General features: G+C 44.7%; 2 protein-coding genes and 1 pseudogene across 3 annotated transcripts; 1 reads left to right on the forward strand and 2 right to left on the reverse strand.

Moving 5' to 3' along the window:
- Positions 1-4193: 4193 nt before the first annotated feature.
- Positions 4194-21805, forward strand: LOC105723732 (sialic acid-binding Ig-like lectin 5). Of its 2 annotated transcripts, XM_012461917.2 has the most exons (9): positions 4194-4281; positions 4363-4740; positions 4934-5212; positions 5503-5541; positions 7307-7564; positions 7653-7937; positions 8150-8249; positions 10015-10096; positions 20628-21805. In XM_012461917.2, exons 1-9 carry the CDS (start codon positions 4245-4247, stop codon positions 20817-20819), a joined length of 1650 nt encoding a protein of 549 aa, XP_012317340.2. In that variant the 5' UTR covers positions 4194-4244; the 3' UTR covers positions 20820-21805. The 2 variants fall into 2 exon arrangements, with proteins under 2 accessions (XP_012317340.2, XP_012317344.2); XM_012461921.2 differs by lacking the exon at positions 10015-10096.
- A 6049-nt stretch (positions 21806-27854) lies between these two features.
- Positions 27855-30667, reverse strand: LOC135276690 (cytoplasmic tRNA 2-thiolation protein 1-like; annotated as a pseudogene).
- A 5991-nt stretch (positions 30668-36658) lies between these two features.
- On the reverse strand, positions 36659-49915 carry ZNF175 (zinc finger protein 175). The gene is given in 5 exon segments (XM_012461911.3): positions 36659-39771; positions 42970-43065; positions 43332-43458; positions 47847-48270; positions 49727-49915. Coding segments are annotated over 4 exon segments (2124 nt in total). The 5' UTR covers positions 47919-48270; positions 49727-49915; the 3' UTR covers positions 36659-37942.
- Between the last annotated feature and the right edge of the window lie 2297 nt (positions 49916-52212).

Consider the following 52212-nt stretch of genomic DNA (forward strand, 5'->3'; position numbering starts at 1 on the left):
CATCTTTTACAAAATTCATTTTTGTGTTACTGTGATGTGGAAATACAACTGATTTTGTAATTTGATTAATTTACGGCAGTCTTGCAAATATTTTATTAAGGCTTCAAATGTATCTGCATATACATTTGGATTATTCTATATATGCAATCATGTCATTGATAAAGACCTCTCTTAAAATTTCATTGTAATTTCTGTACCATTTACTTATTTTTATTGCCCTATTATTTTAGGACCTGAAGCTATTTCATTAGGTATATGATGTTTGCTGAAGACACCCTTTATCTTGTTAGTGAAATTCTCTAAAGAGAATTTCTAGTTGGTTATGAATTCTATCATAAGGGATTTGAAATCACCCAGTGCTCATTTATTCATCTCTTGAGATTTAATCAGTTAAGGGCTGATGTAAAAACAGAAGCCATATATGTATTTTAGCGGAGGGAATTTAATATAAAGATAAAAAATGTTATGTTCCTACATAATTGAGTCTTTATCTTTAGATCCTGCTAGCTAGTATGATGTATTACTTTCACAGTTCAAATGAGAAATGAAATTCACGGTGGCTCACGCCTGTAATCCCAGCACTTTGGGAGGCTGAGGCGGGCGGATCACGAGGTCAAGACACCGAGACCAACATGGTGAAACCCCATCTCTACTAAAAATACAAAAATTTTTAGTATTTTTGGGCATGGTGGCACATGCCTGTAGTCCCAGCTACTCGGAAGGCTGAGGCAGGAGAATTGCTTGAACCCAGGAGGCGGAGGTTGTGGTGAGCTGAGATTGTGCCATTGCACTCCAGCCTGGCACCTGGTGAGGGAGTGAGACTCTGTCTCAAAAAAAAAAAAAAAGAAAAAAAAAGAAATGAAATTCAGAATTTGCAATTTAAAAAAAAGAAAAACTTATTCTGACCTCTGTTAACATGGACTATTCAGGATGACTGAGACAGGTATCAAGACTAGTACAGGCCAGGCACAGTGGCTCACACCTGTAATCCCAGCACTTTGGGAGGCAAGACAGGCGGGTCACCTGAGGTCAGGAGGTTGAGACCAGCCTAGCCAACATGGTGAAACCCCCAACTCTGCTAAAAATACAAAAATAAGCCTGGCATGGTGGCATGCACCTGTAGTCCCAGCTGCTTGGGAGGCTGAGACGGGAGAATCGCTTGTTGGGAAGGGAAGTTTGCAGTGAGTCAAAGTCACGCCACTGCACTCCAGTCTGGGAAACAGAGTGAGACCCTGTCTCAAACAAAAAACAAAAAAAGAATTTTGTTTTTATTTATTTATTTTTTTGAGACAGAGTTTTGCTCTTGTTGCCCAGGCTGGAGTGCAATGGCGTGATCTCCGCTCACCTCAACCTCTGCCTCCTGGGTTCAGGCAATTTTCCCGCCTCAGCCTCCCAAGTAGCTGAGATTACAGGCATGCACCACCAAGCCCAACTAATTTTTTTTTTGTAGTTTTAATAGAGACGGGGTTTCTCCATGTGATCAGGCTCGTCTCAAACTCCTGACCTCAGATGATCCGCCCGCTTCGGCCTCCCAAAGTGCTGGGATTACAGGTGTGAGCCACTGTGCCCTGCCCTAGAAATCAATTTAAAAAAAGACTAGTGCAATAGTGGAGCGAGGTCAGGTTCAACTCGGAATACAGCAAAGACAAGGGGGTTTATAGCCAAGAGACGGTGCAGCAGGGGAGGGAGGCTGGGTGCGCGTGTCAGTGGATGGAAAACTACTAGGAGGAGACACCCAAGATACTGGGATTCTTTCTAACTGACTTATCAGGATTCTTGCTGAAAGCAGGCACACATGATCAGATATCAAGGGTGAGGGCTAGGGAATTTGATTAGATAGTGAATGGGATCAGATATCAAGAATCTTCCAAAACCTACAACTGGACGAGGCAGTCCCAAGGACAAAGCCTAGTTGAAAAAAGGGCTCAGAGGAGCTTTCATAAGTTTGGTTAAGAGGAGAGTCGTTGTGACTCTTTAGAAAAAAATACAAAACTTTTGGCACACATAGGATGATTTTTGGACGGAGAAACACATTAAATCACAAAATCTAAAGTGCCAAAATATGACACAATTCAGAAAAATGGCATACTATTTTTACCAATAGTATAGTCTACCTGTCTGGTACACTTGCATACTTTTCCCCTATATTTTTGACTGATATTCTTTGATTGCCTTCATAATGGAGATAATTTTTTTTTTTGAGACAGAGTCTCGCTTGATTGCCCCAGCTGGAGTGCAGTGTCGTGATCTCAGCTCACTGCCACCTCCTCCTTCTGGGTTCAAGTGATTCTCCTGCCTCAGCCTCTAGAGTAGCTGGGACTACAGGTACCCACCACCATGCCTGGCTAATTTTTGTACTTTTAGTAGACTTGGGGGTTTCACCATGTTGGCCAGGCTGGTCTCAAATTCCTGCTCTCAGGTGATCTCCTTCCTCAGCCTCCCAAAGTGCTTGGGATTACAAGTGTGAGCCACTGCACCCGGCCGATATTGGAGAATAATTTTATGACATAATTTTTATAGATAGAATAGAAAGAGAAGTCAGTATTTCTTCTGGCATGATAGGTTGAAATTTGTTTTGGTCATTGATAGTTTAAGAAACTGTCTTTACTCTCACAACACGTTGGAAACAGATATTTGGTGCCGTAAAGAAAAGTTAGCACTGAGACAAAGGATCTTTCAGCAACGCAATTCTTACTTCCTGGCCTGCAGGAAGGGGACTCTCACTAGCCATCTTGCCACGAGAGTACAATCAACAAAGGAAAAGCAGAGAAATTTATCCCTTACGCACTTGGGGTTGTCCTCACTGCTGTGTCTGATCTCCATTGATTGGAGCCAGACCTCGCAATCTAAACTAAAACCTGATTGGATAATCACTTAAAACTTTTCTAAACAGATAAAAGCAAAGGAGAGCTGGGACATGCCTGTGAGCACGTCCAGCACAGATATCTTGGTTAAAGTACAAGGGCATAGAGTGTACCATGTGCCTGTAAGCATGGCGTGTCCGACAGCTACATAGGATAGGGCTTAGCAGCGAGTTATTAGCACACTTATGATTTATTCTTTAACAAGAAAGGAAACTTAAAAGAGGAACTTTTTTACTTCCCACACACATTAATCGGAATGTCTAACATTTTTTTAAGATCATCGTTCATTTTTGGGAACTATTATGAATTTTCTTTTATAAATGAGCAGTAACAATGAAGGTGATTTCCACACATTGCTTGGGCCCCTCCTGGGGATCTGAAAAGTGGACCCTGCAAGGGAGGGCACTGAAGACTGAGCTTCATCAGCCTCGTGGTGGCAAATTTGCTTCTGGAGCTCCTTAATAGGGCAAGGCTTTACAAGGGGCTTGTGTTTCACGGCCGCCCCACAAGACCCTAAGGGCCATCAAGACCCAAACTGGACGGTGCCGTGTCCCAAAACTCCGCTTCACGTGAGTGCTTCCGCTCTCTCATGTTCTGAATCTCCACTAAATTTGGGTCCAAAAAATTTTGTTTTTCCAGCACTTTTGAACTTTATTTTTTAAAGACAGGGTTTCACTCTGTTGCCCAGACTGGAATGATCATGGCTCACAGCAACCTCCAACTCCTGGGCTCAGGGAATCTTCCTATTTCAGTGCCCTGAGGAGCCGCGACTGTAGGTGCGCCACCACACTGGCTAATAGTTTTTATTTTTTGTAGTGATGGCGTCTTGCTGTGTTGCCCAGGCTGGTCTCAGACTCCTGGGCTCAAACAATCCTCCCACCTCAGCCTCCCAAAGTGCTGGGATTACAGGCACGAGCTACCATGCCTGGTCACTTTGAACATTTTAAAGCAAAGTAAAATTATATATATCCAGAATGTTTCATGGTTTTCAGCTGGAGGGTGGTTCTGACATCTCACCTCATCTCCAGGACAAGCCCTCGTCTCTGTTTTCTTTCTGCATTCACTCCCTTGGGGATCTCACTCCTGACTGAAACATCATTTGAGGGGTGATCACCTCCAGATCCGCACCTGGACAAGCCTCCCACCTCCTGGGGAGCTCAGTATCTCCACCTGCAGTGTCCAGTGGGGTGGGAGCAGGATGGCTTCCCAGCCCCCACCTCGCCCTAACAGCACCCCAAGTTCCCCTTCTGGGCACGGCCACAGCTCTCACTCACCCACTGGCTTCCTGTCCGGGCTTCCTCAGCCCCATGCCATATTTGGGGCATTTCCTTCCCTGAAAGAGGGGCCTGGGACCCAGCCGGGGCCCTGGCGGAGGCAGACATGCTGCCCCTGCTGCTGCTGGCCCTGCTGTCAGGGGGTGAGTGAGCTGAGGGAGGAGGAACAGGCACGGGGGTGGGAAGGGGGCTGGAGCCGAAGCTGAGCCTCTGTGTCCCCCCAGGGTCCCTGCAGGAGAAGGCAGGGTATGAGCTGCAGGTGCAGAAGTCGGTGACGGTGCAGGAGGGCCTGTGCGTGCTCGTGCCCTGCTCCTTCTCTTACCCGAGGAACTCCTGGAACTCGGCTCAACTCTATGTTTACTGGTTCCGGGACGGGGAGGACATATACCAAGGTGAGCCTGTGGCCACAAACCACCCATACAGAACCATGAAGCAAGAGACCCAGGGCCGATTCCACCTCTTTGGGGACGTCCGGAAGAATGTCTGCTCCCTGAGCATAGAAGATGCCAGAATGGAGGACACGGGAAGCTATTTCTTCCGCATGGAGAGAGGAAATATAAAATATAGCTACGAAGAGAATAAGCTGAACTTGGAGGTGACAGGTATGGAGGGGCCGTAGGAGAGGACCCTGGGACGTGGAGGCCCCGAATGAGAACAGGGACGGGACTTGGGGATGGGCGGTTGGAGGAGGTGCAGGACTTGGGGCAGCTCGGGGCCTGAGGCCTGGCCACTGTCAGGGTCACACCGTGCGTCCCCACCCCCTGGGACCCAGGCATCTCCCTGTCTCCTCCTCAGCCCTGACAGAGAAACCCGACGTCCACTTTCTGGAGCCTCTGGAGGCCGGCCGCCCCGCAAGGCTGAGCTGCCGCCTTCCAGGATCCTGTGAAGCGGGACGACGTCTCACATTCTCCTGGATGGGTGATGCCCTCGGCCCCCTGCACCCCAAGACCACCCGCTCCCCGGTGCTCACCTTCACTCCGAGGCCCGAGGACCATGGCACCAACCTCACCTGTCAGGTGAAACTCCAAGGAACTGAGGTGACCACGGGGAGAACTGTCCAGCTCAATGTCTCCTGTGAGTGGTTGTGGGGACACAGCTGGGTCCCCAAGGGCAGTGGGAGTGAGGGGTGTGTGTGTGGTGTGTGTGTGTTGTGTGTGTGTAAGGAAGAGAGAGAGAGATAAAACAATAACTTACGAAACCTTGTGTGTGGATCTGAGCCTTGGGATCTGGGGGGTGGGCAGGGAGTGAGCCAGGACAACCTTCCCCATTTGCTGGGTTTCTGTGGCCCCTCTTTGGGTGCCTCCGGGGCCCATGCCCATCTCACTCCTCAACGCTGAAGCCAAGTTTACATCTTTTTATCCCAGATGCTCCACAGAACATCATCATCCTCAGGAATGGCACAGGTAGGAAAGACTCTCTCCTCTCCTAAGCTGGGACCTGCCTCTGGGTCCGTCTCTGAGCAGAGGTAGAGAATCAGAGCTTGAATGGAGTCAGATTTGGGAAGAGGAAGAATGAGAATTACCACTCTCTGGCTTCCAAATTCTGTGAGCCCCATGTGCAGGCACACACGCACACATGCGCACACACCACACACACGCACACATGCGCATACACCACACATACACATACACCACACACACACATTCACACACATGCGCATACACCACACACACACATGCGCATACACCACACACACACATACATGCACATACACTACACACACGCACACATGCGCATACACCACACACACACATGCACATACACCACACACGCACATATGCTCATACACCACACACACACATGCACACACACCACACACACACATATGCACATACACCACACACACGCTCATACACTGCGCACACACACATGCACATACACCACACACACATGCGCATACACGACACACACACATACACTGCACACACACACACATACATGAACATACACACACATGCACATACACATGCACATACACCACACACATACACGTACATGCACACACATACACACATGCACATACACCACACACATGCACATACATCACACACGCACATACTCATACACCACACACACATGCACATACACCACACACATGCACATACACCACACACATACGCATACACCACACACACATACACATACATGCACATACACACACATGCACACACCACACACGCACATATGCTCATACACCACACACACATACTCATACACTGCACACACACGCACATACATGTACACACACATGCACATACACCACACACATACACGTACATGCACACACACATACACACACATGCACATACACATACAAACACACATACACATGCACATACACCACACATGCACATATGCTCATACACCACACACACACTCATACACCACACACACATATATACATACATGCACATACACATGCATACACCACACACACACGCACACACATGCACATACACCACACATGCACATATGCTCATACACCACACACACATACTCATACACTGCACACACACACACATACATACTCATACACTGCACACACACATACACATACATGCACACACACATGCACATACACCACACACATGCACATACACCACACACACACATATGCTCATACACCACACACACACACTCATACACCACACACACATACACATACATGCACATACACCACACACACACAGGTGCACACTCATGCACTCTGCTCAAAGCAGTGAACAGACTTTAGACCCCTCCCATCTCCCATCCCTCCTGTGGTCTGGTTATTCCCACGGTCACCGAGGATCAATCTATGCCCCTCTCATCCCAGTCAGCCCAGCTCTGTGGTTCTTTTCGTCTCACCCTTCAGGAAACTGCAGCATCCTTAGTCTTAATTCCTGCTACATTAGCAGAATGTATTTTCCAACACCACAGTGGGGTCTGTTCTTTCTCCACCTCAGTCCAGGCATGTACCAGTGAGATGTTGAGCCTCCTCTGGAGACATGAGACTCACACTTTTGATCTATTTCCTGAGTGTGCAAAAGCCCAGCCTTTGAATCAGGATGGAACCAGCATGGGCCAGGGGAGTAGAGGGAAGTCCTGGATCCTGGGAAGGAAGGAAGGATAGGGACTGTTGGCCTCCCTAGCCCCATCTCTCTTCTCCCTCTCTCTCTCTCCCCAAAGCCCTAGGGATCCTGCAAAACACCTCGTTCCTTCAGGTCCCGGAGGGTCAGGCTCTGCGGCTGCTCTGCGATGCTGACAGCAACCCCCCTGCACACCTGAGCTGGTTCCAGGGCTCCCCTGCCCCGAATGCAACCCCCATCTCCAATACCGGGATCTTGGATCTTCCTCGAGTAGGGTCTGCAGAGGAAGGAGGCTTCACCTGCCGCGCTCAGAACCTGCTGGGCTCCTTGCAAATTTTTCTGAATCTCTCGGTTTGCTGTGAGTGGGGGGGGCAGCTGAAGCAGGAACTGCATGGTGTTAGAGAAGTAAGAGGCTCCCTGCTGAGTCCTGTCCTCCCTCCCCACAGATTCCCCACAGCTGCTGGGCCCCTCCTGCTCCTGGGAGGCTGAGGGTCTACACTGCAGCTGCTCCTTCCGAGCCCAGCCGGCCCCTTCCCTGCACTGGTGGCTCGGGGAGGAGCTGCTGGAGGGGAACAGCAGCCAGGCCTCCTTCAAGGTCAGCTCCAGCTCGGCCAAGCCCTGGGCCAACAGCTCCCTGATCCTCCATGGAGGGTTCGACTCCAGCCTCAAAGTCAGCTGCAAGGCCTGGAACATCTGCGGGTCCCAGAGCGGCTTTGTCCTGCTGCTGCCAGGTCAGGGGGTGTATTGCAGAGGGCAGGGGCCTGAGGGGAGGGGCATGGGTCCCAGAGTGACGGAAGTGGGAGAGAAAGGCTGGACTGGTGCTGGGAGGACAGGGTTCTTCATCTCCTGGCTGAGTAGGGGCCTGGAGCAAGTTGCCCAGAAGGTGGGAGGACAGGAGTCTGGGTCCTGGGAGCGAGTTATTGCGTGACCCTGTTTTCTGCAGGGAGATTGAACCTCGGGGGACAGGTGGTTCCCGCTGCCCTTGGAGGTGCTGGTGTCATGGCCCTGTTCTCTCTCTGTCTGTGCCTCCTCTTCTTTTTAATGTAAGTCTGGATCCCAGGTAAGGTACGGGGTGGTGTTGGTAGGGAGTAGGAGAGACTGAATCTCAGAAATGCAGAGCTGAGGCCATAGGTGGTGATGTGAGCTTATAGTCCCAGATGCTCTGGAGGCTGAGGCAGGAGGATCGCTTGATCCTAGAGGCTGAGGCTGCAGTGAGCTGGAATTGTGCCGCTGCACTCCAGCCTGGGCCACAGAGCAAGAGACCCTGTCTTAAAAGAAAAACAAAACAAAACAGAAAGCAGAACTGAGTAGATCCAGAGAGGTCTTTTCTTTCTTTCTTTCTTTTGCTTTTTCTTTTTTTTCCAGTAGCTTTACTGAGATACACATTTTGGACAAGTCATACACTTAGTGTACGAGTCAGTGGCTTTAAGTATGTTGACAGAGTTGCGCATCCGTCACCAAAATCAATTTTAGAACTTTTTCATTAGCCTGAAGTGTAAACAAAGATATAAAGAAACCTTGCACCCCTTAGCTGTCGTTCCAGCCCTAACCTATTCTCGGTCTCTGTGGATTTGTCTGTCCTGAAGTTGCAGCTGTATTTCATGTGCATGGAATCGTACGATACGGGGTCCTTTGTGGCTGACTTCTTTCACTCAGCGTGGTGCTTTCAAGGCTCACCCGTGTTGTAGCATGTATTGCTACTTAATTCCTTTTCGTTTCCAAATAACATTCCATTGTATAAATGGAATACATTCGATTTGTCCATTCAGCCATTGATGGGCATTTGGGTTGCCTTTCTTCTTGGCTACAATGCATAACACTGCTGTGACCATTCCTGCATATGTTTTTGTGTGTAAGGGGGGCAACTATGATGGAAATCCAGCCCATGGCCACCCTGACCAAATCCCTGGTCATGGAGCCCTCACTGCCACGTGAGGAAGGTCTCTGAGTTCAGTTCCGGGACCTGGATGCCTCTGTTGTCCCTTTCTTCCTTCCTTCCTTCCTTCCTTCCTTCCTTCCTTCCTTCCTTCCTTTCTCTCTCTCTCTCTCTCTCTCACTCTCTCTCACTCTCTCTCTTTCTTTTTTTTTTTTTTTTGTTGCCCAGGCTGGAGTGCAATGGCGCGATCTCGGCTCACGGCAACCTCTGCCTCCTGGGTTCAGGCAATTCTCCTGCCTCAGCCTCCTGAGTAGCTGGGATTACAGGCACGCGCCACCGTGCCCAGCTAATTTTTTATATTTTTAGTAGAGACGGGGTTTCACCATGTTGACCAGGATGGTCTCGATCTCTTGACCTCATGATCCACCCGCCTCGGCCTCCCAAAGTGCTAGGATTACAGACTTGAGCCACCATGCCCAGCCTCTTTCTTTCTTTCTTTTTTATTTAAGTTCTGGGGTACCTGTGCAGATCGTGCAGGATTGTTACATAGGTATACACATACCATGGTGGTTTGCTGCCTCCATACCTTCATCATCTACATTAGGTATTTCTCTTAATGTTATAAATGGGATGTAATTAAACTTAAGAGCTTCTGCACAGCAAAAGAAACTGTCATTAGAGTGAACCGGCAACCAATGGAATGGGGAAAAACTTTTGCGATCTACCCATCTGACAAAGGGCTAATATCCAGAATTTACAAAGAACTTAAACAAATTTACAAGAAAAAAACAAACCACTCCATCAAAAAGTGGGCAAGGGATATGAACAGACACTTTTCCATTGTCATTTTCACCATCTTAATAGGGGATGGGGCAGCCTGCTAACCCGTGCCTCAGTGGTCCCAGCTGCACTGTGTTGGTTTCTTTCCTTAGAGAGAGAGCCCGCAGGAAGCAAGCAGCTGGGAGATCACAGAGAATAAGTGACGAAGACCCCGTTATGGGTACCGTTGCCTGGGTGAGTGGTTTGGGGATCGTCTCGTGTTCATGTCCGCTCAGAAAGTCTGGGCTGAGCTCCTCAGCATCCCACCAAACCCACTCCTCCCTCATCACCTGGGAGTTCTCTTCTCTCTTGTTCTCCCCTTTCATATCCCGGGCCAGGAAATCATTATGTCCCGTCCAACCTTCTTTCATTTTTCTCGAAATGGAGTTTCACTCTTGTTACTCAGGCTGGAGTACAATGCAATCTTGGCTCACTACAACCTCTACCTCCCAGATTCAAGAGATTCTCCTGCCTCAGCCTCCCAAGTAGTTAGAATTACAGGTGTGCACCACCACGCCTAATTTTGTGTTTTTAGTAGAGACAGGGTTTTGCCATGTTAGTCAGGCAGGTCTTGAACTCCTGACCTCAGGTGATCCACCTGCCTCAGCCTCCCAAAGTGCTGGGATTACAGGCATGAATTACCATGCCTGACCACCAACTTTATTACTAAAAGTAAAACTAACTTGTCCTCTGCTCATCTTCCCACCCCACCTCTACGGCCCTCAGAACCCGCCTCGCCTCCTCCCTGCCTCCATCTCTCATTTTAAACTTCAGGCTGCCAGAACCATCCCCCCAAAACGATTACTTCTCAGCCAGCCTGGAGCCTCAATGTTGTTTGTCCTCGTTGCTTAGAGAATCAGGGCCATGTTCCTTGTCCCACACCAGGTAGCCACTTCAGTCTGTTTCCTGATCTCTGATTCTGCCCTTCGGCCTGGCCACGCTGGCCTCCTGTCTCCATACAGACTTGCTGTCTTACAACTTTGAGCCCTTGCAAGCACAGTTTCTTCCACTCTTCCTTCCCCATTTCCACCAGACTACCTCATCCGATCCTTCCAGCTCTAATCTCAGTATCTGCCACTCTGGGAAAACCTAGTCATTTCCATTCCCGTCGACATCTGCCCCTCCTCTTCCGTGTTTACAGCCCTACACGCATCCCTGTCCCCGTCACACATCACCACTGCCTTTACCGGTCTCCACCCCCTCATCGTATCTGTGGAATTCTTGAAGGACAGGGGCTGGGGCTTCTTCAGTCCCTGCAGTTTTTTCTCACGCTGTTTCTGTCCAGCATGTCTCCTCTCCTCTTTTATAAAGTTGGTCTAGTGTTGTCCCAAATGGAATTATCCAAAATGCTTAGTTCATGACCAAGCTGTTATCATTAGGACAAGCATCATTTACTTGTACTTCTTCGTTTTTGTTCATAATATGATAAATAAATGCGAACCCACCATCCAACCTAAGACCTAACACGTTGATGACAACATACATCCACCTGTGCTCCTCCCGATCCGTTCCCGGTAACTAGTCTTGTGAATCTTGTCTTCACAGTGTTGTCGCATATATGTAGACTTAATATATACCACTGTTTAGTTTTAATTGCTTATGAATCTACAGAGGGTATCGCGTTCCATGCACACTTCTTGGACTTGCTTTGTAGACTCAGTGTTGTATTATGATTCAGCCAATTGAAGTTGCAGTTGTATTGACTTTTTCTGCTTATAATATATGTAAGTTTTGAGATGGAGTCTGACTCCATCACCCAGGCTGGAGTGCAGTGGTGCAATCTCAGCTCATTGCAGCCTCTGCCTCCTGGGTTCAAGCAATTCTGCCTCAATCTCCTGAGTAGCTGGGATTAAGGCATGTACCGCCGTGCAAGGCTCATTTTTGTATTTTTGGTAGAGATGGGGTTTCTCCACGTTGACCAGGCTGCTCTCAAACTCCTGATCTCAAGTGATCCACCTGCCTTGTCCTCCTAAAGTGCTGGGATTACAGGTGTGACCACTTATAATATTTTATTTGATGATTGTATCTATTACCTAAGCACACACTGATGATGCACATTTGAATTGTTTCCATTTGAGCCGTTCTGAACATTCTTATTCCTGTCTCATTGTATCAACACGCAAGAGCTCTTCTTTAGCTTTACCTAAAGATTGAGCTTCCGAATGTGAATGGGCATCTTTACAAGGTCGTAAAAAATGCCTTTCAAAGCCATTGTATCCATTTATTTATACTCTCATCTCTGCGTAGGAGATCTTGTTGATCTGCAATCTCTCCAGCACTTGCTCTTCTCAGTTTTCTCAATTTTGGGGGTTGTTTAAATATCTCCCTATGGTATTGATTTGCATTCCCTTGGTTAGCAATGAAGATGAAATATCTCCCTCTGTTTTCGTTGGCATAAGTGCACATCCTCTGTCAAATGCCTGGTCGCATCTGGATTCCATTTTCCTATTGCGTGTTTGACTTTTTCTTACTGAATTTGTTGGAGGACTTTATACATTTTTACACTATTTTTCTCATTATATGTGTTATAAATATCTTCTCCAAATGTGGAGCTTGTCTTCACTTCTTTTTTTTTTTTTTTTTTTTTAGACAAAGTCTCACTCCGTTGCCAGTCTGGAGTGCAGTGCAGTGGGGCAATCTCAGGTCACTGCAACCTCCACCTCCCAGGTTCAAGCGATTCTTCTGCCTTAGTCTCCCAAGTCGCTGGAATTACAGGCACCCACCACCATGCCCGGCTAATTTTTGTATTTTTAGTAGAGACGGGGTTTCACCGTATTTGCCAGGCTGGCCTCAAACTCCTGATCTCAGGTGATCCTCCTACCTCGGCCTCCCAAATTTCTGACATTGTACGTGTGAGCCACCATGCCCAGTCTTGTCTTCACTTCTTAAAGTGATCTTCAATGAACACAAGTTCTTAGTTGTAATATAATCATATTCACAATTCCTTTCTTTTCTATTGAGTACCTTTTGGGTCTCATTTAAAAAAAATTTCTCCCATCCTAAGATTAGAAAGATATTCAAATTTAGTTTCTACTAAAAGTTTTATGCTTTTCTTTTTAATTTTTTTTATTTTTAATGTCGTGGGTACATATTAGGTGTATATATTTATGGGGTACATGAGCTGTCTTAATACAGGCATGCAGTGTGAAATAAACAGATGATGAAGAATGGGGTACCCAGCCCCTCAAGCATTGATCCGTTGAGTTGCAAATAATCCAGAAGCAACCTCAGTATCCATCAATAGATGAATGGATAAAGAAAATGTGGTGTCTATACACCATGGAGTACTATTCAGCCATAAAAAGGAATGAGATCCAGTCATTTGCAACAATATGGGTAGAACTGGAGATCATTATGTTAAGTGAAATAAGCCAGGCACGGAAAGACAAACATTGCATGTTTTCACGCATCTGTGGGATCTGAAAGTTAAAAAAAATGGAACTGATGGACATAGAGAGTGTGCTTTTCTTTTGATGTTTAAGTACTCAGTGTACCTAGGCTTGGTTTCTGTGCGTGGTGTGTAGTGTTGATCCATATATGTTTCTCCTTCATTTCTGAACAGTCCTTCTCCCCTCTCCACTGAGCTCCATGCCAATTCTGCCACGTGTTAAAATTCTATACATATTTGTGGGTCTCCTTCTGTGGCCTCTATTCCGTTCCAATAGTCAATTTTACTGTCTCTGAGTCATCACTGTCTATAAATTCAAAAATAAGTTCTCATATTGAGTACAGCAAAACCCCTTCCTTAATCTCCTTCAATAGTATCTTGACTATTCTTGGCCCTTTTTTTTTTTCCACTTAAATGTTAGAATCAGGTTGTCAAATTCCAAAAAATACATTGACTCTTATCCACGACAGGAACAGTAGATCTCTCCCTTTAAATCTTAAGTGTTTCTTTTTTTTTGAGACGAAGTCTTGCTCTGTCGCCAGGCTGGAGTGCAGTGGTGCCATCTTGGCTCACTGCAACCTCCGCCTCCCAGGTTCATGCAATTCTCCTGCCTCAGCCTCCTGAGTATCTAGGATTACAGGTGCACACCACCATGCCCGGCTAATTTTTGTATTTTTAGTAGAGACTGGGTTTATCCATGTTGGCCAGGCTGGATCTGCACACCTCAGTCTCCCAAAGTGCTGAGATTATAGGCATGAGCCACCGCGCGTAGCCCTTTAAGAGAATGTAGAGTTTCTTCACGTAGGTCTTACACATCTTTTGTAATTTTTCTTCCTAAATACCAGTTTTTGTGGCTATTATAAATGCTCTCTTTTTTAAAGTGCATTTTCTGATTCCCTATCAGAATGCACTTCATTTAAAAATAGATGGGGTTGATTTTTTTGTAATTAAAAAAAATCACAAGTTGGTTTTGCATGTATCCTTTAGAATCTTCTTGCTTTGGTAGCTGGAGGATTCTTCGATCTTATTTATAAGCCTGCTGATCTCTTCTTTTTCAGAAATATAGATACCATCTGAAAAATTAGTGATATTCCTATTTTTAAGTGTGTGGCTTTTGCTGAATCAAAGCAGCTGGATTAGAAATGTAATGCTATTTTCTTCAAGAATCAACTCATCCTTTTGGGCTTCAGGTACTGAGCAAGAAATACCTGTCCTCCTGTATACTCTGCAGATGCATTTTTCTTCTAAGAGATTTCAGATTTCAACAGACGACCCACTGTCTTGAATAATCACTTTCGTGAGGAAGTGAGGACGTGCAAAGCTAACCTCATCGGGCAGCGGAAGTCCATGTAACACCTCAGGCTTGGGGCAGTCTACAGAGGGTTTGAATAGTAACCAGCTACTTTTCATTTCCCCACCATTAGGCAACACAAAACTTCTCCTTTTTCTTTCCTTCATTGATGGGGTTGAATTTAGCGGCTGGGTTCCTCTAGGGGCTTCACGCTTCACTATAACTGCACATCTCTTCATAGTGATACCCACCTCCCCTGGCGTATCAGCTGTCTGGATTTAGAGAATTGTCTTAATTCTCTTGGCAAATGCAGCAAATGAAGCTCAATTACATTTTTAATTGATTTCATATCCTTCCAACTTGCTAAGCTCCCATATTAGTTCAAATAATTCAAATAACTTGTATATAAAAAAAGAGACCACAATTAATATCTTGAAGCTATTTCAACTTGTTTAAAAAAAAAGAAAGAAAGAAATTGAAGTATTTTAAATAAATTTCTTTTTCAATTAAAAAAAATCACAAATTAGGCCAGGTTTGGTGGCACATGCCCATAATCCCAGAACTTTGGGAGGCTGAGGCAGGAGGATCTCTTGAGGCCAGCAGCTCGAGGCCAGGGGGTAACATTGTGAGACCCCCCCTCCCATCTCTACAAAAAGAAAAAAAATCACAAATTGGTCTTGGATATTATTTAGAATCTTTTGGGATTTCAACTTAGATAATTGTATCATCTGCAAAATAATAGCCTATTTCTTCCCTTTGTCCCTAAGCACTTCCTTCCTTTTTCTTGTTTCAATATGTTGGGTGAGATTATAGTGAAAGTTGAATAGACATGGTGACCCTGGGCATCTTTTGCTACTGCCGATTTTGAAGGAAATGCACCCAATATCCTGCCACTTAACTTGGTTTTTGTTAACTTTCATCAGGTTAAGCAAGTTCCTTTCTATCACTAAATAAGTTTTTATCATAAATTTCTATTGTATTTTTTGAATGCATCTACTGATAGGATTTTTTTTCTCCTTAATCTGTAACCATGGAGAATGACAATTAAAGATTTTCTAATATGAAACTACTCTTGCATTCCTGGGAGAAACCCGTATTGTTCAAGGCATGTTTTTTTAATACCCCAATAGGTTCAGTTTGATGATCTTTTGCTTAGCACTTTTGCATCTATATGCATGGGTCAAATATACCTGCCATTTTTCATTTTCCTCCTGTTTTGTTTGGGCATCAAGATAATATTAAGAAATTGGAGATTAGTCTCTTTTTGTATTATCTGGAAGAGTGTGTATAAAATTGAAATAACTTGTTTCCTGAATGATTGATAGATGTCACTTATGAAACTACCTGGGCCTGACGGTGCTGCTATGTGCAAGCTTCCTCATTTGATCATTTTATGTATTCTTCAGCGAGCTTTATTCTAGAGACGTGTTCATTTCACCTAAGTTTTACATATTTTTTTTGACAAAAGGATATGGGTGGTATTCTCTTGTCTTATATTATTTGTTTTTGCCAATATTACTTCCTGTTTTAAAAATATTCCTGACATCAGTTATTTGTGACGACTTTAGTTTTTTTTCTAGCTGAATCTTGTTAATTGCTTTCCCTATTTTATTATCAGTTTGAAGGAACCAACTTTTGGGATTGTAGAATTTGCTCACTGTATCTTTGTTTTCGATTTTATTGATTTTTACTCTCATTTTCTCAGCACTTTCCTTCTACTTGCTTTGGTTTATTCTGATGATTTGATAAATATTTAAGCTGGATACTTAGTTCATTAGTGTATATCTTTTCATTCTCTATAAAAAGTAGTTAGGGATCAATTTCTTCAAGAAAATAATTTTCATTCCATTCCACAAATTTTGATATTTACTATTTAAATAGCATTCAGTTATGGATATTGTTAAAAACAACATTGTGATTTCTTCTTTGAATCTTAAATTATTTGAAATTAAAAATTCCACAGGTATGAAGATTTTAAACATCCTTCATAATTAAATTCTAAGTAGATGCTTTCTGGTCAGAATACCTGGTTTTATGATATCTATTTGTAAAATTTGTTGAGACTTGATCTGTGGCCTGTACATAATGAATTTTCTTAAAAAAATACACACCTACACATTTTGCTGAGGTATTTTGACACATTTCTATCCCACACGTATCACAGATTTCCTGTTTTTCTTTCTCTTTGTCTCTTTTTATTTGAATTCTTCCTCCCAGTGGGTTTTCAATTTGGGTTCCTCAAGGCTTCTGAAGATTTAAATCCCTGAAAATTTATTTTATGCCTTTACATTTTAATTTTATTTGGCAGGATATAAATTCTAGAATTAAAGTGATTTTTCTTTGGTGTTTTAAACCCCAACCCGCTGTTCCTTTTTTTTTTTTTTTTTTTTTTTTTTTGTTGTTGTTGTTGAGACGGAGTTTCACTCTTGTTACCCAGGCTGGAGTGCAGTGACGCGATCTCGGCTCACCGCAACCTTCGCCTCCTGGGTTCAGGCAATTCTCCTGCCTCAGCCTCCTGAGTAGCTGGGATTACAGGCACGCGCCACCATGTCTAGCTAATTTTTGTATTTTTAGTAGAGACGGGGTTTCACCATGTTGACCAGGATGGTCTCGATCTCTTGACCTCGTTATCCACGCATCTCGGCCTCCCAAAGTGCTGGGATTATAGGCGTGAGTCACCGCGCCCGGCCCCTGCTGTTTCTTTCATCTAGTATTGCTGTTAAGACATCTTACATCATTCTTAATCTCACATATTTGTAGGTAATCCACTAGTTTTCCCTGGAAACTTTTATAATCTTCTCTTTGGTTCCGATATTCTTAAGATTCACTATCCCGTATCTAGGCATGGGACTCCCTGTGTCTTTTTTCTTGAACTCGTAGGACCCTTTTAGCTGAGGTGTTTCATCTTTCTTTAACTCTGCAAATTGTGTTTCCACTATTTTTTCAAATATTTATTTTCTATTTCTTTTTTATCTTACTTGAAAATTATTATCTAAATGTTAAAGTTGGTTTTTTTTTTGACAGTCTCACTCTATTGCTGAGGATAGAATGCAGTAGCACAATCTCAACTCACTGCAACCTCTGCCTCCTGAGTTCAAGTGATTCTCACGCCTCAGCCTCCCGAGTAGCTGGGATTATAGGCACATATCAACACGCCTGGCTAATTTTTGTATTTTTTTAGAGCCAGGGTTTTGCCATGTTGGCCAAGCTGGTTTTGAACTCCTGATCTCAAGTGATCTGCCCACCTCGGCCTCCCAAAGTGCTGGGATTACAGGTGTGAGCAACCATGCTCAGCCAAAGTTTTCTATTTCTATCTTCCAAAAACAAATAATATAAAGACAAGACCTTGGAGAAGCTAATGAACCTCCTTTTTTTTTGTTTTCTTCTCTCTTATGGAAATAGGGCAATTAATATGCTAGTATCTGTCTCAGATTGTTACAAGGAGTGTTTAGTAAAGTGACAAGCTCACAGGGAGCTCACTTATATTACTTTTCTTTCTGTCTAACAAGGAACTGCATGAAGGGGAGGCATTTGGGTGGTTTCAGTTCACTTTTTATCCTCATTTACAAGAACAGCATCTATCCCATAGCAAGCACTCGGCAAAGAGTTATTGAGTGACAGGATGAACATACTGCATTATCCTATTTATTAATCTGAGCTGTGCCTTGTCTTTCAATTGTCAATGTAACCCTTTTTATTTCAATACTGCAAACTTATTGATAGACATAGGTCTTTATTTCTTCCTTTGGCTGCATAATGCGGGTGTGCACAGCCACTTTTTCATTTTATTTCATCTTTCTTGCACCTAATATAGGCAACTCTCTCCAGAAAGTCTATTTTTTCTGACACAATGATGCCATTTTTTTCCCCTAACTCTGATGTCCTTTTAAAAAACTTTATGGTTGGGTATGGTGGCTCACACCTGTAATCCCAGCACATTGGAAGGCCAAGGTGGGCCAGTCAGTTAGCCCAGGAGTTTGACAAATCTGGGTAACATGTTGAAACCCCATCTCTACAAAAATCAAAAGAAAACAAAACAAAACAAAAATTAGCTGGGAGTGGTGGAGTGCCTGTGGTCTCAGCTACTCAGGAAGTTGAGGTGAGAGGATTACTTGAACCAGGGACGGGAGGTTGCGGTGAGACAAGATCAAGCCACTGCACTCCAGCCTGGATGACAGAGTGAGACTCTGTCTCAAAAAGAAAATTTCTGAGTTACTATTTGAAGACTCATTGCTTCCAAGATGCTTTTCCATAGCATGATGAGTAGGGATGTGAATGAAGGTGGGAGAGGGAAGAAATTACTTACTCGTGTCTGGGCACCATCTTTGTTGGGCAACTTAGGATCTGCTCCATTTTGTTTCTGTTTTGTGGGACCTGGGTCCAGGATCAGAATTGCTGTCTCTCTTCTGGTTTGCACGTAAGATACCTTGTAATGTATGCTGCTGGTAGACATTTGCTTCATCTGTAATCCACTCCTCCTAGCAGGCCATAGGCTGCCTAGGTCAGGGTCTGTGTCTGATTTCTCACACTGTACGTGCCCAGGACCTGAAACAGGGGAGACAGGGCTGGGTTGGAATCCTGGCCTCACCATGTGTTAGATGAATAACCCTGGGTAAGCTACTTCACCTCTCCCCACCTCAGTTTCTTTTTGTGTAAGGTGGGGATAATTAGAGTATCTTTCATACTGTTATGGTTTTTTGTGATGATTCAATGTGGTTAGTAAGTCCTCAATAAGATCTAATCAATCACAGTTTTATAAAATTTTCAAAGAATGAGTGAATAGTTGAGTTCACAGGAAATGCATATGGACAGGTGGAGCCAGGATTTGAACCCAGCCCTGTGTGCCCTGTGCCAGGTCCTGGGCATGTACAGTGTGAGAAATTAGACATAGACCCTGACCTAGGCAGCCCATGGCCTGCTAGGAGGAGTGGATTATAAAAGGATGAATTGATAAATATCATATCAGCCCAACTTCCCCATGGAAACCATTTGCTGTATTTTCCTCTAATTTGGTGTCGAGGTCTCTCTCTGGGAGTGGTCATAAACTCTAGCCCTGCCTTGAATGGGAACCCCAGGGATTTGGCCATGACGTTCACAGTGTGACTCTCACAGAACACTCCTTTATCCTGGCACACAGCCTGCTGTCCAGCCTGTGACCAGGTGTCCCTTGCACAGGAATCTTGTTTATCCTGGCAGATGCCTGTAGGTAACCCCCCATCTGGGCACCGAGGAAGGAGAGCTAAGCAGATCCCCAGTTCTCCTTCCTTGGTGCCCAGATGGGGGGCAACCCACAGATGCCCTTGCGGCTCTCATATGACCTGTGTCCAGTTTATTCCTACCAAGACGGTTATTCTCTAGGGGAGCCTTGACCAGAAGAGAAGTTAGGTTCAGGTATGTCAGTCGGGTGGGACACAGAAGAGACAACACGACAACACACATAAAATAACAGAAGCAGTTTATTACTCACAGGTCCCAGAGAGAAGATGGCATAGCAAGCCTTGAAGGGCAAATGGAAAGGAGGGAACTGACAAGGATACAAGTGCTCATCCAGTGGGTAGGGAAGCGGGGAGGGGAGAGAGAGAGAGAGAGAGAGAGAGAGAGAGAGAGCAGCCAAAGCCTTAATTAGAGTCCAGGGGATTACCCAAGCAGGCTTCCCACAGGTAGTTCTAACTGGGGTTTTAGAGCTGGCAGGCAGGAGTTCTGCAGAGCCACACTGTGACTGACAGGTGGTCACCACCAGATATCTGTGCAGCCCATGAGGGACACAGGAGTCAGGACACCGGTGAGTTGATGCATCTGTATGCCCCACAGGGAGATGGTCATAGGAGGTGGTTGTATAAGGCAGACATCTGGATTAACCACCTTGGGCAACTGGGAGGAGGTAGAGACTGGAAATGGTGTCCATGTGACTAAGCCCTGCTTCTGGCATGAGAAAGTCCAACTTATGGTCAAAATAAATCCCAAGGTAACATAAAAATATAAGAATACATTATACTATGCCTGTCTCTTTATTCCTACGGTGACACTTTTCCTTCCCCTTTACTCAGGGTTCCAGGAAGAAGTCTTGGCCAGACAGCCCTGGAGACCAAGCCTCTCCTGCTGAGGATGCCCCTCCTTTGGGGGAACAACAGGAGCTCCATTATGCCTCCCTCAGCTTTTCCGAGATGAAGTTGAGGGAGCCTATGGACCAGGAGGCTCCAAGCACCACAGAGTACTCAGAGATCAAGACAAGCAAGTGAGGACTCACCCAGAGCTCAGTCCTGGCTGGGGGAACCACAGCCTGTCTGGGAGAAAGGACAAGTCAGGGACCACTTGCTGAAGGACCAAGAGCCCTTGTGACCATGCTAACATTAACTGCTGTGTACGTGCTCCAAGCAGAGCAGAAAGAAGACAGATGATGGAATTAGAGAAGTGGGCTCAAACCTGGGCCCTGTCACTGTCATCAAGCAATTCACTGCATCCCTCTGTGCCTCAGTTTCCCACTCTGTAAATCAGAGATCATGCATCTTACCTCAAAGGTTTTGTGACCATTAAAGAAATCAACACTGGAAATCAGTCAACACGGGTCCTGGCACCGGGCGGGTCCTCAGTGCTTGCTGGTCTGTCTTCCTTAAACAGGAAGTTCTCTGAAGGCTGCGGATGGCCAGGCACAGAAAACAGGGCAGCAATATGTTAGTGTCAGTCCCCTTCCCAGAACTCTTTAAAGACTCCTTAGGAAAGGAAACACACAGGAAATAAAATATAACATGGGATATTTATGTTAAATATAATCAGATAAATGCTTCAGTTAAAAAGAGAGTCCACTTGGATGGATTCCAAGTATATAATCTTTACAATACATACACGTAAAGTACAAGGATAGAGAAGGTCAAAAGTGAGAGTATATTCCAACATTAATAAAAGGAAAGCTGGTGCAGTCCTGTTTGGCCATACAAAATACACATTACTATATTGTTCCATTTGTATGAATGCTTAAAGCAATTATTCTTGCTTAAGAATATATACACAGGTATCATGCTTATGGGCAAAGGCAGGGGAAAAAGTAATCCCAAAGATGAGTAAGATGGTAACTCATAAAGAAGCTGGGGAGGGTGGGAAACAGAGGAGTTCTAAGGTTTCCGGGGTGCCCACATGTTCTATTTCTCAGCATAAGAGATGATTACATAATGTGAATGGTAAATGTATTTTTGGTAACACAAATATAGAAAAATTGCAGACTAGGAAATGTCTGATGTTTCCATAGTCATCTTTTCTTAAAATTTTTGAAGAAAAAATAATTTTCTTTAGAAGATTATGACAAAAAGTTAATAAAATCATCCTTCTTACCAAAAGTCTTGATAGATTTGACAACATCAAAACTGAAACTATCACCATGCTCAGTGGCTCATGCCTGTAATCCCAACACTTTGAGAAGTGAGGCAGAAGGATCACCTGAGACCAGGCGTTTGAAACCAGCCTGGCGACACAGTGAGACCCTGTCTCTACCAAAAGAAAAAAAAAGTTAATGGGCATGGAGGCACATGCGTGTGGTCCTAGCTGCTTGGAAGGCTGAGATGGGAGGATCACTTGAGCCCAGGAGTTAAGAACAGCCTGGGCAACATAGTAAGATTCCACCTCTACAAAAAATAAAAGTTAGTTGGGCATGGTGGTAGGTGCCTGTGGTCCCAGCTCTTGGGAGATGGGAAGACCCCTTGTGCCCTGGAGGTTGAGACTGCAGTGAGTGAGATCACAACACTGCAGTGCAGCATGGGCGACAGAGTGAGACACTCTCTCTCTCTCTCTCTCTCTCTCTCTCTCTATATATATATATATATATGCATCAGTAATGTGAGACCTGTGAAGTCAATTATACATCCAGTCTCTGTTTTCCCCTCTGTCAAATGAGAATTATTAACCAAACCTCTCTTAGGTTGGTTATGAAGATTAAATGAGGCATATATAGAAAAGCACAGCCCTGAGTCTGGAACTTGGGGAGCTTCAGTGAATGTCCATCTCTTTCCTAAACCCTTATCCGAGAGGAGATCCAGGCACGGACTTGCTATTTAAAGCGTGGTCCAAGAACCAGCAACATCAGCATAATCCGGAACCTCAGAAAAATACCCTGTTCTTCTTTGTCCCTTAGCCAGGCCAGCACCGTGATTCAAAGGAATGATCCTTAGGTCAAGAAGAGGAGTGAGAGAAAAGCACAGCAGTAAGTCCTTTTCCCTGACCTCTTTTTCCCAAAAGGGACCCAGCCTTTTTGAAGCCTCTCTGACTTAGATGCCCCGCTGGCCTACAGCTCAGAACCTTGTGCCTGTGAATTTGTGTCCACGGCAGAGTTGGGAGTTTCCTGAACTCAGAGCACAGTTATAGTGCAGAACCATGGACAGAGCCAACCCGGGGCTAGTTGTTCTCCAAATCGGCCATGGTGGATGGAGCGCCCCCTGGGGATAGAACGCTGGTCTGTCTCAAATGCAGAGGTAAGAAGGTTGGAGAGTACGGTGGGCGACATTCTGTTCTGCAGGACAGAGGTGCTGGTCAGAGGGCATCCAAGCTCCTCTGCGGTCTTCCTATGAAGGTCCCCTCATTTTAGGGAAGACAAGACTTAGCTTTAGAGAGAGAGTGCATTTCTCACAGGCCACTGGGATCCTTGCCTCTCTGGACTGACTCTGCCCTCACTCCTTCCAGGAAACTTTCTCTGTGGCAGGCTCCACCTCGTCCTCCCTTCCTTTTCCAGTGGGTTGATAATTTACTCTTGCTTTGAATCCCTTATTTGTCCTGTCATGGTATTCTGAACAACAGAACATGATACGTGATCCTTTTCCATACCTGACTGCAAATCCTGAATCAGCTCAAATGAAGGAATGAAGTATCTCTCAGAAGGCTGGTTGTGAAGTTATATTTGGAGCTGAGGGGTCACAGAAACAAATTCTAAGCTTTCCTTCATTCTACATGAATGGTAAGTATTTATACTGGGAAAAGGATCCTGGCACCTCAGTGGACCACAGGATGGAGAAGGTTGTCATTAAGGACAGAACAGGCAAAGCAATGTCAGAGTTAAATGGATGTGTGTTAAGAAAGAAGAGATCTGATAAATACTGTGAAGATGGGAGGCCTATGGGGCTGAAGGAACTGTTGAGAAGTCAAAAGTCACTCTGAAGGTGTGAGGTAAGGGCTTATCAGAAACCTGAGTATAAGTGGGGAGAGATACAAAAATTCAGTGACTTTCTAAACTCAAATTGACAGCAGAAAAACCACAGACATCACATCCAGGTCTGAAGCTGGAGCCAGGGCCTCAGTTCTGAGCCACAGTCTCTGACCTTGCAGGTAAGTTTCAGTTCAGCCATCCCTTCTTATGACTTCTTGTGTGACCAGGACTGGGGGGCAGAGGGGCAGAAGAAGATTCAGTTTCAGGGCTCCTGAACTCTTCTGCTCTGAGAGAGGTCTCCAAGAGTTCTAAGTGAACAGAGAAGAGTGGGGGAATGCCCCACTCGTTTTCTGAGGAGGGGTAGGAATGGATGCCTTGAGGAAGTAACATCTGAGTGAGGAAAGAGATGGCAGGGGCCACCGAACAGGTTATCAGTAGGCCTGGGGTGAAAGGAGGTCAGCCTTCACTTCCCTGGCAGTTGTTTGACAGAAGAAGACTCCTAATAGAGAGAGGAACCTGGAACAACTCAATCCAGGAAAAGTCTCTAGAAAAGTCTCTAGCTGTCCTCTTTCTGTAGCCGCCTTGATCTCCAGATAGAAGAGACTCATCAGGTGCTGTCAGGAGTCGTCCCAGACTCACCCCCTCGAAAGCCAAGATGCTGCTGTTGCCCCTGCTGTGCATGTGCAGGGGTAAGAGGACTGCAGGAAATGTGACTTCACAGAAGGTCCTTGGTCTTCTTTTTGTGGCACAGCTTGGAGAAATATGAAGGATAGAATCTGATGGTCTGAGATCTGAAGATGTGGTACAGGACAAAGCACCTCTGTATCCTCATGCTTTGACTTTCATCTTGAAATTTTTGTGCTTACTCTACAATAGCCTGTCTTTTGGTTTGTGGAAGGGGTCAACATTTCCATGATCCTCCTATTTCCACAAACAGACCAGGTCAAAAGCTGCAGAAGAGGTGTCAAGAACTATAGGCTGACTCCACCTCCTTGGGGACCTCTAGACCAACCCTTCACTGAGCAACAGAGATGCCACGAAGGAGGGGAGCAAGACATTTTTCCCTCATCAGGAGAAGACTTCTTGTGAGAGTGTCACAGATAGAAAACATAACCTCTGCATGTGAAGGGTAGAGTAGGACCTTCATCCAAAGGGTTGGGTTGGGAAGGCATGAAGGACTCTAAGCTGAGAGCAGAGGAGCCAGCTCAGGGGCTGATGCAGAGGCCACTGCTGGTACCATACCCTCCTCTGTGCTCCAGGTCCTCCCTCTCCCTTCAGCCAGTGCTGACCCAGATACCTGACACTCACATCCTAGGTATCCTGGAGTCTGGGTGCAAGGAGGATCTGACTTCCCCATACCAGAGACTGCTGAGGATATAGGACACCCAACAACTGTTACTGGTAATGGGTCACCCTGAGACACACCTCCCGCCACCCATCCACCCACATGTATTGCGGTTGTGATGATCAGAAGAGCTTGCACCTTGCACCTTCCCAGATAGACTCAGATTCAGTTCATGGCTGTTGGTTCTGGAAAGGGGCCATCCTTACCTGGATGCTCCAGTATCAAACATAACAGAGTCTGAATTTTAAAGAAGAAGTCAATGGCAAATCTACCTTCTCAGAGACCTCCAAACTCACAACTGGCCCCTAAGCATGAGAGGTGCCCAGAGGTGGGACACAGGAACACCTAAGCTCTCTGTAAGTACAACAGGTATGGAGCTGGCTCTAGAAAAGGATATGGTGGACAGAGTTTGTGGGGCCCAGAGTAACAAGGGCATGGGGACTCCTGACTCACCTGTTGGGTAATATTCCCAGTGTTGCCGAGAACACAGAGAAAGCAATCCTGGGGTGTATCTCATGAGTTGGGGGCAGTTTTGCTGATCCAGGAAAAATAAGGCCCATGGGGAAGCTCCTCAGTGGATGTCATCCTAGAACTGTAGAGGCAGTGGCACTAGAGGAAGAAGGCTTGGCAAATTCTCAGGTGAGATTAGTTTAGGTGACATGATTCTGACGATGACTGGCCAGGTCATTTCAAATAAACCTTCCTCGTGGAAATTTTTTTTGAAGACCTAAAAAAGTTGATAAAATTTTCGAAATGTTTTGTGTCAATGGAGAGAAGATAAAAGGTTTGAAAGAAGTAGGAAGCCAAGACAGATAAGCCAATTATTTGGCGACACCATTTTTCTTGAAATAGGTTGCTGATTCTAAGCAGACACTGAGAAGCTAAGCAGAACGTTTGAGTCTCATGGGGATAGAATGATAAATGTTAGGGTTGAGGGCTTGCCAAGGAAAACGGGCCCTGGTAAACACTGCAGTGCTGTGGTCAGGACCTTGCAGAGTAAGGAAGAGCTGGAACTAGATGATACCTCATATGAGCATTAAAGCCAGACCAAATGTCCTCAATATCCGATTAAAATGAAGTCATCTGCTTACCACAAGCAAGAGTAAATATGCCCTGAAAAGATAACGTGATGCAGGGTTTAAAATCATCTCTGTAGGTTTTCACCACTGCAGCAGACAAGAGTGTGGCCAGGGAAACAGCCACCAAGAGTTTTATGAGAATAAGGGGCTCACTAGAGGACCTAGAACTTAACGCAAATGTGGTAGATCTGGAAAGGGACGCTTTGGAGAAGGCAGGATGATCATGAGAGCATCATTAAGCAGTTCATTTGAAGACAAGGTGTGGGTGGGCTTGCAGGCATATATGAAAAGCCAAGCATGTCCACTGTTACCATGGGACCCCAAAGGGGGATGTCACAGAAAGTTCTATGGAAAACTGTTGCCTATGTAGCTACTGCCTCTGTAAGCACACAGCCAAGCAGGTGGTGGTAGACTTGAAGCTGGTGTTGGTCATCCCCAGGGCTGGCAGTTGGGAAGATGACCTGCATGTGGAGCAAAGCAGGGAAAACTGCCTAATACATTACGCTATTTTATAGTTGTTTACAGGAAGAGGGTAAGTCTGATACTAGTTACTCCATTCTGCCTGGTACTTTATTATCATTCATCACATTCACAGTTTTAATGGTTCTTTTAAAAATGTAATCATCCGTCTTCACGCTACTAAGACATACCTGAAAGAGAAATATAAAAAAAAGTAATCAGATACAGTGGTGAAATTCTCCATTTTAACGTCTATTTTCATATGATGACAATTAAAGTCCGTACCTAAAATTCGTATCTAGAACACCTGCAATCACGTCTGTGCTCTTGACGCCCAGCCTCTTGGTATTCAACCATTTTGTCATATCTCCTGGCATGCTTGTAAACTTTTTAATTTTTAATTGAACTTCCAGGATTTTGTTTGAAAAACTGTAGATTTTCTGGAGCTCTGACTGAAACTTTCTTCCTCTGGATTCTAGTACAGTCTAGAATAGCACTGCACAATGGAATTTTCTGATGATGGAAACATTCTTTCTGCATTGTTCAATATGGTGGTGTGGAGCACTTGAAAGGTATTTAAGGTGACTGAGGACTTACTCCTTAATTTTAATTAATTTAAAGGTAAATCAGCTCATGTGGCTAGGGCTACCCTATTTTTGCTTTCTGGCAAGTAGAATAGAGACAGATCCCTTAATCCAGCCCCACATTGAGTGAGTTTGAAGATGGGTGTTGCTTTTATTTTTAATTTGTAACCTTTCTTGAGTCCTAACTAAAGGTTTGGGGTGTTTACTGGGCCTCTCCTTATCAGATCCTGAACGTCAAATTTGGTTTACCCGGTTCCATCAGACTGCTGAGAGAAGAGTCTAAGCATGTTGGGCTGACCTCAATGATCTTCCCTTCCTTCCAGCATTTTGGTCCCTCAAGTCCCGTCTACCTTGGTAGCCCCAGGTTTCATGATCTATTTGTATTTATTTAATTTTATTATCACTTTTTTAGAGACAGGGTCTCAGTATGTTGCTCAGGCTGGCCTCAAACTCGTGGGCTCAAGTGATCCTCCCATGTTGGCCTCCCAAAGCGCTGAGATTATCCCGGCCACCATGACTTCTGTCTCTAGCTCCAGCCGTGACACTGCGAAAGCTCAGCTCAGGTTCCCATCGTCCTAGTTTCTGCTTTCTGCTTGCTTCCTTAGCCTTTTGAACCCTCAGGGAGAATGAGCTTCCCTTTTCTCTGGGATCCTGGCCAACTTGGTAGCTCTCCAATGTCATCAGATGGTTTTTGTCTGGGCCGGATCCCCGGGCGTCCGTGGCGTCGCCTGCTCGTCCAGCCCCCGGCGGCCCTTGCCGATGGTCAGGCGGGGCCGGCCGCGGTTCAGGCCGTCCAGGAGCGCACAGGCCTGGCAGAGCGCGCGGCTGGCCAGAGCCCCGCAGCGGGAGCAGGCGCCGGGGCGCGGGGGCCGAGCGGACGGGGCCAGCGCCAGGCGCTCGGCGGAGTGCACGAGGTCCAGCACCGCCGACGGCCGCGCCGCCTCCAGGCGCTTGAGCAGGTCCCGGGCGTGGCCGCGGAAGGCCTCGGGCGCGTAGACGCACTCCTCGGAGAAGTAGTCCAGGCGGCGGAAGTGCGCGTACAGCACCACCTCCTTCTGCGAGGCGAACTGCAGCGGGCGGCAGCGCGGCAGGGCGCCCCCCTCGCCCGGAGAGCCCAGGCCCCCGCCCCGGGCCAGCCGCCCCGCGTCGCCCCGCAGGAAGTTCATGAGCACGGTCTCCGCCATGTCGTCTGCGTTGTGACCTGGTGGGGAGAGACGGGAGCAGGTGAGCTGGGGCGCGGAGGGCGCTGCTGGTCAGGGAGCCCCCCGGGGAACCAAGGGTCCACCAGGACCCAGAGGGAGACTGGGAGGGGAGACCCATGGAGACCTAGGGCACAGTGGGACCGCCAGGACCCAGAGAAAGACCGGGAGAGGAGCGCGGACCATGGAAACCCAGGGCACAGTGGGGCTCCAGGACCCAAGAGAGAGAGGGGCAGGGGGAGGGGAAGAGGTACGATGGAGGGAACCCTGCCATGGAGACTCCCAGGCACCATAGAGCAGCCAGATGGAGACTGGAGGTGGAAAGGTGACTTGAAGGGAACACAGATAAGCTCCTTGAGCGCCCCCTCATTTGCCCTCCACCTATTGTATACCAGGCCCTTCACTAGCTGTCCTTCCACATAGGGAGCAAAAGTGCTTTCGCTGCAAACACCATTTCAGCCTCAGTTCAAACTGTATTTCAGACTACACAAGAGAAAAAAGGGCCATTTAATGAGGATTCTCAAGAGAGCTATTGACACAAGTGCCACTGGGAATACAGATCACCGGATTTAAGAAAGACCAGGAAGAAAGTTAGTGAATACATAACACACCAGTCACCATAAAATTTAAATGGAAACTATCCTTATTCTGCATCTTATCTTATACTTGAGTCTGTAATTATGTAATTGTAACCTGACAAGTGCTACTAAGGAAAATTACACAGAATGTGTGAATTTCTATCAGGGGGTCCTAGTGACAAGGAAAAGGTGGGGATTAAGGAAACCTTTCCTGAGTGAACTGAGACCCAAAGGCTCAATGAATAACCAGGTGAAGAATGAATTGGAGTCTGTATTTCAGACTGTCTTGGTCTCTTGTGCATCATCATAACAGCAACATTTACATAATGTTTACTGTTTTTTAACCTCTAGTCTAAGTGCTGTATATGTAAAGCTCATCTAATTCCCAACTTGAGGACCCAGATGTCATTAACATCCCCATTTTACAAAGGATGAAACGGAGCTTAGGTAATTTGCTCTAGGCTACACTGCTTGTATCCGGTAGTCAATGGACGATAATTACTTATTGAAGTAATCACTGGGAGAAAATAAGAGTTAATCAGAGAGAAACCTATAAAGAGAAGGAGTTAAGAGAGACCATAGCGTTTCAGACTGTATGGCTTACGATGGGAGACGCCTCTTCACATCTCTCTTTTTGACGGGAGATACAAAGAAAGTCATTTCCCTCTACTAAAAATACAAAAATTAGCCGGGCATGGTGGCAGGCACCTGTAATCCCAGCTACTCAGGAGACTGAGGCAGGAGAATCGCTTGAACCTGGGGACGGAGGCTGCAGTGAGTCGATTGCGCCACTGCACTCCAGCCTGGGCGGCAGAGTAAGACTCCGTCTCAAAATAATAATAATAATAGCAGAGTACTCCAGCTTTAGTTCCTACAGGGTAGCCCCTCTATTTGCCAATGTGTGTACTAAGATGATGGCAGAGACCCAGAGGCCAAAAGTCTGCCCTGCTCCATCCTAGGGAGGAACACGTACTACCCACAGGAGCCTTCAGTGAGCTCCGGCCCCAAATAGGAAGATACCCATTTATTTACCCATTTATTTTCCCATTTATTTTTCCAGTTGCTTTCTGGGATCCTTCCGCTAAGCCACGCCCAGAGTCTACTATCCCGCTTCTGGAGCATGCGCCCCAGTCCCCTTTCAGGGCCCGCCCCTCGTCCGCGCATGCTCCCCACTCCCTCCACCGCACCTATCTGCGGCCGCGCTTGTTCTCACTGGTCGCGATGTCAGTGGCTCCCGCGCGGTGCGCCCCTTACTCCAGCGCCCCGCGACGCAGCTCCCCACAGAAGGTGCAGCAGTAGCGGCTGCGGCTGGAGCCTGCTGTGCTGCCGACCACGGCGTCCGTCAGGCCCCTGAAGAGATCTTCGTAGGCCAAGATGGTGAACGGCAGGTCCCAGCGCGCCGCCTGGCGACGCACGGCCGCCAGCGCCGCGTCCCGGTAGCCGCCGATGCCCTCGTTGACTGCCACGAGCTGCAGTGAGATGCCCAGGCGCAGCACCAGCGCGCAGCACGTGCACCAGCACCGTGGACTCCTTGCCGCCCGAGGCGCCCACGGCCACCACCGCGCCGGGCGGCAGCAGGCGGCCTGCGAGCACTGTGTGCAGCACCTCGGCCTTGAAGGCGGCGCAGAAGCAGGCACCGTACAGCGCTTGGCCCGAACGCGGACGGCGGACGGCGGCGCGTGCAGCGTGGCAGGAGGCACACTACGAGGTAGGCATTGCGGGAGGGGTCAGAGGAAGCGGGTTACATGTGGATTCCGGATTGCAGCGTCACTGCCTTTGAGGAGTTCCCTGGATAGCACCCCTGCATGGAATAGACTAGGGGCAGCTGTGCACAGCTGCTCCTAGCGCTGGGGACACTGCCTCCAGGAAGGAGTGCACTAGGCCCGTCCAACCTGCTTCCCGTCCAGCCTGCGCAGGTGCCAGCACGGCGCGGGAGTTCTTTGCCTGTGGTGGTTCGCTGCTCTCAGTATGAAGATGGGATGGACTTTTTTTATTTTTTATTTTTTTCAGATTTTCTGCTGTTGTGGGAGTATGGCAAGAGTTTAAGAGGGCGGAGAAAGGGATTAAGAGTGTGAAAAGGGAAGATCTGCGCTGAGCACATTCCTAGGATTGGGCCGCGTCTCAGGGATGCAGAGTGGGCTTTTGCGCGCGCCCTGCAGCCGTGGGAGAAGACGCATGCCCAGGCGGAGGGTCAACGCCGTGCGGGGTGGGGTCTCTGTGCATGCACGGAGCTGAAAGGTAGCGGTTTCAGATAAACACGCGTGCCCAATTATCGGGACGTGGACACGGTGAACAGTTATGCATAATCGTTGGTCTGACACAAACACCCCCCTGCCAGGTGGAGGCCAGGATGGAGGGCAGGTTAAGACCCGTGAGGCAAACTCCCAAAACCAAGGAACGGAGCAGTCTCCCCACTTGCTCCCCATATCCAAGCCCTCAACCTCCTTCCAACGCCCCCTTCCCAAAACTGCTTCTTCTTCTATAGTCTGAAATCTTGTCTCTACTCCTGTGAGGCCATTGATAAGGAAGATTGAGAGTGAAGGGTGATGGTAGACACACCTCGCGCGTCTTGTGACCACCTCAAGCGTTGACCTTTGGTAATTGGAACTTATTCATTTTTTAATCCTTTACCTATGTGCCAGGCCCTTTGACCGGCTGGCCAGATGCACCGGGACACAGGTGTATCCAGCCTGGTCCAGAGACAAGGATGATAAATCTTAATGTGAAGGTATCAGATGTTAAGGGCTGCAGGAGCCCAGAGGTTACAAGTGCTGCAAGCCAGGGCATGTGAAAACAACAGCGATTAAGCCATTAGCTTGTGCCAGACGCTGTGCCCTGCACTTTCCACCCATCGTCTCAGGTTCTTCGTCTGTAAAATGGAGATAATAATAGTATCTGCCTCAGAGTTTGAAGATTAGTGGAAAATGTTTAGAACAGTACTCTACTAAACAATAACACTTATTATTTTCATCTCATTTAACCCTCATAATCAAAGGTGGCTTCCTTTACTGAGCCAGGCCTAATTTTTACTTTGAAAGCAAGCAAGGGTAAGAGTTTCAAAACCTCAGACATCCTAAAGATAATGTTAGTCAGTGGTTCCCAGCTGGGGAGGGTAGGAGTGATGTGGTCTCCCAGGGAAGACAGATTACATCTGCAAAGATCCTATTTCCGAACATAAGGCCACATTTTAAAGTAGACAAGAATTTTAGGGGGACATTCAACCCAGTACCACTGAGTTGTAGGGTAGCAGGTCTCTGACCACTCGAGGCCTCTGCCCCTTCAGATGGCCTCTTGAAAGTGATCACCCCAGAGAACCTGACGATGGAGAAGGTGGTAGAGAAGAACCCACTGGTGAAGCTGGGAGGCCAATACCAGCCACCTGACTGCTGGGCACAGCACTACACAGCAGTAGTGGTGTCCTACTATGGGCAAGCCCTGTACCTGAAGTTCTTCCACCTGCACACCTTCCTGCAGAGCCAGCAGCTGTACTACACCATCTAGGTGGTGAACCAGGTGAGGCAGGACTGGGAGGGGCAGAGGTAAGAGGACAGAAGGGTCCCAGCATGGCAGGACTGAAGTTGGCACTCTTTTTTTTTTTTTTTTGAGACAAAGTCTTTCTCAGTCACCCAGGCTGGAGTGCAGTGGCAAGATCTCAGCTCACTGCAACCTCTGCCTCCTGGGTTCAAGTGATTCTTCTGCCTTGGCCTCCCAAGTAGCTGGGGCTACAGGTGCATGCCACCATGCCCAACTAATTTTTGTATTTTTAGTAGAGAGGGGGTATCACCATATTGGCCAAGCTGATCTCGAACTCCTGACCTCATGATCCACCTGCCTTGGCCTCCCAAAGTGCTGGGATTACAGGCGTGAGCCACTGCACCCGGTCTGAAGTTCAGACTCTCTAAGGTGATAGTGGTCTGGGTTAGATATTGTCTGGGGGGCTTAGTTTGTGAGTCAAGAACTTGAATTAGAGGATGTTGGAGACAAGGGTTGTAGGTTTGGTCTAGACTTGCCAACTCTGAGATTGGCTTAAAAGGCTGTCTGAGGCAAAGGCTCAGTCCTGCTAAGTGTGGGGCTCCTTGAGACCAGGGCTGCCCAGATTTTACAGTAAACCTAAGGGGCAAGTTAAAGCACTGGATTTGGGATCAGTTACGGGATTGTTTAAATCCTGGCCTTGCCTATTACTAGCTTTGTTGTCTGAGTGTGGAATCATTCATTCATTCATTCATTCAGCATGCTGTTATTCAGTATAACTGTATGAACTTGGAGAACTTATGTTCTGTGCCACAGTTTTCATTCACCATAGAGATGATAATAACACCTCCATTGTTACATTATGGGAAGGAGTCATACCAAATGGAATGCCTTCTATTAACCAATGTAAGACAGTTAGGCCAATGCCTAGCACATAGTAGGTGCTCAATGAGTGATTGCCGTTATGGTGATTATGAATGGTGATGGTGATGATTCTGAGAATGATGGTGGTAGTGCTGCTGCTGACGTGGTGATGATGGTAGTGATGTTGATGGTGATACTCAAGGTGGTAGTGGTGGTGGTGATGTTAGTAATGATATAGTGATGTTAATGAAGGTGTTGATGATAATGATTAAAGTAATGGTAATGATGGTGGTAACAATAGTGGAGGTGAGGTGATTATGTTGACAGTGTTGAAGATGATGAAGGCAGTGATGTGATAATGATGGCAATGTTGATTATAATGATGGATAGTGATGATGGTGATGATGATGAAACAAATAATGATGATAGACGAAGGGGAGGTGGAGATGCAAACCCCATGGGGATTCCTGGGCTTCTGAGCCAGTCTTTATCTAGTAGGAGCCGAAACAGAGACAGAGGTGGTCCCTTATCATCCCTAACCTCTGCCTCTCTTCGATGGCCCCTCAAAGGTGATGATCCTTGAGAACACTGCAGATGGCCAGAGAAGGGAAGCCGAGATGCTGAAGTTATTGACTTTGACTTGGATGGGGGTGGGAAATACAAGAGAAATTTCTCAGGGGAGTAACCTTTGCATTGCGTCATCCTTGACAAGTCTGGGTTTTCCAACTACACAGTGGGAAAGAGAAGGCATTCAAGGTGGGGAAATGGCACTTGAGAAGGTGAAAGAAGATTGGCCTAGTAGGTGGGGGAACACTGCTGCCTGATGGTGAAGACAGCTCTGAGCATCTGTGTCCACCCCAGGTAAACACCACCACCTTCCACCAGGACAGGTTATGCAATGTGGGGTTCTGGGAGGCTATGCAGGAGGAGGACTGGGACTGTGTCTTCTTCCATGATGTAAACCTACTCCTAGAAGAGGACCACAACCTCTACACCTGTGATATCTTCCCTGCCCATGTGTCTGTGGCCATTGACAAGTTCAACTACAAGTAGGTGGAGGGAGCGGACCTCCAGTGGGGGACTGTTGGCCAGTCCTTGCCTTTCCTTGCATCTCACCCTACCTATCTGTGCAGTGAGGTTAAAGTCAAGGGTCCATCCCTTGGTCCCTAGGGCTGAGGTAGGGAGGGAGTGGGTGATGGGACATGGAGAAACCCTTATAGATGGTGAAGAAACTTCTTTTGAGACATGGGTGTCAAGTGGGGATGGGGGTGGTTATTGACAGAAGAGTCAGAAGATGTACTTAATAAAGTGGTGAACTGAGAGGTTTTGGGGTTCAGAGGAGGGGAACATGGGCAAGGTCTGACTGGGGGTGAGGAAGGAGCTATTCTAGGGTTCTGGGGAGAAGGGGCCATCAACACAATCACAAGATGGCCCTGCCAGATGACTTAGAAGAGGGGATGTCCTAAGAGTCAGGTGAGGGCCATCCCAAGGGTCAATGGAAGGGTTTCCCTGCGGTCACAAAAGGGGACATCCCAGGGTAAAGATGGGACTCTCACAGGGGTCAGGGGAGAGGTCATCACAGGGTAAGTGGAAAAGGGCCATCTAGAAACAGACCTTGTAGAACCTGGCCAGGAAAGGGCCGGGACCCTCCCCTACAAGGAAAGCTGTGCTTCCGACTTTCTGCCTCTGTAGTCTTCCCCATCCAGGCCACCTTGGAGGGGTGTTTGCCCTGTGCCCCATTCACTACCTGAAGATGAATGGATTTTCCAGCAGGTACTGGGGCTGGGATGATGATGATGACAACATTGCTGCTAGGTGGGAGGCCCTGCTCCAAGGAGCCCAGCAGAAGGGGCTGCAGGTCCTGACATGAGGCAGGTATGGGCCACCCCGGACTGCAGGGAACATGGGCTACCCTGGCCTAGAGGGCTGGCCTGTGGCATGGGGACCCTGTCAGAGACAGATGTTTGGTCTCCATGCCCTCCCGTGTCCCTGGAAGGGTATAACTAAGCAGGATGCTCCTCTCCCGGCCCCACCTTCTCTTCTGACGCTACCATATGCCGGAGGAGCTCCCAGAATGGGGTCCTCAGGTGATGCTTAGGAATAGGGGAAGCCCAGATCTGAGAAGGGAGGCACCTCCCAAGGAGTCTCTGGAGCCTCTAACCAGTGTATCTACACTGTAGGCTCAAGTTTTTACAACACCTGTCCTGGGGCCCTGCCACCTTCCTCCCTGAGACTGAATAGGGTGCCACTCCCAGGACCCAGGTGTACACTGTTTCCTCCAACACCAAGTAATACCCCTCACCACCATGGAGAGGCCTCTGAGGCCTTTCCACCCCACACCAGTCACATCTATGGCCGGCCAGCCCTTGTGCCTGGACTCCCCAGGTGAGACTCTTCCACTTTTCTCAGGAGGTGAGACATGGTGACTGATACTACACCCCTGGACAGGGAGAGGCCAGTTAGACACAGAACAGATTTGCTCTCCAGAGCCCAGCACAGTCTCAGGCCTGTGCCTGTTCCTGACTAGCTCTGCGGGCCCCTGTCAACCTTGAAGGGATATGGAGACTAAAGCTATGGGTGCCCATCTCTAACACTCTCCCCCTTCTGGAAAGGACTTTGAGCTGACTGGAATCTCCCACCGCAGTCCCACACCTATCCCACGCCCAGCACAAGGAAACCCAGGCAGTCTCAGGGATACAAGGTCCCACTAAAATTCATCAGCACTTGGTCTGCCCTTGCAGTTCCAAGGGCTTAACACATACCCACTTCTCACATCAAATGCTTGGAGGTTGGGTACTCTCATAATCTCCCTTTTGTAGACAAGAAATCTTTTGTAGATGAGACCAAATAACTTGCTGAGCAGATGCAGAGGGTAGAGAGTGGAGCCAGGAATAAATGCAGAAGTCTGGCTCCTGAGCCTCTGCCCTTAAAAGATTATGCTGGTCTCCTTCTTAGAAATATTTGCAACAGTCCCCTCTCCCTTTTTTTTTTAGCAAAAAAAAAAGTATGTGCGTGTGGGGAAATAAGTAATCAAAACTGGGAATGGCTAAATAAATTGTGGCAGGTCAGCCTCATGGAATATGTGTGTGTGCAATCCATCATAGATTACAGAAATTAAAAAAACATGCACACACATGTAAGAGATCTGAGTTTTATAAATCAAGGAAAAAGTCCTTGCACAGGTATATAATTATGAGCAAAGTAATATATGTGTATGCGTGTGTGTTTGTATCAAGTGTTGGTAAACATTTTCTGTAAAGAGCCAGAGAGTAAATCTTGGGGGTCATCTGATCTCTACCAAAACTACTCAGTTCTGCCAGTGGAGCATGAAATCAGCCCAGAGAATACACGTCCAAATGAACATGGCTGTATTCCAGTAGAATTTTATTAAAAAAAAAATAAAAACAATTGGTAGGCCATATTTGGCTAATGGCCACAGTTTGTTGACTCCTGGTGTGTATGTTTAGGGGCCTGAGTAAAAATATGAACCAGACTAATGGCTGGCACCGATTATGCAGAGACTTGAAACAGACTAAAGGTTGGCACTGGTTATTTATGGAGAGGCTCACGATAGATGATGGAGATGGAAAGGCAGGGCCAAGCTGAGCTAATCCTAAAAGAAGAGAAAAGCTGTAATATAAAGATCAGTAAACATTATAGAATCTCATTTATGCATTTACCAAAAAATGTACTTTCATGTGTATGTATAATAAAGGAGTTAATCATTATTGATACAATCTCATGATCTAAATATTCAATAAGGAATAATTTTTTATAAAAACAATTAGATTAGATTCTTTTAAAAAGTAACTGTAATCTACCTACACCTGCTATGCAGTGAATTCTGCAGCAAACCCCACTGCACTGAGGGCATACATACATATGCATATATACACATATGCTGACCTGACCATATACATATATCTGCATATGCATATATACACACACAGATACATAAATATACGTACACACAGGTTGGGTATCCCTAATCTGAAAACCCAAAATCTGAAACCTTTTGAGCTCTCACATGATGCTCAAAGGAAATGCTAATTGGAGCATTTAATCTTGGATTTTCGGAACAGGGATGCTCAACCAATAAATATAATGCAAATATTCCAAAATCTGTAAGTATCTGAAATCCAAAATGCTTCTGATCCCAGGCATTTTGGAGAAGGGATACTAAACCTGTATATGATATATATGCTTATATACATAAGGCACACACACACATAATATTGTCCTGTTATTACTGTTGGCACTTTAGAAATATTAATATCCCACAATAAACAGGGTTATCATTAATATAATTTCCCACAAACTTTACTATAAGTAATCTGGTAACAACCTGCTTGTACCATTCTTTACAGAAAGGCTTTTCTCAATGCATTAGTCCAGGTTTCTTCTCAGGATGAAAATGTATAATCCTTAATGAGGCCAGTACTAAGAAGGACATTTCTGCTTATTCTTTTTTCAGTAATTTCTCTCACATAAAATAAAGTGTGACTTTGTCATGTGTTCACACATGCAGTGCATTCCTAGAGTTTTTCTGAAGCATGAATTCAATAACATACAATCGGACCCGATTCTGAGATTTTCTCTTCTTCAAGAAACTCAGGGAGTATATGTCATTTATGAATATGCTGATGAACTAGGAATTCATTTCTTGGTAAAGCCTTTCACAGAATAACTGCATTTGTAAGATTTGTCTCTGGTATGAGTTGTTTGGTGTTTATTGAAATTTGACCTGTTGTTGAAGGCCTTTCCACATTCAGAACACATGTAAGGTCTTTCTCCTATGTGAATTTGCTGATGCACCTTGAGTTGTGGTTTCTTACTGAACAATTTCCCACAGTCAAGGCATTCATAAGGTTTCTCTCCAATGTGAGTTCTTTGATGGGTAATCAGCTCTGTTTTCTGGAGAACAGCCTTCCCACATTTGTAGCAGACAAAAGTTCTCTCTCTAGTGTGAGTTATTTGATGTTTATGGAAATTTGACCTGCCATTGAAGGCCTTCCCACAATCAGTGCACACATAGGGTTTCTCTCCTGTGTGGATTCGCTGATGCTCTTTGAATTGCGACTTAGAAGTGAAGGCTTTCCCACATTCGCTGCATTTGTAAGGCTTCTCTCCAGTGTGAATTCTCTGATGCATGCTGAGTATTGACTTCTGGTTGAAGGCTTTCCCACATTCACCACATACATGGTGTCTTTCTCCAGTATGAATTTTCTGGTGTATATTCAGGTGTGACTTTTGGGTGAAGGTTTTTCCACAGTTACTGCATTCATAAGGTTTCTCCCCTGTATGAATTCGATGATGTATATCAAGCTGTGACTTGGAAATGAAGGATTTCCCACAGTTGTGGCACTGATAAGGTTTTTCTCCTGTGTGGCTTCTTTGATGGACAGTCAGGTGTGCCTTCTGGATGAAGGCCTGCCCACATTCAATACACACGTAGGACTTCTGCCCTGAGTGGATTCTCTGGTGCAAGCTGAGTGTTGACTTCTGGGTAAAGGCTTTCCCACAGTCACTGCATGCATACTGTCTCTCACCAGTATGAGTTTTCTGATGTATAATGAGGGTTGAGTTTTGGGAGAAGCCTTTGCCACATTCACTGCATTCATAGAGTTTTTCTCTACTGTGAGTTCTCTGATGTCTGAAGAGAGATAACATCTGGAAAAAGGCTTTTCCACAGTCAGGGCATTTATAGGGCTTCTTTCTAGTGTGAGTTTTCTGGTGTGTAACCAATTCTGATCTCTGAATAAAGACCTTCCCACATTCTTTGCATATATAGGGTATATCACCTGTATAATCTGTCAGATATACACTGAGTTTTACTTGTGGGGTGAAGGCTTTTCCACATTTGCCACATTCACGGAAGTTTCCTACACTATGAATTCTCTGCTGGGCAAAGAGGTGTGACTTCTGGTGGAAGTTCTTCCCACATTCAGAACATCCATCTCGTTTCTTCTGAGTATGAATTTGATGTTGCGTGAGTGACTGTTTATAGCCACAGACTTTTCTAAACTGATTACCTTTGCAAAATGTCTCTCCTGTATTGCAAGCATCAGAAGAGCTGTGGCTGAATAGCTGACCAGATCCAACGGCATCTTCAAGCTGTTTTGTGTCATTGTTTTCACTCTGACCATTCACTTCTAGGTTCAGCTTCAAACTTTTTGTAAATAAGTAACATTTCTGAGGTGGTTTTTGTGAAGAAACAAGGTGGGGCTTCGTGTGAACCATTTTCCCTCAGTCCTTATATTCACAATTGCTTTCTGTGTTTAATGTTTTCTTGTTGAAGAAAGCACTGTGACTCATGGGTTGAATTTGATTTTGCTCATCTCTCTTTCTGTGGTCAGCACCCAACCTCAGTTCCTCTAAAATGGAATACCACGAACCATTTGTTGTGGACTCACCTACCATATCCTTTTGAAATGACGCTTTCTTAGAAATCTCCTGTTGTGGGATTTCAAGCCCAAACTCCCCTTCTGAAAGGAGAAAGAGAAGATGAAATAGACACAATGAACAGGAAAGAGGAGACATTGTATAAGCTGATTGACAGTGAACACAAGGAAATTGCTGAGTCGTGTAATAATGGTACTGATGATGTTGACAATGAGCAGAAACATAGAACCCTTATTATATGCAAGCAGTTATCTACATAGCACTTAGCATGTGCCAGGCAATGGCTACATGGCATACACATACTCATTTAATCTGCATAGTGACCTCAGGAGGTAGCAATGATGTGTGTTCCTGTTTTACAAAGAAAAGGAAGCACATAATGGTTATGTAACTGACCAAGATCACTTTGCTAATCTGTGGGGATTAGATGTGAACAGCCTGGGGCCACTTACACGAGCAGTCTAGACACCCAGATCTAGTAGAATAAGTAGGGGATAAAACAGAAAAGAATGTTGCAGGGCACCATCTCTGGACAGCCAAGGCTTGAAGGACGGGGCTCAGTGTGTAAGTGTTCATTAACTTGCAGAGATAAATCCTCACCAATCTCCCTACTTTTATCTTACTTGTAAGAAACGATGCCAAGCCCATCAGCCCTGTATATCCTCCTGAAAACTATTAACGCTTCACCTATCTTTACATGGCCAACCAGTGGAAGAATGACTATGCCCCAACTCTCCATGAAGTTACAATTTTTTTTTTCCATGAACTTAAGAATACACCCATATCGCCAGAAAGATATTCTGAAAACTGGACAAGCAAACTGTTCCTCGGAATTTGTTTCACTCTTCTTCCATATAAATTAATTGTTCTTTGTTAGAACCTTTGGCTTTATGCTATCAAATATGCCTTTTTTAGGTTTTTTTTTTTTCCAAGAATAGGAGTCCCATCTTGTGCATTTTATTAGTATAGTGCACAAAACACACTAGGTTCTCAGAAAAAAAAATAGTTACTAAATTTTACTATTACTTTTTCTACCAGATTTTAATACTAAGTATGACATCACATGTAGTTTGTTTTCTCTTTCAGTCACTTAAGCTGTATCCCAGACTCTTACCCTATCAGAAAACTCCATCATCTTTCATTCTTTAAAAAAAAAATTAGGAAAATTTTAATCTTTATTGTTAACTTCTTATTGTAACAAAAACTGTGTAATATTAAATGGACCATCTTACCCATTTTGTATTGTACAGTTCAGTAGTGCTACCTGTATTCACCCTATTGTGCAACAGATCTCCAAAACTTTTACATCTTGCAAAACTGAAATGCTGTACCCATTAAACAATTCCCCCTTTCCCTTTGTCCTTCATCCTTGGGCAGCCACAGTCTTATTCTGTCTCTGTGAACTGACTGCTCAAGTTACCTCATATAAATAGAATGATACATTTGGATTTTTTATGTCTAGCTTATTTCACTTAGCATGATGGTAAGATTCATCCATACTGCAGCATGTTTCATAATTCTCTTCCTTTTTAAGGCTGAATAAGATTTCATTGTATGTATAGACCTTATTTTGTTTACCAGTTCATTGGTCAATTGACAGTTCTACTTTCTGGGTATTGTGAATAGTGCTGCTATGAACAAGAGTGTACAAACAGCTGTTTGGGTCCTTGCTTTCAATTCTTTTGTGTATCTAACCAGAAGTGGAGTTCCTGGATCATATAGTAATTTTATGTTTAATTTCTGAGGAATCACCATACTATTTTCCATAGGATTACACCATCTTACATTCCCACTAGCAATACACAAGGATTCCAGTATCTCTGTATCCTTGCCAACACTTGTTATTCTGTTTTTTAAATAGTAGTCATTCTAATGATTGTAAGGGGATATCACACAGTGACTTTGATTTGCATCTCCCACATAATTATTGATGTTGAGCCTTTTTTCCTATCATTGGCCACTTGTATATCATCTTTGAAGAAATGTCTGTTCACGTCCTTTTCCCACTTATTAAAATTATTTGTTTTCTATTTCATTTTTCACTCTTAAATAGCAATTTTACCCACATAAGGGTAGTCATTTATTCTGGCAGTCTTCCACTGTGTCCCCAAGCAGAGATTTGAAACATTTTTAACTTCTCACTTCATTCAGGTCATAAAAATCTTGCTGAACCTGATAACACTTAAATTACTGCCCAAAATGTTCAATGTAAACTATCAGAACTGTACTGAAAAGCTTTTCCATAACTCTTCAACACAGTCTAACAATGCTGATTGCAAAAAAAAGGTCCAATTTATTCTCAACTCCAGGCACACTCTCATGTCTTCTATTCCCATTAATCTTGCTTCATCTGCTTCTTCGTTTCAATTCAAAATGGCTTTGTGGATCAGTTATAGGTACTGTGTCCTTAAAATTCCCAATGTCACTCCACCTCTAGGTTGACATCATTTTTTCTGAACTTCACAAGCATTTGCTATCCACGTTTCCCATTCTGATACACTTACTTTTTGAGTAGCCTTCCATGAAATAGACACGATTGATGCACAAAGGCTAATGCTTTTAACGTTTAATGCCATTGTCCTTTCCAAATACAATTTCTGTTCTTTTGAACTTAGCAGATATTTAAAGCATCCTTTAAAAATAGTGTGAAATATTCTCTTCTGCTTATTTTCAGAAAAATCAGTAATTTCTGTATCCTAAATATAAAATATAAATATAAAAATCCTAATGCTTTATCTTAAATATATAAAATGTATATTTTATAAGATACAAATATAAAAAATCCTAATGCTGTATCTTAAATGTAACTTAAATCAGATAACAGATATGAAGAGAGGCTCCCCACCATTCAGTTGTTAGAAAAGTAACACTTAAACAATGAAACAGCCCTTTCAACCATCAGTAGGGCTATAAATTCACCAATTTTGTTAATGCCAAGTGTTAGCAAGCAAGATGTGCAAATGCAAATCCTTGTGCATAGCACATGGGACTGTAAACTGGTGCAGCCCATCAGGAGAGCAATATGGTTGACTTAGTCAAGTATACTTATCTCCATGACCAGGCAATCCCATTCCTGAGTATTCACCTCTGGGAAATTCTTAAGGCACCCGCTATAGGACATTTACAATTTATAGAATATTTACAGTGTTTGATGTAGAAACTGGGAGTAGGAGGCAACCTATGGGCCACCACTTTTGGAATGGAGGGAATGGAAAAGTATGGTAGATTGGTAATGGTTTCCTGTAAAGATATCTACATTTGCCTGGGTACAAGTTACTCACCTTCACACCTCCGATGTGAGAGTTCAGCCTCCTCCATACAAGGCTCCTTTTCTTTTAGCCTTCTGAAGATGACATCTGGGTTGGGAATCTGATACCCTGTTAATTAGAAAGGATACTGGATTTAGGTGTGACTTCTTCAGTTTTAGAAGCCATTCAATGAAGCTTTACATTGGCTCATTAGAAAAGTCAGCATATTCCATGGGGCACAAAATAATACGAAAAGGTGCCCAAAAGAAACAAACAATCCAGGACAAGCCAAGGCAAAAGTCATGACATACTTTGGTATCTCACTGAGTTCTGCAACTAGGAGGAAGGAAATCTCAACAGGCTCCAACCAAGATTCCCAGGTCAGTTGTGCTCACCCACTGAGAAGAGGTGGCTATAGAGCTCCAGCATCACGTCCTGGTACAGGCGTTTCTGGGCAGGGTCCAACTGTTGCCACTCTTCTCTGCTGAAGTCCATGGTCACATCCTCAAACGACATTGATGCCTGTAACAGTGTACCCCAGCTCACTGTGAATTAGGTCATCATTGGTGAGTGGGGATGGTACATATAGGAGGAACATGCTTTTAATGATTTTCGCCATGATGCATCACAGAGGCTTCCCACCAAACACCTATTTCACATTTTTAGGGATTTAAAAAAATTAAGAGAAATATCCACCATCCACTGTATACCTACATTCATTCATCATATTTTTTTCAAAAATGAGCCAGAAATAGGTTCTCTCTAAATCTTCTGGCTAATTTAGGAATAACCATCATGATATTGATTAAGCAACTACATGTGAGGCTGTACTTGAGCGGGGTCCTTGAGCTCAATGTAGAATTACATAAGCTTCTACTCTTGCAGCAACTCAGAGATTTGGAAGACATGTAAATACACAAGCTCAACTATGGGGTTAAAAAGGGAACATGGTGGAAATATATGCAGAGGACACTGTTGGGGAGGGGCAAATTAGGGAAAAGAAATTCTACCTAGGAATAGAAGGTAATGCTACTTAGAGTTAGCGAAGCTTACACTGGAAGTGAGAAGTTTGATGCAGGATGTGTGAAGAAAAGAGGTAGGAAAACAGTGTAAATTTAGGGAGAAGCAGACAGCTCTGTGTAAGATAAGAGGTAACTATGTTATGTTTGGAAGGTGGTTACCATCCAAGCTCCAAGGAAGTAGACTGGTGTCTGAATATATAATGGGTATGGATTATTATTATTATTTTTTGAGATGGAGTCTCGCTCTGTCGCCAGGCTGGAGTGCAGTGGCATGATCTCGGTTCGCTGCCGCCTCCGCTCCCAGGTTCAAGTGGTTCTCCTACCTCAGCCTCCCGAGTAGCTGGTACTACAGGCATGCGCCACCATGCCCAGCTAATTTTTTTATATTTTTAGTAGAGACGGGGTTTCACCATGTTGGCCAGGATGGTCTTGATCTTTTGACCTCGTGATCTTCCTGCCTTAGCCTCCCAAAGTGCTGGGATTACAGGCATGAGCCACCGTGCCCAGCCAGATTATTTATTTTAACAAATATATTGCCATTTCAGAATTTTAAGTGCAGGGAAGAGATATGACCATATAATATTTCAACAAGACGATCTTTCCTATAAGAACCAATATTAGGTTGATGAAAGGGCTGACGATGGAAAGATCTTCATTACAGAAGTACTGCAGAGGATAAAGGCAGCCTGAAGGACAGAACAAAAATAATCACTTTTACTGATCACCAGTGACTGCTAAAAGCATATGATAGACTGATGGGGCCTTTATAATGGAGGAGTAGGCTGACAGCATCTGAACTCAATAACCAGTTTTATCATCATAAGGAGAGAGAGAACCAGATATTAAAGTGCACCCAATATGACGTAACAGCACATATGAGGTGTGCAAATTATTAAGTATAATTTCCCAAAACAAAAAAATCCAAGTGGAGTCTGATCAAGCCTCTAGAGTAGAGCCATCCGATGGAAATAAAGCATGAGCCATGAGTGTGAGTCATGCATATAACTTAAAATTGCCTAGCAGCCATGTTAAAAAGATACAGGTAAAATCAATTTAATGATATTTTTACTTAATCCATTATATTCAAAATATTATAATTTCTGTATGTAACCAATATTTTTAAAATCATCAAGATGAGATGCTTTACATTCTGTTTTTATACTAAGTTTTCAGAAGTCAGCATATATTTTATACTTGAAGCACATCTCAGTGTGAACCAGCCATGTTCAAGGGCTCAGTAGCTACATGTGGTGAGTGGCCACCATACTGGACAGCACAGATCTAGATTTAAATACCAGTTCAGAACAGATGTTGGGCATATACCCAGGGGTGGAATTCTGGGTCATAGCAAAAACATGTTCATCTTTAGTAGAAGATTGGAAATGATTTTCCAAATTGACTGTACCAATGTACATGCTCACCAGCAGCACATGAAATCCTTCTGGTTGCTCTGTATCCTCACCTACATTTGGTATTATCAGTGTTGGTAACTGTATGCATTTTGGTGGGGGCATGGTAGCTAACTGGCAATCCCAGATGACTAATGAAGCTGAGCATCTTTCCATGTTTACCAGCCTACTCAAGAAACTCTCTTCTTCACTTTTCTACTGGGCTAAAAAACACTTTTACTCACTTTTTTTTTTTTGAGACAGACTCTCACTCTGTTGCCCAAGCTGGACTGCAGTGGCATGAGCATGGCTGACTGCAACCACTGCCTCTGAGACTCAAGCGATCCTCCTGCCTCAGCCTCCCAGGGAGTTGGGACCACAGGTGTACACTACCATATCCAGCTAATTTTTTTTTTTTTGAGATGAAGACTTGCTCTGTTGCCCAGGCTGGAGTGCTGGAGTGCAGTGGCATGATCTTGGCTCACTGCATTCTCTGCCTCCTGAATTCAAGTCATTCTCCTGCCTTAGCCTCCCAAGTAGCTGGGATTACAGGTGTGCATCACCACGCACACCTGGGGGTGAAAGTATGAGGAAGTGGGTAAAAGCAAACCTTTTAATGACATGTTTCTTAATTAATTAACATGTTAATTAACAATCCGAGAAGGAGCAATATAAGCATGTCATTAAAAGATTAGGAGGTAATTGCCAAAAGAATTAGCTAAAAATGTAAAGAGTGAATGCCTGGGAGGAGCTGAACATGTATAAAAATATAGCAAGTGACGGCTCTTTCAAAAGATGACAGGCTTCACAAAACCACCTGATCCTCTTTTCTATTTCAAATAAAACTAAAACCTTTCAAAGGAAAAAGTTACAAAAGTATTTACAAACATATGCAACAAGGACCTTAGGTTATTACTATATGAGAACTCTGTAAAAATCCAGAGGCTAAGCCAAACCAAAATATAAATCAAAAGATAAGAAAAAGTAACTCACTAAAGACAAGTAATTGACCAATAAGATGATGAAAAAAAAATCCTGTTTGTTAACAAAGTAATACTATCTTTTTTTCCCATCAAATTAGAAAAGATAAAAATAACAAAAATAATATTATCCAGAGAAGCAGGAAATATGCACCACAAAGAGAAGGCAATGTGACTGGAACTGGGACAGATTCTGACATGAATTCAGACACTGATGGAAAATCTGAATTAGCGACAGCAGTATTGACTCAAATGACAAACTGGCAGGCCAAGCAGAAAAAAAAATGTTCATTGTTAAAAGAAGGAAAAAACCTTATATTGAACAACACATGTCCTAAAACACTAAACTTGATGTTCTGAACATGCAAGTTGACCAACATCAATGCAAATAAATGTACATTTGCACTGCTGTCACAAAGACTTAGACAATTCCATATTTTAAACTTGTTTTGTTTTGAGACAGAGTCTCACTCTGTTGCCCAGGCTGGAGTGTAGTGTCACCATCACAGCTCACTGCAGCCTTGACCTCCCCAGGCTCAGGTGATCCTCCCATGTCAGCCTTCTCAGTAGCTGGGACTACAGGTGCATGCCACCACACCTGGCGAGTTTTTGTATTTTTGTAGAGACAAGAGTCTCACCATGTTGCCCAGGCTGGTCTTGAATTCCTGGGCTCAAGTGATCTGCCTGCCTCGGCCTCCCAAAGTGCTGGGATTACAGGCATGAGCCACTGTACCCTGCCTAAACTTGTATGTTTCAAATTTTCTTTTAAGAATAACTTTTAAATGTTAAATATTTGGGGTATTTACAATTTTGAAAATGATTTATATATGCAATTTATTGTGTTAATGTTCCCTTCTTATCACACTTTCTTCTATCAAATGTTTCTAGCAGGTCGAGATGATTTTAACAGGTTACTGAAACATATCATCTTCTGATTTCTTGTTACCAAATCCTGTCTATTTCTATCTGTGGGCAATCTGGAAACACTATTTTCCAGCATTTTTAATTCACCTTTTTAAACAGGAAAAACCACATGGTTCTGAAAAGCCTGTTCTCTCTCTGCCTCCCTGTGACTATTTAAACTATAAAGGAGGGAGATTTTTCTGCACCTTGTGAGAACAGAGTAGAAACGAGCCAATCCCCATAGACCAAGCAAGGAATCTGGTAGGGACCACTTGAAATTCTTCAAAGACCCAATGGTGGATAAAGGAGCGGAGCCAGTGCTTAGCAGGATAAAAGAGTCAGCTCTTCCGTCCTGTGACTGGAGTTTTTGATCAGACCAGGGATCACAGTTTATTCTTTTTTGACCCAAGGCTAACACTGTACTATCCTCTTTTATCAACCAGTTCATGGTTTCCTCTAGAACACAGATAGCCTATGAATGTGGAAACATCAGCCTCTGTGGTCCCTGCTTGGCAGGAAAATCAAGACTGATTCAGGAACAGGGAGCCCAGAGCCTGCTGCATCCTGTGTCTGCCCTCATGTTCTGGAGAACCGTTCCCAGGGCTGCTCCTACTTACCTCACAAGATCCATCCTGCTCCTCTGGACCCAAGACCTGAGGCTTTTGGGAAAAATTCACATCAGCAGGCATCTCCGCTCTGGGCTTCTACTCTTGGTCTCTCTTGCTGACAACTCCACTTTTCCTAGGAGCCAGAAGCTGGATAGGCATTTGGATTCTCCAACCGGGGACAATCCAGAGAGGTGTGCTGGGCTGTGAAGGGAGGTCCTGCAGCCTCGAGGAAGTCTTGGAAAAGCAATGACTACGTGGTCACTCCTTCAACATTCACTCCACAGATATTTCTTGAGGGCAGTGAGGTGAAGTCATTGTGTCAGACGGTGGAGTAGACAAAGTTTAGAAAAGTCCAACTCTAGTTATTAGGGTTAGAAATGAAGACTGAGTCTGGACTAAATGATGAATTCATTGCAGCTTTGCTACCTTTTCACTGTAAGAATATGAAAATATTGCTTTAGTTTTAGTTTCCAAAATGAGAATACAGGTATTTATCACAGGTGTTGGGAAATTTATGCAAGATGAAGCTTGTCAGGTCCTCAGTTCCTGTCTGGCAAGTGGTAAATATGAATAAAAATAAGCAAGTTGTCAATTTCATTTCACACAACCCTGTCAGCTAAATATAATGGGCATTATGATACCCATTTTGGGGATGAGGATAATGAGGCTGTGTGCTGTTCCATAATTTGCCTGAAGGGTACTCAGTCTGCAAATGGAAAAACAGGGAATCAGCCCTACATCTGTCTTGTTCTAAACTGTCCATTGTCCACACTATCTCATGTACCCATACGTGGCCAGCTCCCAGAAACACCATTTCCTCCTCCTGTTGCTTTCCTAGAGCCCAGGCTGGGAGGTAGCTGTGTCAGCTGTACCTATTCTGAGCTTCTGGACTTTTCAGTCCCCATCCATAGCACACCACACAGCCCAGTATCTTCTGACAAAGCTAAAACGTAAAATCACCTTAACCCAGACAATTTGCAGACAGGCATCAGGGCCTCCAGTCACCATTTCTTGCCTGTCCACAACGAGTTGCCCCCACCACACCTGAATGCCATCTCTGACAGCACTGACTTTCAGAAATCCCCAAAGAGTGGACCACAGGACTTCCAAAAAGTTACAAAATGTCTTCCAGTCACTGACATGGCCCAGGCTTCTGAAAGAAATCATTATTGCCCTGATAGCCAAGAAATGTTTCCCAGGGAGTACAATTTTCTGGTTTCCACAGAACGACAAATAATCCCAAACACAAGGGTCCAAATGAAATGCCCCAATAGGAAACCATCATCCATCTGCTCAACTGTCAATTACTGATCCTTACCATGTCCAAGGGACCCAAGAAGCAGCCAACACTGACCTACCCACCAATCCCTGACCCACTTACCTATCCCTGAAGGACCCCAATACTGCTAGAAAGCAATGCAGTCACCCTCACAAATCCCCATCATTGACCCCCTAGGCCTCCTGGCAACCCCACTCTACTGATTCCTATAGGTCACCCATCACTGGTCCCCTGAGAGTGTTACAGTGTGATCCTCAAAGTCCTCCAATCCCTGAAGCTCTTGGCTCCCAATCTATCACTGACTCCCCTAGTCCCACGGACAGTGAATCCCTTCCCTGAACGCCCTCCAGCGCCATCTGCAAAGGTGCTCTTAAGACGCACTTCACTGTCCTCAAGTCGGGCAGTTTCGTGAACCAATATAAAATCCGATATTAAAGTACACTTAGAATTTAAGTTACAAAAACACATATAGAAGCAGAAAATAAGCAAGAAAAGAGGGATAATTAACAGGCTAATTATCCAACTAAAATTAGCAAACCCTACTTACCCCACGGCATCTATCACCCACCCCAGAAATCTGTCTCTCAGTCAAAACACGCCAGTCACTCACCTCACAGCCCCGTCTTCACCCGAGAAATCCCTTCACCACGCACCCCCCGAACAAGCCTCTCATCACACACCCCAAGCCGGCTTCCCCTCCCTGACCCCACAGAACCCCTGCTGCTAATGTTGCCAATCACTTCAGCGTCTCTTAAGCGACAGAGGCTTAGATCCAAGTAACAGAAGCGAAATGGCCGCTTCCGGTTTGGGTTAGATTCGCGTTAGGATTAATGTGTTGAACCGCGCGCATGCCCAGTAACACTTTTGAAGCTACAATCGGCCAACAGTTATCATGACGTATAATGGCGTACTTTTATTTCGTGGTTCATTCTCCTTCAGAAACTTCGTCGGGAGAACGGCATGGCCGCACCCATACGGATTAGGATCTTGGAGGCCGCCATCTTCAAAGGACTTTTATTCCGTACAGCCAAGAAGGGCAAATGGAATGTTACAGATAAAAGTCTTGGGTCCCACAGTGGCAAGGGACCTATTCAATGCTTGTGTGTATATATTTCTAGAAGCAACAGACATTATGTATTCTGAAAAATGCTTTTCCTCTATATTTTTCCCTCAAGACTTTTTTCAGAATTACTAAACAACTCACTGTCTTTAGCACTTTTGAAAATATTATCTTTATGAAAAATGTTGTCTTTGTTATCCTTACACGGTTGCTTTCTATACCTGGATGAACCTATTGATGAAGTTACCTATCAAGAGACCACCTGAAGAGAGAATTTAGGGCTCTTGGGACACTTTATTTAAAGAAAGGAGAATGAAAACAATACAATCAAGTTAAAGGAAAAAACAATTACTGAGAACAATGTCAGCCTGCCCAACTGAGCAGAGGTTTATTGTTTATCTGGTTTGTTTTCCACTAAATAAACAAAAATGTATTCTAAAAGGTGGGCAATAGTAATCATAAAATTTTTAAAAATTGGCTGATTAGTGGGAAATGGGAGGTGGGGCTAAGTGAGGATCTGAAGGTGAAGAACCTTCCTTTTTTTTTTTGGAGACGGAGTTTTGCTCTTATTGCCCAGGCTGGAGTGTGCAATGGCGGGATCTCGGCTCACCGCAACCTCCGCCTCCCAGGTTCAAGCAATTCTCCTGTCTTAGCCTCCCAAGTAGCTGGGATTACAGGCATGCACCACCACGCCTAGCTAATTTTGTATTTTTAGTAGAGATGGGGTTTCTTTACTAAACCTATGTTGGTCACGCTGGTCTCGAACTCCAGACCTAAGGTTATCCCCCCGCCTCAGTCTCCCGAAGTGCTGGGATTACAGACGTGAGCCACCGCGCCCGGCCATTTTTTTTTTTTTTTTTTAAATAATAATTTAAGTATATGGCTTTAGGTGTTTGTGTAATTTTGTAGTTCCCGATTTTACATTCTATATTCCCGATTTTACATTCTGTATTCCCGATTTTACATTCTGTGTTCCGAGCTTCTGCCACCCCGTCTCTGCAAGCCATCGTATTACTTTTAATTACTTTATACCTCATTTTCAGTCAACTGAAATCATAAAATAAGACTGTTTAGCCAATGAAGCATTTTTCTGAACATGGTTCCAGGAATAGTTCAGTTTTCACAATTAGTATTTGTTACACGAAGCATGAAACCTGCTTTGATTTTTAAAAATCAATTATATATTTACTCTAAACAAACAGTGTAAAAGCAACAAAACACTTCCCTTCACGGAGAAAGTGTGATGTTTTAAGTTACTAAGAAATTCCCTGGATTTAGAACTTTTAAATTTTCTCCCTTTATAAATCAGAGACTATTCTTTACCGTATTATAGGTTTTACCCTAGGGCTTTGGTACATTTTATTTTTAAAAAAGGAAAATGCAGAGAATGAAAATTGAGATAGTGGTAAAAGACTTCAAATACAATAGCTGAGCATGTGTATGTTCAGGCAAGTAAAGAAGTCCCTCCACTGGGATATCTGTATTATGTGTAGGATGAGGGGTAACTGCCCCCTCATACTATTAGTGGGGCAGGCATACCCTAAGGTGACCTCTATTGAGTCACACCTTGTATAAATCCCTCCCTTTGAGTGCAAACGGAACCTAAGATTTGCTTCTAGCCAACAGAATATAGCAAAAGTTATGGGACTCATCTCTATTATTAGATCATGATATTAAAATCTATGGGAACTTGAACATCATTTACAAATACTGGAAACATTTCTCAGTTTCTAGTTTTTACATTTCTGACTTATCTTTCTGGTTTTACTTTATTGGCTATAACCTCTCTAATAGTGTTAGGTAATAGTGGTGACAGTGTGCATCCTTGTCTTGTTCCTGATTCAAAGGAGGATGCTCCTCAATTTTTCTTATTTAGGATGAGAGTTGGTGAAGGTTTTAATAAATATCTTTTATCATATGCATGGTAGTTCTAGTTGCTTCACATACTTAGTATTGTTAGTCTTTTTAATTTCATATGTCTTAGTGAGGATCTCATAGTGGTATCTCACAGTAATTTTAATTTGCATTTCCCAGAT

Source organism: Aotus nancymaae, unplaced genomic scaffold (genome assembly GCF_030222135.1).
Source record: "Aotus nancymaae isolate 86718 unplaced genomic scaffold, 86718_ANA_hifiasm-v0.15.2.pri h1tg000028l, whole genome shotgun sequence".
Taxonomy (NCBI): Eukaryota; Metazoa; Chordata; class Mammalia; order Primates; family Aotidae; genus Aotus; species Aotus nancymaae.

Coding starts and splice junctions, on each gene's coding strand:
- LOC105723732 (XM_012461917.2), top strand. CDS start 4,245: ATGCTGCCCCTGCTGCTGCTGGCCCTGCTGTCAGGGG. Junction 5,213..5,502: donor TGTCCAGCTCAATGTCTCCT/GTGAGTGGTTGT, acceptor TTTTTATCCCAG/ATGCTCCACAGAACATCATC. Junction 5,542..7,306: donor CATCCTCAGGAATGGCACAG/GTAGGAAAGACT, acceptor CTCTCCCCAAAG/CCCTAGGGATCCTGCAAAAC.